A 71442-nucleotide genomic window follows, 5' to 3' on the forward strand; every position below is an offset into this window, starting at 1 on the left:
AGGTTAGGGTGAAGGTCCGGACCCCCGAGATCGGTCAAAAGAATCACTGGGAGCTGAATGAAATAAGGCAGCCTAGCACAGATTTGTCCAGCAACACAGGTTAAAAACTTTATGTTCCGTGGCAAAATTACACAATTCCTTTTGAAAATTACTCATTATTTATTTTTGAGACAGCACAGCCTTAATGACAAGAAAAGACCAATAAAATGTGATAAGGTGACATGATTGACAGCAGGTTAGTCCAATGATATTTCCTGGGAAACAGATTGTTTTACGTGCAAAATCATCCCATGCTTGCTAGTTCAAGAATAGTTCGAATACCAAATTACTTATGATTCACATTATGCAAACTCCATTGTTCTCTTTTATTTCTAAATCCAACCAACTCAGCAAAGCAACAATTCAAGTTCAATGTCAAATCATAACCTGAAGCCATTTTGTTATATTATTTTAAAATATTATTTAAAATTGAAATGCCATTTTGTGGTTAATAAAAACCTACATACACCTGTTGCTCCTAACAACAGCCTAAATTCAAATTTTAAATCCTGATCTCAATAAAGCAGCAGTTGTCTCATTACCCAAAAGGGTGAGACCACAAATAATATCAATACGGTTTTGATGGCTAATAACTCCTGAAAATCCTTCTACAAAAAAAAGTCACTGAGAGCTGCATATCCCAAAGTGTGATATTCCTGTTTTGTAGAGCTTTTGGATGCTTCCATTCTGTGCAAAACTCAGGGGAGACTATGTTCCTACAGTTACAGCACGAGGAGTACTTAATTTATTCAAAATAATAACCAAGTTTAGTGTAGGTAAGGGAGGGACCTTGCAAATAAGAGGCCTGCCTATCTTTGTGACTTCCTTGAGGCTGTTCAATAGATGGGTCTTTCAGTAAGAGATGCGGTTATTGTCCCAGAACAGTTCCACCCATCCCATAATTGGGAAGACATTGGTGCCATTAGGGGTCAAAAAGTCTTTTGCTGAAGTCAGCACATAACAGACCACTTCATCCCTGCCAAATATTCTATTGTGACTTTGAAAAAACAAATTGTAACCGAAAGATAACATTTCCCTATCTTCTCTTTTGCAGTGTGACCTATTTGGATAGGGCAAGGCTTACCAGGGTAGCACACAGCACAACTGGTATCAAACTGGCACACAACACCTTTACAGGGTAAAGACCGTTTAGACTTGTTCTGTAAATGAACTGTTCAAGCTCTGACCACTGCAATAGTCATTCTTGGTAATGTTCAATCCCCCAGCATTTGGATGGGTATATGAATAGGAATGGTTTGGAGGGATATGGGCCGAGTGCTGGCTGGTGGGACTAGATTGGGTTGGGTTATCTGGTCAGCATGGCCGGGTTGGACCGAAGGATCTGTTTCTATGTTGTACATCTCTATGACTCTATAAATGGGTGATCTAATTGTTCGTTCACAACAGTAAGTAAACATCCTTCAACATCCATCTTTTGAAGACCATTCAGGCTCATAGAAACTTCAATCAAATCACCCCTTGCTATTCCAAACTCTGGTTGAAAGTCAGACCTGCCTGACTAATGATTTCCCATAAAACAGTCTGTTCATTGTGGGTGTCAATCCAGTTTACCTTCTGTGAATTGCCTTTAAGGCATTTTCATTCTTCCTTAGGTAAGGATATCAAAACTGAGCACCGTGTTCAAGATGTAGTCCCACCAGTGCTCTGTAACTGAGGCATAATCTCCTTACATTTATGTCATTGGCCTTTCTAATCACTTGCTGCGCTTGCATTCTAACTTGTGACTTTGCAAGGCCCCTGGATCCCTCTGCATCTCAGAATTATGCGGTTGTTCTCCAAATAGGTAATAAATTGCATTTTACCATATTGTACACCACTTGCAAGAGTTTTGCTTATTTATTTAACCAATCTAACAATCTGCATCCTTGATATGTCATCCCCACAATGTACTTCTCAATCTATTTTTGTGTTTCCTGCAAATGTAACCACATACCTTTGATCCCCTCCTGTAAGTCATCTATATAATTGTAGAAAGTTGAGGAGCCAGCAGAGATGCCTGTTGGAACCCCACCATACTTTCAAATATACAACCAATTTGACAAAAGAACCATTCTTGCATATCCTGTTTTCTGCCAGTCAGTTGATGTTCTATAACTATACTTTACACCATGAGCTCCTCTGTGCAATTTGCTTTTCGTGAAAACATGTCAAACACCTTTAGGATATTCAAGTTCAGTATATCCACAGGCTTCAATTTCCATACTCTTTCAAAGAATTCCTTTAGGACGGCATGGTAGCACAGTGGCTCCCTCTCACGGCCAGAGACACCTGTTTGATTTCAGCCTTGAGTCGACTATCTGTTTGGAGTTTGTATGTTGTGTCTATGTCTTTGTGAGTTTCCACTGGGGGCTCCACAGTCCAAAGATGTGTAGGTTGGGTGGATTAGCCATGCTGGATTGTGTAATGTCCTTGGATGTACAAGCTAGGTGAGTTAGCCATGCTAAATGCAGGGTTACTGGAGTAGGGTGGCAGTCTGGATCTGGGTGGGATGCACTTGAGGGTTGGTGCAGGACTTGATCGGCCAAATGGTCTCTTTCCGCACTCTCGGAATTCTATGAATAAATTGGTGAAACAGCATTTTGTTTTCATATTAGCATGCTGATTCTTTTCAATTACCACGAGTTTTTTGACATGGTGGTTATAATCTCCTTAATTGATTCAAAAACAAACGTTTAATTGCCATTGACTCAAGGGATTCATTTTCCATGATGTATCTTTCCCTTCTAGAACAGAAGTATTAAATATGTTACTCTCCAGTCTGAGGAAAATTTGCCTGATCTAATAAATCTTGGAAGATTAACATTAATGCAAATATGAACTCATTAGCCACCTTTTAAAATTCTATGATGAAGTCCACCTGTACCCAGAGATTTGCCAGCCCATAGCACTATCAGTTCGCTCAATAGCATTTATCTAATGATTCTCATTTCACCAAACTCCTTTGTTTGTTCAACCTATGGGGTTAAAGGCAGGATTCTTGACAGTGTGGTGGAACAGAGGGATCTTGGAGTCCAAGTCCATAGATCGCTCAAAGTTGCCACCCAGGTTGATAAGGTTGTTACAGAGGTGTACAGTATGTTGGCTTTCATTAGCAGGGAGATTGAGCTTAAGAGCTGCAAGGTTATGTTGCAGCTGTATGGAGTACTGGTTAGATCACACTTGGAATATTGTGTTCACTTTTAGTCACCTAATTTTAGGGAAGATGTGTAGGGAAAATTTCCAGAGGAAACATCACAGAAGCGCTTCACAGGAGGCTCCCAAGCACTGAGGATGTCACCGAGACAGGGGACGAAACGTCTGCAACACCCATTCCCAGCTCGGTGAACAGAACCACAACAGGAAGATGTGTAAGCTGAGAGAGGGTACAGAGGAGATTTACCTCGATGCTGCCTGGAATGGAGGGTATGTCTTAGGTTGAGGGAGCTAGGGCCTTTCTCATTGGAACAAAGAAGGATGAGAGGTGACTTTATAGAGGTATACAAGATGTTGAGAGGCATAGATAGAATGAATAGCTAGAGACTTTTTCCCCAGGTCAGAAATGTCTGTCATGACGGGGCATAATTTTAAGGTAATTGGAAGAAGGTTTAGGGGAGATGTCAGAGGTAGGTTTTTTACTCAGAATGATGAGTGCATGGAATGCACTTCCAGGGTTGGAATGAGAGTCAGATACATTTAAGGACATTTAAGCGACTGCTGAACAAGCACATGGACGGCAGTAAATTGAGGGGTGTGCAGGCTCTTCTCATCTTCAAGTTGGATAAAAGGCTGGTACAACAGCGAGGGCTGAAGGGTCTGTGCTGTATTGTTCTATGTTCTCGCTCCAGAACGATGCAGCAGCAGTATTGGAAGAACAAAATTGCATCAAACCCTTGACACTTCCAGAGATGGGCACTGTCGATGGAAACTCAGTTAAATTCTGCAGGCAATCAGGTGATAGCCAGGGTGGCGGCGGTGCGGGGGAGGCAACAATCGGGGAAAAGGGTTTGAAACATTTTTTTATAAAACGCTTGGACAATGAAAGGACGGATCTCCTTTTTGTTAACCCTGATTTGGTTTGAGTTTTAGCGAGCAGTCTGTCTGAAGCTACTGGGGGAAGAAAGGTTCCCTGATTCAACAAATGTTTCTGGCTGACTGTTTCTCACTTACAATTCCTGAAGAAGGGCTTATGCCCGAAACGTCAAATCTCCTGTTCCTTGGATGCTGCCTGACCTGCTGCGCTTTTCCAGCAACACATTTTCAGCTCTCTCACTAATGTCTCTCCTGTAAGAACCTGTGTTTGAACTGACCGTTCTTTTTTGCTGTAGGGGTGTGTTTATGAGAATGCTTCAGGAAATCTGAACAGCTCCTTTTTAAGTTGCGGGCAGGTTGTGACGGTCGGGTTTATAAATGGATGCTATTCTAAATTCTGTTTTCTTTTGCTTGTGTTTTCATGCAGAGGGTGGTGTATGGATGTAGTGAGCTGCCAAAAGAAGTAGTGGATGCTGGGACAGTGGCAATATGCAAAACCCTTGGGCGGCATGGTGGCTCAGTGGTTAGCACTGCTGCCTCACAGCACTAGGGTTCCCACGTTCGATTCCAGCCTCTGGCAACTGTGTGTGGAGTTTGCACATTCTCCCCATGTCTGCACGGGTTTCCTCCGACAGTCCAAAGATGTGCAGGTTTGGAGAAATTGGCCATGTTAAGTTGCCTGTAGTGTTAGGGTGGGTTACTCTTCGGAGGGTCGGTGAGAACTTGTTGGGCCGAAGGGCCTGTTTCCACGCTGTAGGGAATCTCATCAATAGGCACCTGGATGGGTGTATGAACAGGAAGGGTTTAGAGGGGTACAAGCCAAGTGCTGGCAAACGGGACGCGATTAATTTCGGATATCTGGTCAGCATGAATGAGTTGGACCAAAGGGTCAGTTTCCAGCACTTGGCCTATATCCCTCTCAACCATTCCTATTCATGTCCCCATCCAGATGCCAATTAAAAGCTGCCATTGTACCAGCCTCCACCACTTCTGGCAGCTCATTCCATACATGCATCACCCTCTGTATGAAAAGGTTGCCCTTTAGATCCCATTTAATTCTTTCCCCTCTCACCATAAACCCTCTGGTTCTGGACTGTGCAACCTCCAGGGAGATTATTTACCCTATCCATACCCCTCATGATTTTATAAGCCCATATAAGGTCACCCCTCAACCTCTGACACTCCAGGGAAAACAGCCCCAGTCTATTCAACCTCTCGGCAACATCCTCGTAAATCATTTCTGGTAGAGAAGTCAATGATTTGGGTTAATACCTGAAACACTGACTTCACTGCTGCTGCTGCCTGGCTTGCTGTGTTCTCCCAGCCTCCTGCTTGCCTACTCTGGATTCCAGCATCTGCAGTTTGCTTTTGTCTCTAACGAACGGCAGAGCAGACTCGATGGGCTGAATGGCCTAACTTCTGCTCCAATGGCCTTGCAGGCTTAGGTTTGTGCAGATTGTTTCAGTGGGAACGCGCAGTCCCGGGCTCAACGAGCAGCAGCGCCCAATGGATCAAAGTTCATGGAATCACAGAATCCCTACAGTGTGGACACAGGCCCTTCAGCCCAACAAGTTCAAACTGACCCTCTGAAGAGTAACCCACCCAAACCCATTTCCCTACCCTATTACTTGACATTTCCCCTGACTAATACACCACACCTACACATCCCTGAACACTGGGAAAATTTAGCATCGCCAATCCACCCTACCTGCACACCTTTGGACTGTGGGAGGAAACCGGAACACCCAGAGGAAACCCACACAGGCACAGGAGGAGAATGTGCAAACTCCACACAGATAGTTGCCCCAATAGTGGAATCAAAGCTGGGTCCCTGGCACTGGGAGGCAATGCTACTCACCACTGAGGCAGTGGGTGCAGTCCAGCAGAAAACAAAACAAGCCCACCAACTCTCCCACTGTCAGACTGGGCAGGAGGTTCAGTCCTGGGGGTGACCCACAGCAGCCTCACCGGCAGAATCCGATTGTTGGGAGCGCTGGTGCCCCCGCTGGTGCCTCTGCAAGTTGCAGGACTGGGTGAAGGCCTTCCCACACACAGGGCAGCTGAAGGGCCGCTCGCCGGTGTGAACCCGCTGGTGCTTCAGTAAGTCAGAGGAATTGCTGAAGGCCTTTGCGCACTCAGGACAAGTGAATGGCCTCTCCCCGGAGTGGACCCGCCGGTGGATCACCACGTGGGAGAAATTGCTGAAGGCCTTACCACACTCGGGGCAACTGAAGGGCCTCTCCCTGGTGTGGACCCACCGGTGGGTCAGCAGGTTGGAGGCATGGGTGAAGGCCTTCCCACACTCAGGGCAGCTGAAAGGCCTCTCCCCAGTGTGGACCCGCCGGTGGGTCAGCAGGGCAGAGGAATCGCTGAACCCCTTCCCGCACTCTGGGCAAGTGAATGGCCTCTCCCCTGTGTGGACACTCTGGTGCCTCAGCAGGGAAAAGGCCTGGGTGAAGGCCTTCCCACACTTGGGGCAGCTGAAGGGCTTCTCCCCTGTGTGGACCCGCCGGTGGGTCAGCAAGGCGGAGGAACTGCTGAACCCCTTCCCGCACTCTGGGCAGGCGAATGGTCTCTCCCCGGTGTGGACACGCTGGTGCTTCAGTAGGTCAGAGGAATTGCTGAAGGCCTTCCCGCACTCGGAGCAGCTGAAGGGCCTCTCCCCTGTGTGGACCCGTCGGTGCCTCAGCAGGGTGTAGGAACTGCTGAATCCCTTCCCACACTCAGGGCAGGAGAATGGCCTGACCCCAGTGTGACTGCGCCGATGAGCATCCAGGACAGACGGGACATGGAAGCCTTTCCCACAGTCGCCACACTTCCAAGATTTCTCCACGGGGCGGGATTCCTCGGGTTTCTCCATGGCTGAAGCTTCAGCGGTACACAAACACGTGTACAGTCCCTCCCCACCGTGAATTCCTCTTTCCAGGCTGGATAACTGTTTTAGGTTCCACACTCAGTGCACTGTAACAGTAGGATCTCTCATTCCATTCCACTGATGCTGAAAACGTACTGAAACAGGGACCAAAAAACTTTGCTCCTTCTCACAGAATCTTAGTCAAAACTCGTTACAGGCCCAATGGACTGAACGACTGTCAGACATTGACGTGAAATTGAGGACAGCAGACGCTTGGGAGTCCGAGTCGAAAAGTGTGGAAAAGCACATCAGGTCAGGCAGCATCTGAGGAGCAGGAGAGTCGGTGTTTTGGGCATAAGCCCTTCATCTGTTGATTTTTAAACTTCAGTTTTCAGATCAAATACTCTGTAAAAAGAGATTACAAAAGTCATCATTGTCACTGAGACGGTCTATAGCCTTAAAACTTGTCTTTAAACATTTAGACTAAATGTAATGCTGAATTATAGAACACATTTATTGCACTAGAAAATAGACAGACAGCAAGGCTCAGAAAAGGGGGAATCTTAAAGAATGCAAAAGACAGGGACACCTGGGCTTACCAAGTGATAACAGGATGCTGTAAGACAATTAAGAATGTTTGCCTTAGCATTGGTGAATCTGTATGAACAGGACACCAAGTGATAACATTCACAGCCATCCCCTTGTGAAATTAATGAGAGTGTTTGATTCTGACCCTGAAACGAAACTTGGTACTATCAAAAGCTTTGTAATTAACGGTCAGTTGCTGTCAGTTATAATGGATTCTTATACCCCTTGCAAGCAGGGCAGTCACAGAGAAAATAAATCTTTGCTGTTACAAAACCCTGACCTGAGAGTTCAAAAGGACACCAGTTTTGTGCTGAGGCTGTTGAATCCAGTAGAAAATTAACTCTTAGTGCTTAGCTGCTATGGATTGAATTTAATTGCATTTTGAGAATTTTTGATGCTTTTGAGTAGCCAATTCTGGTTATGAAATGCAAACTCTCTAAAAGGAAATATTGATAAAGCTTTAACTTACTTGCTGTTTTTACAGACCTTACAGACTGCCCCACTGTCAATTCTAACTAATCAGATCTTATGTCTTACTTGAATTTCAATCACAAACTTGAAAAGAAGGCATGTTTCATTCGAAGACGAATGAATCAGTTGAAATGAAACCTCACGGTAACATCTCAGCCTCAGGTACAGAATGATTTAGGGCTTAAAAAGCAGGAGTCTGCTCCGAGCTTAGAAATTTATTCTAGGTCGAATATTGAAGAGATTCTTGCACAATGTGTCGGGAAACCATTTTATGACTGAACATTTGCCCTCCTTACTAAGAAGCCGTTTTATAAAACAACTGTATCTGACATGTGAGCTGTGCGAGGTTATCTTGTGAACTCTCCAATTAGCTGAGACTGGGACCTCTTTATGAGAGGAGTTTATCTCGCTCGCAGGCGCCTAACTCAGCTGTTTTTCCCACCTAGCGAATGGCTTCGGGCCTGTAGGAGTGATTAGTCAAGCTTCACAGATCTGTCAATGAGCTTTTCTTCCTTATGAATTATTGTCTTTCACTGTTATCTGTCTAATTAAGAACATGCAATTCCTTTTTCAAACTTTTGTAGAAAGGAAGCCACTTTGTATCAATACATTGGAGTCGCCTGCTGGGCATCTGGACAGCTGGTAACCTACTCTCCTAGATTATTAGAACCTAGTTAGTTTAGCTTATAGGTATCAATGTTATGTTGTCACAGTGATGCTATTAGTGAATAAAGGGGATAACTAAAATTATACTAAACTGTCCATAACAGGTTTTTATTCCAGACTTCCAAACAGTACGATTTCCGGGACGAACCAAGAGAGAGGCTTTACAGGTCTGAGTCCACAAGGGATTCCCTGGGCCGTCTCAAATCTTCACTTTGACATCAGTCCAGGTAGAAATTCACAACAAGCAATTCTTTTTCTGCAGAACAAATCTTTTCTTTTGTTATTCTACAAAATTGAAAGCACCATCCCACCCTCTTCTTCTTTCCCCCCCCCCCATTCTCACTCCACTCTAATTCTCCTGAAGGGTGCTAATTCAGGATCTTACAGGGCCAAAAAAGTAAAAACATCTCTTTAGAATAACTCTACCTGAAAGTTAACATCTTTCACAACATTGGGATACTGCTCAGTGTGAGCAGATCTGATTTTGGGAAGCAAAGAAAAACTGTCTAAATTCAGGATAAACCTGCAATACAGCGTCTTTAGAAACGACCAGACCCGGGGTCAAGGCATTGACACCAACACCAGAGAGAAACTCAACATACAGACGTGGCAAACCATCAGTCTTTAATCTTTCAGAATGGGTTGTAGGGATCATTAATATGTAAATCTCAGAACTTCTTACAAATCACCTTCTCGAGATAACTTAAGGTTTGTAACGAAAGGTGACATCTCAGCTCAGACAATGCATTAAAGGTATGAGGTCACAGTCAGTCTGTATCCCAATTTTGAATCTGACAGGTTCTGTTTCCAAAGTGAAATTTACAAAATATTATATGCATTCACTGCCTGCATTGACTGCCAGCAGATTGCGCATTTTTTGAACAAATCAAAGTTTTGCATTAGAAATTGGCTAGCTGAAAGAAGACAGAGGGTGGTGGTTAATGGGAAATATTCATCCTGGAGTTCAGTTACTAGTGAGGTACCACAAGGATCTGTTTTGGGTCCACTGCTCTTCATCACTTTATAAATGACCTGGATGAGGGCATAGAAGGTGGGTTCGTAAATTCGCAGATGACACTAAAAGCGGTAGAGTTGTGCATACTGACTAAGGATGTTGGCAGTTACAGAGGGACATAGATAAGCTGCAGAGCTGGACTGAGAGGTGGAAAATGGAGTTTAATGTGGAAAAGTGTGAGGTGATTCACTTTGGAAAGAGCAACAGGAATGCAGAGTACTGGGCTAATGGTCAGATTCTTGGTAGTGTAGATGAGCAGAGAGATCTCTGTTTCCAAGTACGTAGATCCTTGAAAGTTACCCAGGTTGATAGGGCTGTTAAGAAGGCATACGGTGTGTTAGCTTTTGTTGGTAGAGGGATTGAGTTTCAGAACCATGAGATCATGCTGCAGCTGTACAAAACTCTGGTGCGGCCAGATTTGGAGTATTGCGTACAGTTCTGGTCACCGCATTATAGAAAGGATGTGGAAGCTTTGGGAAAGGTTCAGAGGAGATTTACTCGGATGTTACCTGGTATGGAGGGAAGGTCTTAGGAGGAAAGGCTGAGGGGCGTGCGGCTGTTTTCTTTAGGGAGCAGGTTGAAAGATGACTTAAGTGAGACAGAAGATAATCAGAGAGTTAGATAGGCTGGACAGTGAATGCCTTTTTCCTTGGGTGGCAATGGCTAGCACGAGGGGATATAACTTTAAATTGAGGGGTGATAGATATAGGACAGATGATCAGAGGTAGTTTCTTTACTCAGTAGTAGAGGTGTGGAACATACTGCCTCCAATAGTAGTAGACTCGCCAACTTTAAGGGCATTTAAATGGTCATTGGATAGGCATATGAACGAGAATGGAATAGTGTTGGTTAGATGAGCTTCAGATTGGTTCCACAGGTCGATGCAATATTGAGGGCTGAAGGGTCTGCACTGTGCTGTAATGTTCTATATGTGTAAAAATATAATTCTGCAAATACAAATTCACCCTTTGCACGCACACATGCATATAAGTGTATGAGAGAAAGCAAATGTTGATGTCTATGCTGTTTGTCTCTATGTCTATTTTGATAACAAATGCTTTATTTCTGTAAATGTTGTTATAAATCAGAGTTGGGTACTAATAGTTAGATGTAAGGGAGAGAGAATTCCTCAAGTTAGGTACCATAAGAATCCAATCCATCTGAAACTGCTGATGTTTGGACTGTGGGAGGAAACCGGAGCACCCAGAGGTAACCTGCGCAGACAGAAGGGAGAGAACATACCAAAGTTCACACAGACAGTCACGAGAAGATGGAATCAAATCGCTTCTAACAATTCTCCCACACCCGCAAAACCCTGAACACTGTGGGTAATTTAGCAGGGCCAATCCACCCTAACCTGGGCAAAGATAAAAATCACATGACACCAGTCCAACAGGTTTATTTGGAAGCACTAGCTTTTGGAGCGCTGCTCCTTCTTCAGGTGGTTGTGGAGTATAAGATCATAATACACGGAGTTTACAGCAAAACATTACAGAGTCATGCCACTGAAATGATACATTGAAGAACCCTGGATTGTAAAGTCTTTCATCTTTTAGAATGAGTTGCTGGTGTCATTAATATGTAAATCCCAGAACTTCTAATAAGACACCTACTCGAGATAACTTAAGGTTTTATTAGAAAAGATGACAACTCAACTCAGACAATGCATTAAAGGTGTGAGGCCAGAGTCTGTCTGTATCCCAGTTTTTGAGTCAGACTGGTTCTATTTCCAAAGTGGAATTTATAAAATATTTCATGTATTGTCTGCCTGCAGATTGTGCATTTTTTGAGCAAAATGCACAATGTATCTGCAAATACAAATTCACCCCATAGACGTGTGTGGGTGTGTGTGTGTCGCGTACATGAGAGAGAGAAAAAGTCTAGTTCCATACTGTATTGCATAACAGATGCTTTATTTCTGTTGATGTAAATATTGTTATAAATCATAGCTGGGTACAAATACTTAGATGTAAGGGAGAGAGAATTCTTCAATTAGGGCACTATAAGAATCCTGGCAGACCCCTATTTCTAGTTTACTTGCCAATGAACAAACACAAACACCTATTTAATTCTAATTTTTCGCTTTTCTGTTATATTTTCTGGTATTATGATTCTGTGTCTGGATGGTTTACAGGCTGGGAGATTGTAGGTTGGACTTTGATTGAGTGAATGTTTTATTGTTCCAGAAGGTGTCAAAGGAGGTTAAAGCTTCAGCAGAAATGAAGCACAGCTGAGAACAGACAACAACTGTGTGGGAACAGGAAGATCAACCAAGGACAAAGAAACCAGGACTGAAATCCGAGCTGACACCAGACTGCCCTGTGGTCAGTGCTTTGATTAGCAGTGTCAACCCTCTACCTTTACCTAGCTTCCCATTCGACTTGAATGCCACATCTCCCCTCAATATTTAGGATCCAATCCTTGTCACCCTGAAGCTATGTCTCTGTAAGGAGTCTCAGATCATAATTATTCTCTTCAATGTGAGCAGTCAATTCATTCACTTTTGTTACGTTGCAGCGCTATTACGACACGGGTAACCCCCTCTGCTAAATTAAACCAGCAGTATAGAGATGATTCACCCCATGCAGTAATATGTAAAAGTTCGAGAGGCAAAGAACTATCCCAAAGGTAAATATTTAAAAGTAAAATTTAACAACTTTACTCTTTACGTCCAACAGAGAATTTTAAAACTCACAAAAATGCCCGGTTTTATAGTCCAAACATCGGATCATTTTATTGGTGTTAATATTATCAAAATACTTAATTCAAACTTGATTGGACTTTGGTATTTTGGGGCAAAATTTAAACTGATTGGCCAAATTTAAATTTGTTTGTGCCTCATGGCAACCCAGTTGCTCTATTTGTGTTGACCAAATATTACATTCTCATCTTGTTTAGAACACTTTGTTCTGCTCGATTTTTTAACTCTCTTCAAGGTACAGTACCTCTACCCCTTCATAACAAGCACACAGTCAGATACTGACCTTTTAGTTTTATTGTTTGTAATCTTTTGAATCCAGTTTTAATTGCTGGTACGTTTATTCTCCTTGTTCCTTTCTATTGTTCTCTGATGTCCATTTTCCACATCACTACATTGCTTATCTACCTTGATTTGGATTGGCCTTACTAAATTGCCCATAGTGCCCAGGGATGTACAGGTTAGGTGGCTTAGCCAATGGGAAATGCAGGGTTATAGTTTCGTCTTAATAGAAGCAGGAGTAGGCCATTGGGCCTGTTGAGCTGCTTCACCATTTATTAAGATCGTGACTGATCTATCCATCATCTCAGCTCTTCTTACTTGCATTATCCCGACTACCCTTGATTCCCTGAGGGGTGGGGGCGGGAGCAGGATGCTCTCTGGAGGGGTCAGAATGGACTTGATGGGCTGATTGGCCTGCTTCCACACTGTAGGACTTCTATGATTTACCGCAGTTGTGTTTGCCTCAGATCACAGCTCCCAGAATCTCCCACCTTCTGCAAATCAAAAGACAAGTCCCCCCCTCCAGCCCTCTTGTATGTATGTTATCTAAATGCTTAATCATTTCTAGTGAATACAGCCCACGCCTCCCGCTGCTGCCTGTAACCTTTACAAAGCTGATGAAACAATGCTATTCCTGCAGTACTGAAAACCGTAAGGCTTCTAACAATACCAGTTACTCATTCACCGCTCCTGATGGACAGCATTGGAAACAAAACATCGAAGGCTGACAGAAATGAGCAGTTTAACTCAAAATTCCACCTAGCCCTTCACTGGGCACCCCAATCAGCACACTGTCCTTACTGCTCACCCCCACAGTGCAATGAATTCCCACATTCCACCAAAATCCTAGACGTATTCATGTACTCAGTTGCTGTCTCACCAATTAAATATTTCATTGTAACTTCTTCTGCTTCCAGTAAAGGCAAAACATCTTTGAAAGCTGCTCTGAAAGTCCACTCTTCACAACAACACTTCTGCTTTCACGCAAGATGATTAAAGTCATACAGCACAGAAACACAGCCTTCAGTCCAACTCATCCTTGCTGACCAGATATCCGAAACTCATCTAATCCCATTTGCCAGCATTTGGCCTGTATCCCTCTAAATCCTTCTTATTCACATACAACGTTTAAAAGGCATCTGGATGGGTAATTGTAGCAGCCTCCCCACTTCCTCTGGCAGCTCATTCCAAACATGCACTATTCCCTGTGTGAAAATGTTGTCCCTCAGGTCCGTTTTAGATCTTTCCCCTTTCACGTGAAACCTATGCCCTCTAGGTTTGGAGTCACCTACCATGGGGAAAAGAGTTTGGTTGTCCAACCTATCCATACCCCTTATAAACTTCTTTAAGGCCACCCATCAGCCTCCAATGCTCCAGGGAAATTATCCCTGGCGTATTCAGCATCTTCCTATCGCTCAAACCCTCCAACTCTGCCTACATCTTTGTAAAGCTTTTCTGAACTCTTTTAAGTTTCACAACATTCTTCCAGAGGGCGGCAACTGGAATTGCACACAGTTTTCTAAAAGTGGCCTAACATGACCTCCCAACCCCTGTACTCAATGCTCTGACCAATAAAGGAAAGTGTACCAAATGCCTTCTTCATTATCCTGTCTCCCTGCAATTCCACTTTCAAGGAATTATGAACCTGCAAGGACACTTTGTTTAGCAACACTCCCCTTTAACTATGTAGGTCGTGCCCTGATTTGCCTTACAAAATGAAACACCTCACATTTATCTAAATTAAACTCATTCTGCCACTCCTTGGCCCATCAGCCCATCCGATCAATTCTAATTTATATTGAACTTCGTTTCCTCTCTCATCCCCTAAAAGCTGAGAATCTCCATCCCACAATCACTTCCTCCATTCTGACTTTGCTGAACCTAATTCCTGCTGTAACTCATCCTGAAGGGTGTGGTTCATCCTGATTAACAGACTCTCACTCGGGGAAGGTGGAGATCAAATTGAAACAGACAGAATTCTGACTGGCCTGGACAGAGTTCAGGGGAAGATGTTCCTATTGGTAGGAGAGTCTAGGACCTGAGGGCACAGCATCAGAGTAAAAGGAATATCTTTTAGAACAAAGATAAGGTGAAACATTTTCAGCCGGTGAGTGGTGAATATGTGGAATTCATTGCTACAGAAGGCTGTGGAGGCCAGGTCACGGAGTAGATTTAAGATGGAGATAGATGGTTCTTGAGTATCAAGGGGATCGAGGGTTACAGAGAGAAAGTGGGAGAATGGGATTGAGAAACTGATCAGCCAGAACTTAATAGTGGAGCAGCCCTGATGGGCTGAGAGGCCTAATTTCTGCTCCTGTGTTTTATGGTCTCTTGCTGTCCTGGACTAGGAGTGTGCAAATTGGGAGCAGGAATAGGCCATTTAGCCTGTCGGGTTTGCACCAGCATTGAACAGATCATAAGTAGATATGATCTAAAGGGTAAAAACAAGGACTGCAGATGCTGGAAACCAGAGTCTAGATTAGAGTGGTGCTGGAAAAGCACAGCAGGTCAGGCAGCTCCTCGGATGCTGCCTGACCTGCCATGAATATACCTACATTCAGGTTAATAGGCTGGAATTTTTTCCACTGGAGCAGAGGAGGATTATAAAATCGTGAGGGGTATAGATGAGGTGAATGGCCAAAATCCTTTCTCTAGGCTGGGGGTTCAAGACTACGGAGCAAATTTTGAAAGAAAGAGAGGAGAAAGATTATAAAAGGACATGACGGTCTCCATTTATTCCGCCCCCAAGAGAGTGGTTTGTGTGTGGAATGAATTTCCAGACAAAGGGGTGGATGCAGATACAGTTAGAACATTTAAAAGACATTTGGATTAGTACATGAATGATGAAGTTGATTTTAAATAAATGTGAAGCACTGGATTTTGGAAAAGCAAATCAGAGCAGGACATATACACTTTATGGTAAGGTCCTGGGGCGTGTTGCTGAACAAAGAGACCTTGGAGTGCAGGTTCATAGTTCCTTGAAGGTATGCTTTCCTTTATCGATTACAGCACTGAGTAAAGGAGTTGGGAGGTAGGTGAACCTCTAAGGGGAGCCTTTTCACACAGTAGTGTATATATGAAATGACCAGCCAGAGGAAGTGGTGGAGACTGGTATAATTACAGAATTTAAAAAGGCATTTGGATTGGTCTATAATAGAAGGGATATGGGCCCGGGGCTGGCAAATAGACTACATTAGAATAACTGGTAGGCATGGACAAATTGAACCGAAGGGTCTGTTTCTGTGCTGTACATCTCTATGACTCCAATATAAAAGATTCAGAGGGATATAGGTTAAACACAGGCAGGTGGGTCCAGTTTAGTTTGAGAACATAGTCAGCGTGGATTAGTTGGACTGAAGGGTCTGTTTCTGTAACTGATTTGTACTGGTCTTGCCTCCCCCATAACCATCACTTCTTTGTTGTTCGAAAATCAGATGAACTCAGCCTTGGATATATTCAGTTACTCCCAAACTGCAGGAAGGCGTCCCCACTTCTCAACTCAATTCTTCTTGCTAATATCCCACTTGCCTTGCTCACTACTTCCTGCACTTGTCTGACAACTTGCACTGACTGGATTAGAAGGACGCAGAGACTCCTTTGTACATCCACACATCATTTCTGATGCAAGGCTCGAGCCTGAAATGTCAATTCTCCTGTATTTTCCATTGAAAAAAGACCTGGACTAACTTTCCCAGAGTCTCTCCCCTCCCTGGATTCACTCCGTTTCCCTTCAGTTCCTGAATGGAAAAGGGGTTGAGAAAAGAGCGTGCTGTACTCACAGATGTTGGAGAGAGGAAGGAAGTTGCAGTCTGGGGTGAAGCTCAATCTTCATTCAGAGAGAGAGGAGCAGCAGCAGCAGCAACTTCAGAAGTTCATGGTCCTACTTCCGCATCCAGACAATGGGTTTGCCGTGATTGGCAGGAGGACCAGTCTCCATCCGGTCCTCCAGAGCTTCTCATTGGTCCATCAAAACAAGATCACGGAGTGTTTCCGCCTTTTGCGTGAGTATGCGTAATGTTTTGCTGACACCGTGGAACATGCGCACTGGGTTGCTGACACCGAGTAGCATGCGCAGTACGGAGATATTGGCATTACTGACAGATTTTCAAAGTTAAAATTCACACAATGCCAGGTTTTAGTCCAACAGGTTTATTTGGAATCACTAGTTTTCTAAGCGCTGCTTCTTCATCGGTTGGTTGTGGAGCAGAATCATAACACACAGACTTTATAGCAACAGGATTGCAGTGTCATGGGATGTAATATTAAACAACTTCAGCTGACCTCTACCATCTTTTAGAATGACCATGTTAGTTTTGATTCCTACATCTGTAAATCCCAGAACTTTTCAAAAGTTACGTTCTCAAGATAGCTTTTAACAATAGGTGTCATCTCAATCAGATAATGCATTGAAGGTGTTAAGTTAAAGTCTGTCTGTGTCCCAATGTTAGGTCAGGCGGATTCTATTTCTATCGTGGTATTACAGAATCTTACGTGTATGCGTTTTTGTGCAAAATAAAATGCGATTCTGCAAGTACAAATTCAACCCACAAACTTGTGTGTGTGTGTGTGTGTGTGTGCGCGCGCACGCGCGCGCAGGAGAAACCGAGTGATCATGTGTGTGAGAGAGAGTATAATGGGGTATAAGTCTGTGAGAGGGTGTGTGTGTGTGAGTGAGTGAGTGAGTGAGAGAGAGAGAGAGAGTAGTGGCGTCACCTGTAGTGTGACATGAACCCACAGTCCTGGTTGAGGCCACCTCCATGGGTATTGAACTTGGCTATCAGTCTCTGCTCAGCCACTTTCCTTTTTTGCCTATCCTGAAGTCTACCTTGAAGGATGGTCACCCGAAGGTCCAAGGTTCAACTGGGAGGGAACACTCCTGGCTGGTGATTGTTGTGCAGTGTCCATTCATTTGTTGCTGTAGCCTCTGCTCGGTCTCACCAATATACCAAGACTCAGGGCATCGTTGCCTGCAACGTATGAGGTAAACAATGCTGGCTGAGTCACATGAGTACCTGCTGCACTCATGGTGGGTGGTGTCCCCATGTGTAATGGTGGTAAGCGTGTCAACACTCTGATACGTCTTTCATCATCTGCCGTGACAGAGTTGTATCGTGTTGTCCTGAAGGCTAGGTGGTTTTCTGCGAACAATTATCTGTTTAAAGTTTGGTGGTTGTTTGAAGGCGAGAAGTGGAGGCATGGGGAAGGTCTTGGCGAGGTGCTCATCCTCATCAATAATGTGTTGCAGGCTGCGAAGAACGTGGCGTAGTGTTTCGGCTCCTGAGAAGTACTGGACAACAAAGGGTACCATTTTGGTTGCAGCTCATGTCTGTCTCCTAAAGGAAGTCATTACAGTTTCTTGCTGTGACACAATGGAACTGGCAGTTGATGAGTTGAGCATTGTACCCCGTTCTAATGAGAGCACGCTTGTGTAAAGTGTCTGTCATGTTCCTCCTCACCTGAACAGATCCTGTGTATGTGAAGGGCTTGTCCAGAGGGAATGGCTGTTTTAATATGTTTCACTAGAGAAGTGTAGCACTGTCAGGTTATCCGTGGGTTTGCGGTATAGAGAAGTGCTGAGATATCCATCCTTGATAGAGCTGCATGTGTTCAAAAATGAGACAGATACTAAATAGTGTGACGAGTGTGATGGTGGGATGAAACTTGTTAATACCACAGTATTGTTGTTTCAGTGACTCCTCACCATGGGTCCAGAGGAAGAAATGTCATTCATATATCTAGTGTATAGTGTTGGTTGGAGGTCCTGTGCAGAAAAAAAGCCTTGTTCGAACCTGTGCATGAAAGCGTTGGCATACTGGAGTGCAAATTTGGTCCCCATGGCTGTTCCATGTGTCTGGATGAAGAACTGGTTGTTAAAGGTGAAAATGTTGTGGTTGAGAATGAAGCAGATGAGTTGTTGGTATTGAGTACTGAGGCTGTTACCGTGATGCCATGATCGTGAGGAATGCTGGTGTAGAATACTGACATGTTCACGGATTCAACTCGTCTGTGGATGCTGAGCTTCTGGAAGGATTGCATCAGAAGTCTTGATGAATGCTGTCAGTTCACGGTTGTGCTCTTTGGTCAGATCTTCTGGTAGTTGCCTGTCGTGTTCCTGTTCAGTTGTTTGTACACTTCCTTGCAGAACTGAAAATGTGTTGCTGGAAAAGCGCAGCAGGTCAGGCAGCATCCAAAGAGCAGGGGAATCGACATTTCTGGCATGAGCCCTTCTTCAGGAATGAGGAAAGTGTGTCCAGCAGGTTAAGATAAAAGGTAGGGAGGAGGGACTTGGGGAGGGGCATTGGAAATGCGATAGGTGGAAGGAGGTCAAGGTGAGGGTGATAGGCCGGAGAGGGGGTGGGGACGGAGATGTCAGGAAGAAGATTGCAGGTTAGGAAGGCGGTGCCGAGTTTGAGGGATTTGACTGAGACAAGGTGGGGGGAGGGGAAATGAGGAAACTGGAGAAATCTAGGTTCATCCCTTGTGGTTGGAGGGTTCCTAGGCGAAAGATGAGGTGCTCTTCCTCCAGCCGTCGTGTTGCTATGGTCTGACGATGGAGTCCCAGGACCTGCATGTCCTTGGTGGAGTGGGAGGAGGAGTTGAAGTGTTGAGCCACGGGTGGTTGGGTTGGTTAGTCCGGGTGTAGGTTGGTGGGGTGGTAGGTGAGGACCAGTGGGGTTCTGTCCTGGTGGCGATTGGAGGGGCGGGGCTCAAGGGCGGAGGAGCAGGAAGTGGAGGAGATGCAGTGGAGGGCATCATCGATCACGTCTGGGGGGAAATTGCGGTCTTTGAAGAAGGAGGCCATTTGGGTTTTACTGTATTGGAACTGGTCCTCCTGGGAGCAGATGCGGCGGAGACGAAGAAATTAGGAGTATGGGATGGCGTTTTAAAAAGACATGAGGGGCACCTTTTTTATTTTAAGACAGAGAATAGTTCTCATGTGGTATCAATGTCCAGAGGAGGTGGTGGATGCAGATGTTTAAAAGGCATTGGGATAATTACATAGAGTCATAGAGATGTACAGCATGGAAACAGACCCTTCGGTCCAACCCGTGCCTGCTGACCAGATATCCCAACCCAATCTAGTCCCACCTGCCAGCACCCGGCCGATATCCCTCCAAACCCTTCCTATTCATATACCCATCCAAATGCCTCTTAAATGTTGCAATTGTAATAGGAAAGGTTCAGAGAGTCTGGACCAAACACTGGCAGGTGGGACTAGTTTAGTTTCAGAACACAGTCAGCATGGACTAGTTGGACTTAATGGTCTGTTTCTGTGCTGTATGACTCTGTAACTGTTCTATACTGGTCTTAAAACCAGTTTCTTACCTTCCCCAATACCCATCCACTTCTTTGTTCTTCAAAGTCAAATGAACTCAGCGTTGAATACATTCAATGACTGACCTAACTGCAGGAAGACATCGCCACTTGTGAACCCAACTTCTCTTGCTAATATATCACTTGCCTTGCTGATTGCTTGCTGCTCCTGTCTGACAACAGACAGTGACTGGTGTAGAAGGACGCTGAGGCCCCTCTGTCCATCCACACATCATTCCTGATGAAGGGCTCGTGCCCAAAACATTGACTCTCCTCCTCCTCAGTTGCTGACTGACCTGTGCTTTTCCAGCGCCACACTTTTCAACTCTGATCTCCATCATCTCACTTTCGCCACATCTCAACAAATCACCATTTAAACAATGCGCCTCTTCTCTGCGTTTTTTAATATCAAAAGCTTTAGATTGTGTCAATTCATTTGCCATGTGTTTGCAAATTGAGACACAGACCTGGATCAACTTTTCCAGAGTCTGTCCCCTCCCCCACGCCTCAATTCACTCTTTCCTTTCAGTTGCTGCATGTTAACAATTGAACCCCAGAATGAAACAAAAAATGGAAAAAGTGGTCATAAACAGACTGTTGTACTTACAAAAGTTAGACAGAGGAAGGAAGTTACAGTCTGGGGTAAAGTTCACAGAGGAAGGAGCAGCAGCAGCTTCAGAGCTCACGGTCCAATCGCCACATTTCGACAATGGCCGGCTCTGATTGGCAGGAGGACCAGTCTCTTTCCGGTCCTCCAAGGTTCTTCATTGGTGAATGGAAAGGAGCTGACGCACAGTTTCTGCGGGCACCAAGGAATGTGCGCAGTGTTTTGCTGACACCGGCGGTCATGCGCAGTGCTTGCTGACACCGCGGAGCATGCTCAGTATGCAGGAAGTTGTTACAAATTTTAAAGTTAAAAATCACAAAACACCTGGTTATAGTCCAACAGACTGATTTGGAAGCACTAGCTTTCAGAGCGCTGCTCCTTCACCGGGTGATTGTGGAGTGTAAGATCGTAAGACACAGAATTTATGATCTTATACTCCACCACCGCCTGATGAAGGAGCGGCGCTCCGAAAGCTAGTGCTTCCAAACAAGCCGATTGGACTGTAACCTGGTGTTGTGTGATTTTTAACTTGGTACACCCCAGTCCATCACGGGCACCTCCACATCATGACAAATTTTAAGTGTCCAACTGCGAATACGAGAGAAAAATACCAAAGCAATTTTTTGTCGAAATGTTTTTTTCCCTGTGCCTTGACATGTTATTCCTTTTGCATTTTGTCTGGCTGCTCAATGTTTCTGTCCTTTCCTCAGGGTAGAGGTATTCCAAAACTACAGGGTATAGGTTTAGGGTGAGGGGAAAAGATTTTAAAAGATTTAAAAGACTAAGAATATAACATACATCCCTTACAGTGCGAAGGTGAGGACTGCAGATGCTGGAGATTAGGGTCGAGACTGTGTGCTGGAAAAGCACAGCAGGTCAGGCAGCATCTGAGGAGCAGGATATTCGATGTTTTGGGCAAAACCCTTCATCAGAAAATAGCCATGGGGAACTGGCTTAATCGAGTGGGTCTGGGTGGGATGCTGTTGGGAAGGTCGATGTGATGGCCTGCAGGGATGATATGCCTTAGCCATGCTTATATTGAAAAAGGATTGCCTTAAATCTGCTATGGGACGAGTGGGTTCCAGTTCGTGGGACACTGACACCAGTCCTGGGGAAGGTGGGATTTGTGCTGTCTCTCGCTTCACATTCTGCCCCTTGTCCATTTTCTCCCCACCCACTGCCCCCTGCCCTTTCTCCCCTTTTCACACTGCACCCCGATTCTCTCCCCAACCCTCTGAACCCCGGTCATTCTCTACTCCCCAACCTCTGCCCCTCTCCATTTCTCTCCCTTCTCCACCACCACCAGTGCCCCCGCCCATCCTTTCTCGTGCCTCAGCCCTCTTTGATCTAGTGGCCGAGCAGAGGCTGATAGCCAAGTTTAGAACACATGAGGATGGCCTCAGCCGAGACGCTGGGTTCATGTCACACTACAGGAGACCCACCTACACAATACACTCTCACACACACAAGCACACTCTCTTACATACTCACACGCTCGTGCAGACCCTCTCTGATAGACCTGCTCTCTCTCAGACACACAGTAATACATCCCCACACTCAAACCCACGCACACACCATCTCAGATGCTTATATTCCATCTCTCTCTCTCTCTCTCTCACACACACACACACACACACACACACACACACACACACACATCATATCCAGCATGCACACGCAAACTCACCCACTCTCTCTCATGCATGCACTCACATATAGAAGTCTTTGGGGTGAATCTGCGTTTGCAGGATTATATATTTGGAAATAGAACCAGTCTCACTCAAGATAAGGATGCAGACAGACCCTACCCTCACAGCTTTCATGCATTGTCTGACCTGAGGTGTCACCACCTTTTATTGAACCTTAGGTTACCTGGAGAATGTGACTTTTAAAAAGTTCTGGGGTTTACAGATGAATGAATCGAAATCTACAACCCGTTTTAAAAGATGAAAGACTCAACAGCAATCTAGGTTTCTTCAATATATCATTTATGTTGCATGACACTATAATCTTTTATTCTATATTCTGTGTCTTATGATCCTCCTCCACAGAACCACAGGTCCAAGGAGATCTGTCCCAACTTTCCAATCTACCTTCATTGTTGACACTCCTCAGGCACGGCACCATTCACGTCAACCTGTTCATATCCTGAGACCAACGAGCTACATGCCATGGGCGCAGCCAGCTCCAGAAGCAGCTGAGACTTGCTCAGCATGAAATACATTGTACATTGCTCCCAGAATTTCAAGCAGCAACGAGTTTCAAGAACATCTGCTTTTCAATCTGTCTCCCTGTTCCCAGGACACTGCTGTTTGTCCCGTCCCCAGGGACCGGGCTCTCTCCACTAGCGGATAATTGATCCATTTTGTTTCTACTTACAAGCTGTGCTGGTGGAAGGCAGAGCCCATTCGCTCTTCTGCTCCCTCTCACTATCACAGGGGGTAGGAGACGTCATTGACACGAATGCATCAAATGACAACTTTGAACTTGTTCCAAAGGTCTGTTATGGGAGAAATGGAAAGGTGATGTGCTATCGGGACAGACAGAAATGGACACCGGAGAGTCTTCCCTCAGGTAAATTGATACGAGTGCCTTCTTGTGCAGCCTGTTTGGTGTTCAGAATTTGCCTTGACACAGCAATCCTGCAGAAAGTATTTTGTTACACGGGCGTCTGTTTCTTTACCGCAGGAAATGGACAAAAACAGCAAGTCATGTGTTTCAACTTCACCAGTTCATTACCACCTGGGAGAAGAGGTTTCACATGAGGTCAGAACACACCGACAGAAGAGCACGAAACAACTCAGAGCTCCACAAGGGAGCCAGCGCAACTGTGTAAATCTGACCCGAACCACTCTCTGCACGAAAACGTCCTTTATAATGTCATTTTATCTTCCTTTTTCTCGGTCCCACATGACTTGGAAAACTTCGGTTCTCTGAGGAAAGCTGACCCAATTTTGCAAACTACCTTCATTGCTGACATTCCTCAAACACCGCACAGCTCACGTCAACCTGTTCAACACTATCTCCAACCATTTCACTTCCGTGTTTTCAGCCTCGTTCGTACTCCAGACAGCCCAACCTCTCTTTTTGAGAGCCCCAAGTGTCCCAGATGAAGAGAATCCGAGTGAAACCTTCACTCACTGAGAGTCATCCCCACGACCCTGAGCTGAGGGCCTGCAGGCAATCCAACACGGAAGGGAAGGTTAAAACTCGTCTCTGACACCCGAGCGGCCAGTGACAAGCATTACCCTCCTCACCATGGGATACAGAGAACAGGAGAAGACCACACAGATCTCCACAAGTGTATCAACTCGACTGTGCACATTGGATCAGTATATCACTGTGAAATATTTATGCCCCAAGCTTTTTTCGGAAGCAGATGAGAAGGCGAGGTGCAGAACAGAGCGCAGTTATAAGGGAAAGTTGCTAAAGACGACATTGAGTGAATAGGAGAGAATGGGTTATGGACCCAACACACACCCGTTGTGCCAGGGGTTACACTTCGGGTCCACTCTTCCTTCACTCGCAACACCCCACACCCACCTCCCATTGTGCCAAGTCGCTTTCGCCTGCAACCGCCGAATGTGTAACACCTGCCCATTTACCTGCCCCCTCCAGAATATCCAAGGGCTCAAACATACCTGCCAGGTGAAGCAGCACTTTTGCCACAACCTAGTCCACTGCATTCGCTGCTCACAGTGTCGTTTCCCCAATGTAGCATGAAGCATAAACTAGGTGACTGCTTCGCAGAACATCCCGGTTCTGCCCGGAGGAAAAAGGCCCTGACCTGGCGGTTGTCTGCCACTTTAACACATCACCCTGTTCCCTGGCCGACATCTCTGTCTCAGGCTTGCAGCAGTGTTCTAGCTCCAGATGAAAGAACAACACCTCATTTTCCACTTGGAGACCTTCCAGCCCTCCGGTCTTCAATATCGAGTTCCAGAAATTTAGGGCCTGAACTCCCCCATGTCCTTGACCCCTACCACACAAACGACTCCTTGTTATCACCTCGTCTGCTATGACACACTACGTATTGTTAGCCACTAACAGTCTCCATGAGCAGCTATTCGCCCTCTCACGCGGATCGTTATTCACTCCTACGTCCTTCCTATTGTTCTCTCTCTCTGAGCTGGCGGCAAACACAGCAATGTACATTGGAGACTCTGAGCCAGCTGAAACTTGCTCAGTGTGAAGTACATTCCACATTGCTCCAAGAATTGCAAGCAGCAAAGCGTTTCCAGAAAATCTGCTTGCCATTCTGTCCCCGGGGCGCTGATGTTTGTCTCATCCCCAGGAACTGGACTACCTCCACTGGGAGATAATTAAACCAGTTTATTTCTACTTGCACGTTGTTCTGGGAGGAGGGGGGGGGGCGGATTTAGGGTTGGTGGAGGGTAGAGTCCATTCGCTCTTCTGCTCTCTCTCTCTCTCTTTCTCCCTCTCTCTCTGAAACCCTTGGGGTGAGAGGTGTCAGTTATACTAACGCGGGGAACATGAACAACTTTGATTGTGAACTTTCTCCAAAGGTCTGTTATCGGAGAGATAGAAAGATGCTGTGCTGGCAGGACAGAAAGAAATGGACACCGAGGACTCTTCGCCCAGGTAAATTCACATTGTTGTGCATCCTTGTTGGTGTTCAGAAATCGTCTTCACGCAGCAATCTTACGGAAAGTCTATTGCAAAGTGGGCATCGCTTTCTTTGTTGCTACCGCGCAGCAGTTAACATCTGAGCCCCAAGTGTCCCAGATGAAGAGAATCCGAGTGAAACCTTCACTCACTGAGAGTCCTCCCCACGGCCCTGAGCTGAGGGACTGCAGGCAGTCCAACACGGAAGGGACAGTTAAAAATGAACCACTTTGCTCCCTCAGCCTCTCTGTCCCAGAGACAGGCAGTGGGACGGCATAAACACGTAGCACCATTCTCGAGTAGACACAAGCCGTTCAGCCCATCGAGTCCACGGCGACTGCCTGTCTCTCTCTCTCTGAGGTTACTCACAATCGGTGGGATCCGTCCGAATCGTTGGGGAACTGTGTCTGAGTCGTGATGAGGTATTTGACATGCTTGTCATTCACGTCTGAACCAGGGTGGCGAATTACTGCAGGGAATGGACGAAAACGCAAGGCATTTGTTTCAACTTGACCAGCTGATTGGCATCGCAGAGAACTGGTTTTGCGATTCAGTTCAGAGAAAACCGCTGAAGAACAGAATGCCACTGAGACCTCTAAAACCATGCCCCTTGAATGGAGTGGAGTTGGCGAGTGCACGGATATGCTACATGCCATTCAGAAGACAGCGCCGATCCAAGGTAAAGCAGCTCGAGGTAGCATTGAACAATAGTAGAGGATGGTTTCGATCCAACGACCACGCTCCCGCTGCGCCACTCTGCTTGTGTGACCGCTGCCCACAGAGCACTTCAGGTTTTCATCTGGCAAGCGGCATGCACGTTCGAGACTGATGTCAAAGACCTCCGCTGCTGTCGTGTAAAATGCTGTATCGCAGACGTATGGAGGCTGTGTAAATAGAAACGTTTTTACTAAATTCCCACATTCTGTTGGTCGAACTGTGATTTCACACTGAATCACAACATGTGTCGCAGCGCAGACGGAGGCCATGCGGCCCACCTTCGCTCTGCTGGTTCTACACTTAAGTCAACGTGTGTCTCTATTCGTTTCATTCTCTCGCCTTCCCAGCGTAAATCTGCACATCTGACAAGAAACAGAGCCATCACTAACAGTTTGCTTTTGAACTGGAGAAGGTTTCTCGTGAAATTAGCTTGAGGCTCGAGGTATGCAAGGTCAACATAACTTAGGTAAAACACGCAAACACTTGCCTCTTTAGCAGACAGTGAAAGGATTACAAGACGCAAATTAAACATTTTCGACAAGTGATACAGGGGACTGGGAAGATAAGTATTATAAACTGTGAACACCAATGTTCTGGAGCACAATACTTACATTCAAAGACCGAAAACATCCAGGTCCTGATCAATCAGATTGCATTGTGGTACTTTTCTGCAAAACTTCCACTTGTAATGTCCTACAAAAGAGTGACAAAACCCATCCCTGTCAGCCCAGGATAGAAAATCCGAAGGGATGAACGTTTGCTTATTTTCTGAAGACTCACAAAGCCAAGACTGGGTTTTGGTGATTGTTTCCTTTCCACTCCCAGGAGCCGCAGTGGTTGGGGCGGTGGGTTGGGAAAAGTAAAACGTGCCCGTCAGCAGCGTGTGGGGTTATTTCAGCTTCCTCTCATCTGACAACGCTGTGACTTGACTCCGATGTTCTCAGAGATATTTATTGACGCGAGACAATGAGAAGATTCTCATTCCCGCAGATCGGGAATTCAAACCGTTTGCCGGCTTCAGGACAATGAGAAAGATTAATTGGGGTGTGTGAAGAAGCTGTGAGCTGCATTTCAAACAGTTAGGTGGACTCAGATGCGTCATCCATTGCGCCCCGGCCCTTTGCGTATCTTACGCCACCATGCTGCAGAGTTCTGACGTTAACACGGACATGCGCAGCAATGGGAACAGTCACAAGGTCAACAACCAAAGATAATCAGCGTCACTGATTCCCTTCCACAGTCCCAACTTTGTGAAGCAGTATCTTTCACTGGCAAAGGAAACACCCTTGTCCTCAGGTGCCTGCTTCATTTTGATCACGATTTCCAGCCCCTCACTGTTCTAGTCTCATTTCCAAACACTTGGCTCATAGCCTCAAAAGAAGCTCTGCGTGTATCTGCTTGTTCCACCCGAACAGGCAGTGGGTTACAGTTTCCCACCACTCCCAATGTGAGTGAAATATTTTTCCCCCTCCAGTGATTTGAATCTTAAAGAAGAAGCCGGGAAGCAAGCTCCCTTTCTTTTCGACGACATTTCACATTTTGTAGTCGGCAGGGTTCACACCTGCGTGGGGAAAGCGCAATGGATTTCAAGTCCATCGCATTAACCACTCGGCCCACGAATACAGAACCACACTGACAGCTTCACTTCCCAGGTCTGTCTGCCTGTGGAGCAGAGAAAGAGTGAATTATCGCAGAGTTTGTTTGAATCCAATCATTTCACAGTGATTCGAAAGGGTTAAATATCTGCACACGGCGAGTCTAGGTGTTTCATCGCAAAAGATGAAATGAACTTTCAGTCAAAAACAAAACACGAGACTGCAGGAGGAACTGAGAAGGTCAGGCAACATCGGTGGAATGAGAATCAGAGACAGCGTTTCAGAATTCCGTTTTCTCCGACAGGGACTGTCGAGTTTCTCTTTTTGTCTCGGCTTCTCAGCATCCGCATTCCCTCACGTCAGACATTAATTCAATCCAGAAACCCCTTTGGGGAAAGGATTTCTGTTTGGGGAACATTTTCCTGACCCCATTAAAAGCGGACAGCCTCAAAGCCAAGAACGTGCAGCAAACACACGGCCCCTGGTTGGGCTCGAACCACCAACCTTTCGGTTAACAGCCGAACGCGCTAACCAATTGCGCCACAGAGGCAGGTGCGAGTGTGGGCTGCACCATCGCTTAGGGGAGGCTGGTAGTGAGTTCATAATTCAGCCGGCCGCGCCGAGAATTACAATTGTCGTCTATCAGTTTTACTTTTACATAATAAAGCCTGGGACATTCATTGTGGAGACACCGGGGACAGTCTGCAGACACATCCATGTCACGAGGAACTAGCTTTGTGCTCCGGGGCCGTCGCCCTTCCAGCCTTTCAGTGTTTTGCCTGTTCCCGAGTTCTCTCATTGGCTCGGAGGAGAGAAGGGGTTTGAATTCCTGATGTGCAGGAACGACAATTCTTTCAATGTCTCAGATCAGTTCATACCCCGAGAACATCAGAGTCAATCTCCCGGCCTCTACAACAAGAGGACGTTGTCTGGACTGTCTCTGGACAATCGTTAGGATGAATGTAGATTGGTAAATGTATTTGGTGACACTTCTGTTCTAGCCCTGTGAGCGAAACGTGGATCTGAAGGAATAAAAGGGTCATTAACAACATCGATCTGAAATTGGATACGTGACAAGAAACAGAGCCATCACTAACAGTTTGCTTTTGAACTGGAGAAGGTTTCTCGTGAAATTAGCTTGAGGCTCGAGGTATGCCTTTCTTTTCGGCGACATTTCTCATTTTCTGGTCGGCGGGGTTCACACCTGCGTGGGGAAATCGCAATGGATTTCAAGTCCATCGCATTAACCACTCCGCCCACGAATACAGAACCACACTGACAGCTTCACTTCCCAGGTCTGTCTGCCTGTGGAGCAGAGAAAGAGTGAATTATCGCAGAGTTTGTTTGAATCCAATCATTTCACAGTGATTCGAAAGGGTTAAATATCTGCACACGGCGAGTCTAGGTGTTTCATCGCAAAAGATGAAATGAACTTTCAGTCAAAAACAAAACACGAGACTGCAGGAGGAACTGAGAAGGTCAGGCAACATCGGTGGAATGAGAATCAGAGACAACGTTTCAGAATTCCGTTTTCTCCGACAGGGACTGTCGAGTTTCTCTTTTTGTCTCGGCTTCTCAGCATCCGCATTCCCTCACGTCAGACATTAATTCAATCCAGAAACCCCTTTGGGGAAAGGATTTCTGTTTGGGGAACATTTTCCTGACCCCATTAAAAGCGGACGGCCTCAAAGCCAAGAACGTGCAGCAAACACACCGCCCCTGGGTGGGCTCGAACCACCATCCTTTGGGTTAACAGCCGAACGCGCTAACCAATTGTGCCACAGAGGCAGGTGCGAGTGTGGGCTGCACCATCGCTTAGGGGAGGCTGTTAGTGAGTTCATAATTCAGCCGGCCCCGCCGAGAATTACAATTGTCGTCTATCAGTTTTACTTTTACATAATAAAGCCTGGGACATTCATTGTGGAGACACCGGGGACAGTCTGCAGACACATCCATGTCACGAGGAACTAGCTTTGTGCTCCGGGGCCGTCGCCCTTCCAGCCTTTCAGTGTTTTGCCTGTTCCCGAGTTCTCTCATTGGCTCGGAGGAGAGAAGGGGTTTGAATTCCTGATGTGCAGGAACGACAATTCTTTCAATGTCTCAGATCAGTTCATACCCCGAGAACATCAGAGTCAATCTCCCGGCCTCTACAACAAGAGGACGTTGTCTGGACTGTCTCTGGACAATCGTTAGGATGAATGTAGATTGGTAAATGTATTTGGTGACACTTCTGTTCTAGCCCTGTGAGCGAAACGTGGATCTGAAGGAATAAAAGGGTCATTAACAACATCGATCTGAAATTGGATACGTGACAAGAAACAGAGCCATCACTAACAGTTTGCTTTTGAACTGGAGAAGGTTTCTCGTGAAATTAGCTTGAGGCTCGAGGTATGCAAGGTCAACATAACTTAGGTAAAACACGCAAACACTTGCCTCTTTAGCAGACAGTGAAAGGATTACAAGACGCAAATTAAACATTTTCGACAAGTGATACAGGGGACTGGGAAGATAAGTATTATAAACTGTGAACACCAATGTTCTGGAGCACAATACTTACATTCAAAGACCGAAAACATCCAGGTCCTGATCAATCAGATTGCATTGTGGTACTTTTCTGCAAAACTTCCACTTGTAATGTCCTACAAAAGAGTGACAAAACCCATCCCTGTCAGCCCAGGATAGAAAATCCGAAGGGATGAACGTTTGCTTATTTTCTGAAGACTCACAAAGCCAAGACTGGGTTTTGGTGATTGTTTCCTTTCCACTCCCAGGAGCCGCAGTGGTTGGGGCAGTGGGTTGGGAAAAGTAAAACGTGCCCGTCAGCAGCGTGTGGGGTTATTTCAGCTTCCTCTCATCTGACAACGCTGTGACTTGACTCCGATGTTCTCAGAGATATTTATTGACGCGAGACAATGAGAAGATTCTCATTCCCGCAGATCGGGAATTCAAACCGTTTGCCGGCTTCAGGACAATGAGAAAGATTAATTGGGGTGTGTGAAGAAGCTGTGAGCTGCATTTCAAACAGTTAGGTGGACTCAGATGCGTCATCCATTGCGCCCCGGCCCTTTGCGTATCTTACGCCACCATGCTGCAGAGTTCTGACGTTAACACGGACATGCGCAGCAATGGGAACAGTCACAAGGTCAACAACCAAAGATAATCAGCGTCACTGATTCCCTTCCACAGTCCCAACTTTGTGAAGCAGTATCTTTCACTGGCAAAGGAAACACCCTTGTCCTCAGGTGCCTGCTTCATTTTGATCACGATTTCCAGCCCCTCACTGTTCTAGTCTCATTTCCAAACACTTGGCTCATAGCCTCAAAAGAAGCTCTGCGTGTATCTGCTTGTTCCACCCGAACAGGCAGTGGGTTGCAGTTTCCCACCACTCCCAATGTGAGTGAAATATTTTTCCCCCTCCACTGATTTGAATCTTAAAGAAGAAGCCGGGAAGCAAGCTCCCTTTCTTTTCGACGACATTTCACATTTTGTAGTCGGCAGGGTTCACACCTGCGTGGGGAAAGCGCAATGGATTTCAAGTCCATCGCATTAACCACTCGGCCCACGAATACAGAACCACACTGACAGCTTCACTTCCCAGGTCTGTCTGCCTGTGGAGCAGAGAAAGAGTGAATTATCGCAGAGTTTGTTTGAATCCAATCATTTCACAGTGATTCGAAAGGGTTAAATATCTGCACACGGCGAGTCTAGGTGTTTCATCGCAAAAGATGAAATGAACTTTCAGTCAAAAACAAAACACGAGACTGCAGGAGGAACTGAGAAGGTCAGGCAACATCGGTGGAATGAGAATCAGAGACAGCGTTTCAGAATTCCGTTTTCTCCGACAGGGACTGTCGAGTTTCTCTTTTTGTCTCGGCTTCTCAGCATCCGCATTCCCTCACGTCAGACATTAATTCAATCCAGAAACCCCTTTGGGGAAAGGATTTCTGTTTGGGGAACATTTTCCTGACCCCATTAAAAGCGGACGACCTCAAAGCCAAGAACGTGCAGCAAACACACCGCCCCTGGGTGGGTTCGAACCACCAACCTTTGGGTTAACAGCCGAACGCGCTAACCAATTGCGCCACAGAGGCAGGTGCGAGTGTGGGCTGCACCATCGCTTAGGGGAGGCTGGTAGTGAGTTCATAATTCAGCCGGCCGCGCCGAGAATTACAATTGTCGTCTATCAGTTTTACTTTTACATAATAAAGCCTGGGACATTCATTGTGGAGACACCGGGGACAGTCTGCAGACACATCCATGTCACGAGGAACTAGCTTTGTGCTCCGGGGCCGTCGCCCTTCCAGCCTTTCAGTGTTTTGCCTGTTCCCGAGTTCTCTCATTGGCTCGGAGGAGAGAAGGGGTTTGAATTCCTGATGTGCAGGAACGACAATTCTTTCAATGTCTCAGATCAGTTCATACCCCGAGAACATCAGAGTCAATCTCCCGGCCTCTACAACAAGAGGACGTTGTCTGGACTGTCTCTGGACAATCGTTAGGATGAATGTAGATTGGTAAATGTATTTGGTGACACTTCTGTTCTAGCCCTGTGAGCGAAACGTGGATCTGAAGGAATAAAAGGGTCATTAACAACATCGATCTGAAATTGGATACGTGACAAGAAACAGAGCCATCACTAACAGTTTGCTTTTGAACTGGAGAAGGTTTCTCGTGAAATTAGCTTGAGGCTCGAGGTATGCCTTTCTTTTCGGCGACATTTCTCATTTTGTAGTCGGCGGGGTTCACACCTGCGTGGGGAAAGCGCAATGGATTTCAAGTCCATCGCATTAACCACTCCGCCCACGAATACAGAACCACACTGACAGCTTCACTTCCCAGGTCTGTCTGCCTGTGGAGCAGAGAAAGAGTGAATTATCGCAGAGTTTGTTTGAATCCAATCATTTCACAGTGATTCGAAAGGGTTAAATATCTGCACACGGCGAGTCTAGGTGTTTCATCGCAAAAGATGAAATGAACTTTCAGTCAAAAACAAAACACGAGACTGCAGGAGGAACTGAGAAGGTCAGGCAACATCGGTGGAATGAGAATCAGAGACAGCGTTTCAGAATTCCGTTTTCTCCGACAGGGACTGTCGAGTTTCTCTTTTTGTCTCGGCTTCTCAGCATCCGCATTCCCTCACGTCAGACATTAATTCAATCCAGAAACCCCTTTGGGGAAAGGATTTCTGTTTGGGGAACATTTTCCTGACCCCATTAAAAGCGGACGGTTTCAAAGCCAAGAACGGGCAGCAAACACACCGCCCCTGGGTGGGCTCGAACCACCAACCTTTCGGTTAACAGCCGAACGCGCTAACCAATTGCGCCACAGAGGCAGGTGCGAGTGTGGGCTGCACCATCGCTTAGGGGAGGCTGTTAGTGAGTTCATAATTCAGCCGGCCCCGCCGAGAATTACAATTGTCGTCTATCAGTTTTACTTTTACATAATAAAGCCTGGGACATTCATTGTGGAGACACCGGGGACAGTCTGCAGACACATCCATGTCACGAGGAACTAGCTTTGTGCTCCGGGGCCGTCGCCCTTCCAGCCTTTCAGTGTTTTGCCTGTTCCCGAGTTCTCTCATTGGCTCGGAGGAGAGAAGGGGTTTGAATTCCTGATGTGCAGGAACGACAATTCTTTCAATGTCTCAGATCAGTTCATACCCCGAGAACATCAGAGTCAATCTCCCGGCCTCTACAACAAGAGGACGTTGTCTGGACTGTCTCTGGACAATCGTTAGGATGAATGTAGATTGGTAAATGTATTTGGTGACAGTTCTGTTCTAGCCCTGTGAGCGAAACGTGGATCTGAAGGAATAAAAGGGTCATTAACAACATCGATCTGAAATTGGATACGTGACAAGAAACAGAGCCATCACTAACAGTTTGCTTTTGAACTGGAGAAGGTTTCTCGTGAAATTAGCTTGAGGCTCGAGGTATGCAAGGTCAACATAACTTAGGTAAAACACGCAAACACTTGCCTCTTTAGCAGACAGTGAAAGGATTACAAGACGCAAATTAAACATTTTCGACAAGTGATACAGGGGACTGGGAAGATAAGTATTATAAACTGTGAACACCAATGTTCTGGAGCACAATACTTACATTCAAAGACCGAAAACATCCAGGTCCTGATTAATCAGATTGCATTGTGGTACTTTTCTGCAAAACTTCCACTTGTAATGTCCTACAAAAGAGTGACAAAACCCATCCCTGTCAGCCCAGGATAGAAAATCCGAAGGGATGAACGTTTGCTTATTTTCTGAAGACTCACAAAGCCAAGACTGGGTTTTGGTGATTGTTTCCTTTCCACTCCCAGGAGCCGCAGTGGTTGGGGCGGTGGGTTGGGAAAAGTAAAACGTGCCCGTCAGCAGCGTGTGGGGTTATTTCAGCTTCCTCTCATCTGACAACGCTGTGACTTGACTCCGATGTTCTCAGAGATATTTATTGACGCGAGACAATGAGAAGATTCTCATTCCCGCAGATCGGGAATTCAAACCGTTTGCCGGCTTCAGGACAATGAGAAAGATTAATTGGGGTGTGTGAAGAAGCTGTGAGCTGCATTTCAAACAGTTAGGTGGACTCAGATGCGTCATCCATTGCGCCCCGGCCCTTTGCGTATCTTACGCCACCATGCTGCAGAGTTCTGACGTTAACACGGACATGCGCAGCAATGGGAACAGTCACAAGGTCAACAACCAAAGATAATCAGTGTCACTGCTTCCCTTCCACAGTCACAACTTTGTGAAGCAGTATCTTTCACTGGCAAAGGAAACACCCTTGTCCTCAGGTGCCTGCTTCATTTCGATCACGATTTCCAGCCCCTCACTGTTCTAGTCTCATTTCCAAACACTTGGCTCATAGCCTCAAAAGAAGCTCTGCGTGTATCTGCTTGTTCCACTCGAACAGGCAGTGGGTTACAGTTTCCCACCACTCCCAATGTGAGTGAAATATTTTTCCCCCTCCACTGATTTGAATCTTAAAGAAGAAGCCGGGGAGCAAGCTCCCTTTCTTTTCGGCGACATTTCTCATTTTGTAGTCGGCGGGGTCCACACCTGCGTGGGGAAAGCGCAATGGATTTCAAGTCCATCGCATTAACCACTCCGCCCACGAATACAGAACCACACTGACAGCTTCACTTCCCAGGTCTGTCTGCCTGTGGAGCAGAGAAAGAGTGAATTATCGCAGAGTTTGTTTGAATCCAATCATTTCACAGTGATTCGAAAGGGTTAAATATCTGCACACGGCGAGTCTAGGTGTTTCATCGCAAAAGATGAAATGAACTTTCAGTCAAAAACAAAACACGAGACTGCAGGAGGAACTGAGAAGGTCAGGCAACATCGGTGGAATGAGAATCAGAGACAGCGTTTCAGAATTCCGTTTTCTCCGACAGGGACTGTCGAGTTTCTCTTTTTGTCTCGGCTTCTCAGCATCCGCATTCCCTCACGTCAGACATTAATTCAATCCAGAAACCCCTTTGGGGAAAGGATTTCTGTTTGGGGAACATTTTCCTGACCCCATTAAAAGCGGACGGTTTCAAAGCCAAGAACGGGCAGCAAACACACCGCCCCTGGGTGGGCTCGAACCACCAACCTTTCGGTTAACAGCCGAACGCGCTAACCAATTGCGCCACAGAGGCACGTGCGAGTGTGGGCCGCACCATCGCTTAGGGGAGGCTGTTAGTGAGTTCATAATTCAGCCGGCCCCACCGAGAATTACAATTGTCGTCTATCAGTTTTACTTTTACATAATAAAGCCTGGGACATTCATTGTGGAGACACCGGGGACAGTCTGCAGACACATCCATGTCACGAGGAACTAGCTTTGTGCTCCGGGGCCGTCGCCCTTCCAGCCTTTCAGTGTTTTGCCTGTTCCCGAGTTCTCTCATTGGCTCGGAGGAGAGAAGGGGTTTGAATTCCTGATGTGCAGGAACGACAATTCTTTCAATGTCTCAGATCAGTTCATACCCCGAGAACATCAGAGTCAATCTCCCGGCCTCTACAACAAGAGGACGTTGTCTGGACTGTCTCTGGACAATCGTTAGGATGAATGTAAATTGGTAAATGTATTTGGTGACAGTTCTGTTCTAGCCCTGTGGATCTAGCGAAACGTGGATCTGAAGGAATAAAAGGGTCATTAACAACATCGATCTGAAATTGGATACGTGACAAGAAACAGAGCCATCACTAACAGTTTGCTTTTGAACTGGAGAAGGTTTCTCGTGAAATTAGCTTGAGGCTCGAGGTATGCAAGGTCAACATAACTTAGGTAAAACACGCAAACACTTGCCTCTTTAGCAGACAGTGAAAGGATTACAAGACGCAAATTAAACATTTTCGACAAGTGATACAGGGGACTGGGAAGATAAGTATTATAAACTGTGAACACCAATGTTCTGGAGCACAATACTTACATTCAAAGACCGAAAACATCCAGGTCCTGATTAATCAGATTGCATTGTGGTACTTTTCTGCAAAACTTCCACTTGTAATGTCCTACAAAAGAGTGACAAAACCCATCCCTGTCAGCCCAGGATAGAAAATCCGAAGGGATGAACGTTTGCTTATTTTCTGAAGACTCACAAAGCCAAGACTGGGTTTTGGTGATTGTTTCCTTTCCACTCCCAGGAGCCGCAGTGGTTGGGGCGGTGGGTTGGGAAAAGTAAAACGTGCCCGTCAGCAGCGTGTGGGGTTATTTCAGCTTCCTCTCATCTGACAACGCTGTGACTTGACTCCGATGTTCTCAGAGATATTTATTGACGCGAGACAATGAGAAGATTCTCATTCCCGCAGATCGGGAATTCAAACCGTTTGCCGGCTTCAGGACAATGAGAAAGATTAATTGGGGTGTGTGAAGAAGCTGTGAGCTGCATTTCAAACAGTTAGGTGGACTCAGATGCGTCATCCATTGCGCCCCGGCCCTTTGCGTATCTTACGCCACCATGCTGCAGAGTTCTGACGTTAACACGGACATGCGCAGCAATGGGAACAGTCACAAGGTCAACAACCAAAGATAATCAGTGTCACTGCTTCCCTTCCACAGTCACAACTTTGTGAAGCAGTATCTTTCACTGGCAAAGGAAACACCCTTGTCCTCAGGTGCCTGCTTCATTTCGATCACGATTTCCAGCCCCTCACTGTTCTAGTCTCATTTCCAAACACTTGGCTCATAGCCTCAAAAGAAGCTCTGCGTGTATCTGCTTGTTCCACTCGAACAGGCAGTGGGTTACAGTTTCCCACCACTCCCAATGTGAGTGAAATATTTTTCCCCCTCCACTGATTTGAATCTTAAAGAAGAAGCCGGGGAGCAAGCTCCCTTTCTTTTCGGCGACATTTCTCATTTTGTAGTCGGCGGGGTTCACACCTGCGTGGGGAAAGCGCAATGGATTTCAAGTCCATCGCATTAACCACTCGGCCCACGAATACAGAACCACACTGACAGCTTCACTTCCCAGGTCTGTCTGCCTGTGGAGCAGAGAAAGAGTGAATTATCGCAGAGTTTGTTTGAATCCAATCATTTCACAGTGATTCGAAAGGGTTAAATATCTGCACACGGCGAGTCTAGGTGTTTCATCGCAAAAGATGAAATGAACTTTCAGTCAAAAACAAAACACGAGACTGCAGGAGGAACTGAGAAGGTCAGGCAACATCGGTGGAATGAGAATCAGAGACAGCGTTTCAGAATTCCGTTTTCTCCGACAGGGACTGTCGAGTTTCTCTTTTTGTCTCGGCTTCTCAGCATCCGCATTCCCTCACGTCAGACATTAATTCAATCCAGAAACCCCTTTGGGGAAAGGATTTCTGTTTGGGGAACATTTTCCTGACCCCATTAAAAGCGGACGGTTTCAAAGCCAAGAACGGGCAGCAAACACACCGCCCCTGGGTGGGCTCGAACCACCAACCTTTCGGTTAACAGCCGAACGCGCTAACCAATTGCGCCACAGAGGCACGTGCGAGTGTGGGCTGCACCATCGCTTAGGGGAGGCTGTTAGTGAGTTCATAATTCAGCCGGCCCCACCGAGAATTACAATTGTCGTCCATCAGTTTTACTTTTACATAATAAAGCCTGGGACATTCATTGTGGAGACACCGGGGACAGTCTGCAGACACATCCATGTCACGAGGAACTAGCTTTGTGCTCCGGGGCCGTCGCCCTTCCAGCCTTTCAGTGTTTTGCCTGTTCCCGAGTTCTCTCATTGGCTCGGAGGAGAGAAGGGGTTTGAATTCCTGATGTGCAGGAACGACAATTCTTTCAATGTCTCAGATCAGTTCATACCCCGAGAACATCAGAGTCAATCTCCCGGCCTCTACAACAAGAGGACGTTGTCTGGACTGTCTCTGGACAATCGTTAGGATGAATGTAGATTGGTAAATGTATTTGGTGACAGTTCTGTTCTAGCCCTGTGAGCGAAACGTGGATCTGAAGGAATAAAAGGGTCATTAACAACATCGATCTGAAATTGGATACGTGACAAGAAACAGAGCCATCACTAACAGTTTGCTTTTGAACTGGAGAAGGTTTCTCGTGAAATTAGCTTGAGGCTCGAGGTATGCAAGGTCAACATAACTTAGGTAAAACACGCAAACACTTGCCTCTTTAGCAGACAGTGAAAGGATTACAAGACGCAAATTAAACATTTTCGACAAGTGATACAGGGGACTGGGAAGATAAGTATTATAAACTGTGAACACCAATGTTCTGGAGCACAATACTTACATTCAAAGACCGAAAACATCCAGGTCCTGATTAATCAGATTGCATTGTGGTACTTTTCTGCAAAACTTCCACTTGTAATGTCCTACAAAAGAGTGACAAAACCCATCCCTGTCAGCCCAGGATAGAAAATCCGAAGGGATGAACGTTTGCTTATTTTCTGAAGACTCACAAAGCCAAGACTGGGTTTTGGTGATTGTTTCCTTTCCACTCCCAGGAGCCGCAGTGGTTGGGGCGGTGGGTTGGGAAAAGTAAAACGTGCCCGTCAGCAGCGTGTGGGGTTATTTCAGCTTCCTCTCATCTGACAACGCTGTGACTTGACTCCGATGTTCTCAGAGATATTTATTGACGCGAGACAATGAGAAGATTCTCATTCCCGCAGATCGGGAATTCAAACCGTTTGCCGGCTTCAGGACAATGAGAAAGATTAATTGGGGTGTGTGAAGAAGCTGTGAGCTGCATTTCAAACAGTTAGGTGGACTCAGATGCGTCATCCATTGCGCCCCGGCCCTTTGCGTATCTTACGCCACCATGCTGCAGAGTTCTGACGTTAACACGGACATGCGCAGCAATGGGAACAGTCACAAGGTCAACAACCAAAGATAATCAGTGTCACTGCTTCCCTTCCACAGTCACAACTTTGTGAAGCAGTATCTTTCACTGGCAAAGGAAACACCCTTGTCCTCAGGTGCCTGCTTCATTTCGATCACGATTTCCAGCCCCTCACTGTTCTAGTCTCATTTCCAAACACTTGGCTCATAGCCTCAAAAGAAGCTCTGCGTGTATCTGCTTGTTCCACTCGAACAGGCAGTGGGTTACAGTTTCCCACCACTCCCAATGTGAGTGAAATATTTTTCCCCCTCCACTGATTTGAATCTTAAAGAAGAAGCCGGGGAGCAAGCTCCCTTTCTTTTCGGCGACATTTCTCATTTTGTAGTCGGCGGGGTTCACACCTGCGTGGGGAAAGCGCAATGGATTTCAAGTCCATCGCATTAACCACTCCGCCCACGAATACAGAACCACACTGACAGCTTCACTTCCCAGGTCTGTCTGCCTGTGGAGCAGAGAAAGAGTGAATTATCGCAGAGTTTGTTTGAATCCAATCATTTCACAGTGATTCGAAAGGGTTAAATATCTGCACACGGCGAGTCTAGGTGTTTCATCGCAAAAGATGAAATGAACTTTCAGTCAAAAACAAAACACGAGACTGCAGGAGGAACTGAGAAGGTCAGGCAACATCGGTGGAATGAGAATCAGAGACAGCGTTTCAGAATTCAGTTTTCTCCGACAGGGACTGTCGAGTTTCTCTTTTTGTCTCGGCTTCTCAGCATCCGCATTCCCTCACGTCAGACATTAATTCAATCCAGAAACCCCTTTGGGGAAAGGATTTCTGTTTGGGGAACATTTTCCTGACCCCATTAAAAGCGGACGGTTTCAAAGCCAAGAACGGGCAGCAAACACACCGCCCCTGGGTGGGCTCGAACCACCAACCTTTCGGTTAACAGCCGAACGCGCTAACCAATTGCGCCACAGAGGCACGTGCGAGTGTGGGCTGCACCATCGCTTAGGGGAGGCTGTTAGTGAGTTCATAATTCAGCCGGCCCCACCGAGAATTACAATTGTCGTCCATCAGTTTTACTTTTACATAATAAAGCCTGGGACATTCATTGTGGAGACACCGGGGACAGTCTGCAGACACATCCATGTCACGAGGAACTAGCTTTGTGCTCCGGGGCCGTCGCCCTTCCAGCCTTTCAGTGTTTTGCCTGTTCCCGAGTTCTCTCATTGGCTCGGAGGAGAGAAGGGGTTTGAATTCCTGATGTGCAGGAACGACAATTCTTTCAATGTCTCAGATCAGTTCATACCCCGAGAACATCAGAGTCAATCTCCCGGCCTCTACAACAAGAGGACGTTGTCTGGACTGTCTCTGGACAATCGTTAGGATGAATGTAGATTGGTAAATGTATTTGGTGACAGTTCTGTTCTAGCCCTGTGAGCGAAACGTGGATCTGAAGGAATAAAAGGGTCATTAACAACATCGATCTGAAATTGGATACGTGACAAGAAACAGAGCCATCACTAACAGTTTGCTTTTGAACTGGAGAAGGTTTCTCGTGAAATTAGCTTGAGGCTCGAGGTATGCAAGGTCAACATAACTTAGGTAAAACACGCAAACACTTGCCTCTTTAGCAGACAGTGAAAGGATTACAAGACGCAAATTAAACATTTTCGACAAGTGATACAGGGGACTGGGAAGATAAGTATTATAAACTGTGAACACCAATGTTCTGGAGCACAATACTTACATTCAAAGACCGAAAACATCCAGGTCCTGATTAATCAGATTGCATTGTGGTACTTTTCTGCAAAACTTCCACTTGTAATGTCCTACAAAAGAGTGACAAAACCCATCCCTGTCAGCCCAGGATAGAAAATCCGAAGGGATGAACGTTTGCTTATTTTCTGAAGACTCACAAAGCCAAGACTGGGTTTTGGTGATTGTTTCCTTTCCACTCCCAGGAGCCGCAGTGGTTGGGGCGGTGGGTTGGGAAAAGTAAAACGTGCCCGTCAGCAGCGTGTGGGGTTATTTCAGCTTCCTCTCATCTGACAACGCTGTGACTTGACTCCGATGTTCTCAGAGATATTTATTGACGCGAGACAATGAGAAGATTCTCATTCCCGCAGATCGGGAATTCAAACCGTTTGCCGGCTTCAGGACAATGAGAAAGATTAATTGGGGTGTGTGAAGAAGCTGTGAGCTGCATTTCAAACAGTTAGGTGGACTCAGATGCGTCATCCATTGCGCCCCGGCCCTTTGCGTATCTTACGCCACCATGCTGCAGAGTTCTGACGTTAACACGGACATGCGCAGCAATGGGAACAGTCACAAGGTCAACAACCAAAGATAATCAGTGTCACTGCTTCCCTTCCACAGTCACAACTTTGTGAAGCAGTATCTTTCACTGGCAAAGGAAACACCCTTGTCCTCAGGTGCCTGCTTCATTTCGATCACGATTTCCAGCCCCTCACTGTTCTAGTCTCATTTCCAAACACTTGGCTCATAGCCTCAAAAGAAGCTCTGCGTGTATCTGCTTGTTCCACTCGAACAGGCAGTGGGTTACAGTTTCCCACCACTCCCAATGTGAGTGAAATATTTTTCCCCCTCCACTGATTTGAATCTTAAAGAAGAAGCCGGGGAGCAAGCTCCCTTTCTTTTCGGCGACATTTCTCATTTTGTAGTCGGCGGGGTCCACACCTGCGTGGGGAAAGCGCAATGGATTTCAAGTCCATCGCATTAACCACTCCGCCCACGAATACAGAACCACACTGACAGCTTCACTTCCCAGGTCTGTCTGCCTGTGGAGCAGAGAAAGAGTGAATTATCGCAGAGTTTGTTTGAATCCAATCATTTCACAGTGATTCGAAAGGGTTAAATATCTGCACACGGCGAGTCTAGGTGTTTCATCGCAAAAGATGAAATGAACTTTCAGTCAAAAACAAAACACGAGACTGCAGGAGGAACTGAGAAGGTCAGGCAACATCGGTGGAATGAGAATCAGAGACAGCGTTTCAGAATTCCGTTTTCTCCGACAGGGACTGTCGAGTTTCTCTTTTTGTCTCGGCTTCTCAGCATCCGCATTCCCTCACGTCAGACATTAATTCAATCCAGAAACCCCTTTGGGGAAAGGATTTCTGTTTGGGGAACATTTTCCTGACCCCATTAAAAGCGGACGGTTTCAAAGCCAAGAACGGGCAGCAAACACACCGCCCCTGGGTGGGCTCGAACCACCAACCTTTCGGTTAACAGCCGAACGCGCTAACCAATTGCGCCACAGAGGCACGTGCGAGTGTGGGCCGCACCATCGCTTAGGGGAGGCTGTTAGTGAGTTCATAATTCAGCCGGCCCCACCGAGAATTACAATTGTCGTCTATCAGTTTTACTTTTACATAATAAAGCCTGGGACATTCATTGTGGAGACACCGGGGACAGTCTGCAGACACATCCATGTCACGAGGAACTAGCTTTGTGCTCCGGGGCCGTCGCCCTTCCAGCCTTTCAGTGTTTTGCCTGTTCCCGAGTTCTCTCATTGGCTCGGAGGAGAGAAGGGGTTTGAATTCCTGATGTGCAGGAACGACAATTCTTTCAATGTCTCAGATCAGTTCATACCCCGAGAACATCAGAGTCAATCTCCCGGCCTCTACAACAAGAGGACGTTGTCTGGACTGTCTCTGGACAATCGTTAGGATGAATGTAAATTGGTAAATGTATTTGGTGACAGTTCTGTTCTAGCCCTGTGGATCTAGCGAAACGTGGATCTGAAGGAATAAAAGGGTCATTAACAACATCGATCTGAAATTGGATACGTGACAAGAAACAGAGCCATCACTAACAGTTTGCTTTTGAACTGGAGAAGGTTTCTCGTGAAATTAGCTTGAGGCTCGAGGTATGCAAGGTCAACATAACTTAGGTAAAACACGCAAACACTTGCCTCTTTAGCAGACAGTGAAAGGATTACAAGACGCAAATTAAACATTTTCGACAAGTGATACAGGGGACTGGGAAGATAAGTATTATAAACTGTGAACACCAATGTTCTGGAGCACAATACTTACATTCAAAGACCGAAAACATCCAGGTCCTGATTAATCAGATTGCATTGTGGTACTTTTCTGCAAAACTTCCACTTGTAATGTCCTACAAAAGAGTGACAAAACCCATCCCTGTCAGCCCAGGATAGAAAATCCGAAGGGATGAACGTTTGCTTATTTTCTGAAGACTCACAAAGCCAAGACTGGGTTTTGGTGATTGTTTCCTTTCCACTCCCAGGAGCCGCAGTGGTTGGGGCGGTGGGTTGGGAAAAGTAAAACGTGCCCGTCAGCAGCGTGTGGGGTTATTTCAGCTTCCTCTCATCTGACAACGCTGTGACTTGACTCCGATGTTCTCAGAGATATTTATTGACGCGAGACAATGAGAAGATTCTCATTCCCGCAGATCGGGAATTCAAACCGTTTGCCGGCTTCAGGACAATGAGAAAGATTAATTGGGGTGTGTGAAGAAGCTGTGAGCTGCATTTCAAACAGTTAGGTGGACTCAGATGCGTCATCCATTGCGCCCCGGCCCTTTGCGTATCTTACGCCACCATGCTGCAGAGTTCTGACGTTAACACGGACATGCGCAGCAATGGGAACAGTCACAAGGTCAACAACCAAAGATAATCAGTGTCACTGCTTCCCTTCCACAGTCACAACTTTGTGAAGCAGTATCTTTCACTGGCAAAGGAAACACCCTTGTCCTCAGGTGCCTGCTTCATTTCGATCACGATTTCCAGCCCCTCACTGTTCTAGTCTCATTTCCAAACACTTGGCTCATAGCCTCAAAAGAAGCTCTGCGTGTATCTGCTTGTTCCACTCGAACAGGCAGTGGGTTACAGTTTCCCACCACTCCCAATGTGAGTGAAATATTTTTCCCCCTCCACTGATTTGAATCTTAAAGAAGAAGCCGGGGAGCAAGCTCCCTTTCTTTTCGGCGACATTTCTCATTTTGTAGTCGGCGGGGTCCACACCTGCGTGGGGAAAGCGCAATGGATTTCAAGTCCATCGCATTAACCACTCCGCCCACGAATACAGAACCACACTGACAGCTTCACTTCCCAGGTCTGTCTGCCTGTGGAGCAGAGAAAGAGTGAATTATCGCAGAGTTTGTTTGAATCCAATCATTTCACAGTGATTCGAAAGGGTTAAATATCTGCACACGGCGAGTCTAGGTGTTTCATCGCAAAAGATGAAATGAACTTTCAGTCAAAAACAAAACACGAGACTGCAGGAGGAACTGAGAAGGTCAGGCAACATCGGTGGAATGAGAATCAGAGACAGCGTTTCAGAATTCCGTTTTCTCCGACAGGGACTGTCGAGTTTCTTTTTTGTCTCGGCTTCTCAGCATCCGCATTCCCTCACGTCAGACATTAATTCAATCCAGAAACCCCTTTGGGGAAAGGATTTCTGTTTGGGGAACATTTTCCTGACCCCATTAAAAGCGGACGGTTTCAAAGCCAAGAACGGGCAGCAAACACACCGCCCCTGGGTGGGCTCGAACCACCAACCTTTCGGTTAACAGCCGAACGCGCTAACCAATTGCGCCACAGAGGCACGTGCGAGTGTGGGCTGCACCATCGCTTAGGGGAGGCTGTTAGTGAGTTCATAATTCAGCCGGCCCCACCGAGAATTACAATTGTCGTCTATCAGTTTTACTTTTACATAATAAAGCCTGGGACATTCATTGTGGAGACACCGGGGACAGTCTGCAGACACATCCATGTCACGAGGAACTAGCTTTGTGCTCCGGGGCCGTCGCCCTTCCAGCCTTTCAGTGTTTTGCCTGTTCCCGAGTTCTCTCATTGGCTCGGAGGAGAGAAGGGGTTTGAATTCCTGATGTGCAGGAACGACAATTCTTTCAATGTCTCAGATCAGTTCATACCCCGAGAACATCAGAGTCAATCTCCCGGCCTCTACAACAAGAGGACGTTGTCTGGACTGTCTCTGGACAATCGTTAGGATGAATGTAGATTGGTAAATGTATTTGGTGACAGTTCTGTTCTAGCCCTGTGGATCTAGCGGAACGTGGATCTGAAGGAATAAAAGGGTCATTAACAACATCGATCTGAAATTGGATACGTGACAAGAAACAGAGCCATCACTAACAGTTTGCTTTTGAACTGGAGAAGGTTTCTCGTGAAATTAGCTTGAGGCTCGAGGTATGCAAGGTCAACATAACTTAGGTAAAACACGCAAACACTTGCCTCTTTAGCAGACAGTGAAAGGATTACAAGACGCAAATTAAACATTTTCGACAAGTGATACAGGGGACTGGGAAGATAAGTATTATAAACTGTGAACACCAATGTTCTGGAGCACAATACTTACATTCAAAGACCGAAAACATCCAGGTCCTGATTAATCAGATTGCATTGTGGTACTTTTCTGCAAAACTTCCACTTGTAATGTCCTACAAAAGAGTAACAAAACCCATCCCTGTCAGCCCAGGATAGAAAATCCGAAGGGATGAACGTTTGCTTATTTTCTGAAGACTCACAAAGCCAAGACTGGGTTTTGGTGATTGTTTCCTTTCCACTCCCAGGAGCCGCAGTGGTTGGGGCGGTGGGTTGGGAAAAGTAAAACGTGCCCGTCAGCAGCGTGTGGGGTTATTTCAGCTTCCTCTCATCTGACAACGCTGTGACTTGACTCCGATGTTCTCAGAGATATTTATTGACGCGAGACAATGAGAAGATTCTCATTCCCGCAGATCGGGAATTCAAACCGTTTGCCGGCTTCAGGACAATGAGAAAGATTAATTGGGGTGTGTGAAGAAGCTGTGAGCTGCATTTCAAACAGTTAGGTGGACTCAGATGCGTCATCCATTGCGCCCCGGCCCTTTGCGTATCTTACGCCACCATGCTGCAGAGTTCTGACGTTAACACGGACATGCGCAGCAATGGGAACAGTCACAAGGTCAACAACCAAAGATAATCAGCGTCACTGCTTCCCTTCCACAGTCACAACTTTGTGAAGCAGTATCTTTCACTGGCAAAGGAAACACCCTTGTCCTCAGGTGCCTGCTTCATTTCGATCACGATTTCCAGCCCCTCACTGTTCTAGTCTCATTTCCAAACACTTGGCTCATAGCCTCAAAAGAAGCTCTGCGTGTATCTGCTTGTTCCACTCGAACAGGCAGTGGGTTACAGTTTCCCACCACTCCCAATGTGAGTGAAATATTTTTCCCCCTCCACTGATTTGAATCTTAAAGAAGAAGCCGGGGAGCAAGCTCCCTTTCTTTTCGGCGACATTTCTCATTTTGTAGTCGGCGGGGTTCACACCTGCGTGGGGAAAGCGCAATGGATTTCAAGTCCATCGCATTAACCACTCCGCCCACGAATACAGAACCACACTGACAGCTTCACTTCCCAGGTCTGTCTGCCTGTGGAGCAGAGAAAGAGTGAATTATCGCAGAGTTTGTTTGAATCCAATCATTTCACAGTGATTCGAAAGGGTTAAATATCTGCACACGGCGAGTCTAGGTGTTTCATCGCAAAAGATGAAATGAACTTTCAGTCAAAAACAAAACACGAGACTGCAGGAGGAACTGAGAAGGTCAGGCAACATCGGTGGAATGAGAATCAGAGACAGCGTTTCAGAATTCAGTTTTCTCCGACAGGGACTGTCGAGTTTCTTTTTTGTCTCGGCTTCTCAGCATCCGCATTCCCTCACGTCAGACATTAATTCAATCCAGAAACCCCTTTGGGGAAAAGATTTCTGTTTGGGGAACATTTTCCTGACCCCATTAAAAGCGGACGGTTTCAAAGCCAAGAACGGGCAGCAAACACACCGCCCCTGGGTGGGCTCGAACCACCAACCTTTCGGTTAACAGCCGAACGCGCTAACCAATTGCGCCACAGAGGCAGGTGCGAGTGTGGGCTGCACCATCGCTTAGGGGAGGCTGTTAGTGAGTTCATAATTCAGCCGGCCCCACCGAGAATTACAATTGTCGTCTATCAGTTTTACTTTTACATAATAAAGCCTGGGACATTCATTGTGGAGACACCGGGGACAGTCTGCAGACACATCCATGTCACGAGGAACTAGCTTTGTGCTCCGGGGCCGTCGCCCTTCCAGCCTTTCAGTGTTTTGCCTGTTCCCGAGTTCTCTCATTGGCTCGGAGGAGAGAAGGGGTTTGAATTCCTGATGTGCAGGAACGACGATTCTTTCAATGTCTCAGATCAGTTCATACCCCGAGGACATCAGAGTCAACCTCCCGGCCTCTACAACAAGGGGTCGATGTCTGGACTGTCTCTGGACAATCGGTAGGATGAATGTAGATTGGTAAATGTATTTGGTGACAGTTCTGTTCTAGCCCTGTGAGCGAAACGTGGATCTGAAGGAATAAAAGGGTCATTAACAACATCGATCTGAAATTGGATACGTGACAAGAAACAGAGCCATCACTAACAGTTTGCTTTTGAACTGGAGAAGGTTTCTCGTGAAATTAGCTGGAGGCTCGAGGTATGCAAGGTCAACATAACTTAGGGAAAACACGCAAACACTTGCCTCTTTAGCAGACAGTGAAAGGATTACAAGACGCAAATTAAACATTTTCGACAAGTGATACAGGGGACTGGGAAGATAAGTAATATAAACTGTGAACACCAAAGTTCTGGAGTACAACACACACATTCAAAGACTGAAAACATCCAGGTCCTGATAAATCAGATTGCATTGTGGTGCTCTTCTGCAAAACTTCCACTTGTAATGTCCTACAAAAGAGTGACAAAGCTCAGGATAGAAAATCTGAAGGGATGAACGTTGGCTTATTTTCTGAAGATTCACAAAGCTAAGACTGGGTTTTAGTGATTGTTTCCTTTCCACTCCCAGGAGCCGCAGTGGGGGAGAAAAACACCATCTGATTCACTCCTGTCCCTTTTTAGTGAAGGAAACTGCCGTTGCAGGAAAGGGTCCACTCAGTCATCCCAGCTGCATGCTTTACCTGGCTGTACCAGGGATTCAGTAACAAACGGACATTTCAGCTGACCAACAAAGAAAGTGGGGTCGGGGGGCTGGGTGCACTTTGAGCTGGAGGTGTTTTCTTTTAAAAGCACTTATTGTATACCTTTTTTCCTGGGGAATTCTGAAGCTGTAATAAAATAAGGTCGTAGTAAAGGTTACCTGAACATACCGCCAGGTTCAGACTCTGCGAGGTCCAACAGGTTTTTGTTTTAAAGCTGCTCATTTCTTTCAGCCTCCAGCACTAGTGTCATGTCTCAGAAGGATCAGTGAATGAGTAGCTAATCTTGTTAGAAATTGTATATTTTTCAGGACTACAGGTTCATTGTTTCATTTGCATTGCAAAGTTTACTGGCAACAGTTTGAGGTGTGGGCTGTATTCACTGGAAATAAAGTTTTAAAATCTCACAAACACCAGGGTATAGTCCAACAGGTTTATTTGGAGGCACTGGGTTTCGAAGTGCTGCTCCTTCATCAGGTAGCTGTGGAGTAGGATCACAAGGCACAGAATATAGTGCAAAAAGATTATAGTGTCATGCAACATAAGTGATGAATTGAAGAAACCTAGATTTCTGTTAAATCATTCATCTTTCAAAATGGATTGCAGATTTCGGCTAATTAATCTGTACATTCCAGAACTTCTTTTAAGTCACGTTTTCCAGGAAACTTAATGTTTTATAAAAGGAGGTAGCACCTCACGTCAAACAATGCATGAAAGCTGTGAGGTTAGAGTCTGTCTGTAACCCAATCTTGAGTCAGACTGGTTCTACTTCCAAATATATAATCCTGCAAATGCAAATTCACTCCAAATGCGTGAGTGCGTGCATGAGAGAGAGAGTGTGTGTGTAAGTGCGTGTGCATGCTGGGTAAAGTGTGTGTGTGAGATGGAATATAATCATGTGCGAAGATGTATGCATTGGTGTGAGTGGAGGGACATATTATTGTGTGTCTGAGAGAGAGCATGTCTTCCGGAAAGGCTCTGCACGAGCGTGTGAGTGTGTAAGTGTGTGTGTGTGTGAGTGAGAGAGAGAGAGAGAGAGCATAACAGTGAAGTGGGGTTACCTGTCATGTGACATGAACCCAAGGTCGCGGTTGAGGCCATCCTCCTGGTTTGCCAAATTGGCTATTAGCCTTTGCTGGGCCACTAAAAGTGATTAAGCAGTTACACAACACACATGGGAGAGGGCAGGGTGGGACTTGTCTTTCGATTTGCAGAAGGTGGGACGTTCTGGGTGCTGGAAACTAGGGAAAACACACACTGGAGGACCTTCGGCACAGAGAGATGGAGCTGGAAGCCAGGCTGGAGACACGTTGGGGGAATCACTGTGGATACAGGCCGTTTGGCCCACCAAGTCCATACTGACACTCGGAAGAACATACCCCACCCCCGACCCACCCGATAACCCCCACAGCTTATCCCTGAATTTCGAACGCCCAATCCATTCTAGCCTGCACATTTTTGGAACATGTGAGGAAAACCAAGCGCCCAGAGGAAACCCACGTAGACAGGGAGTGGGGGAGGGGTAGGAAAGGGCAAAATCCACACTGTCACCATGAGGGTGGGTTCAAACCCAGGTCCCTGGCGCTGCAAGGAATCCCCTCTCCAGCACTCGGCAACCGATTGGCTTCTGCCCAATCCTGGTGACACTCCAGTCAGTTTGAGGAAATCAATTTGCTTCCATAGAGTTTCCACGGGGCAGGGGTCGTTGTTACCCGCCAGATTCAACAATCCAATGAAAGGCTCGTCTACAGCGAGAACACTAGTCCACATTTCGCCAAAGAATTAAAGTTCTCTCTGCAATTAGAGCCCTTGAGCACTCCCACGCAGGCTGCGTGTATTCATGGGGATTCTCAATGCATGTTGATATTCGAAATTCCCCAATCCTGGGAAATAAGATTGAGTGCATTCACCCTCTCCATGCCTCTCAGGATCTCTTCACATCTATAAGCCCGCCCCAACACCCCCCCACCCCGCCCACGAGGCTCTTATGCTCGAAATAAAAACGTCTTAGCTTGTCCAACCTCTCCTTATTACTCAGACCTTGAGTCCTGGTTTCTTGTAAATGTCTTCTGCACTCTTTTCAAGTTTAATAACATCTTTGTTTCGCAAGGTGATCAAAACGAATCACAATACTCCAAGTGTGGCCTCACCAATATCCTGATTAACTGCAACATAACTTGTCAACTTCTATACTCAATGCCCTGACTGATGAAGGCCAGTGAGGCTTAAGCCTTCTTCACTGCCCTGTCTACCTATTTTGTTGGACATATCGGACCTGCTCCAAACTGGATAATCTAACTGATGTGACAGGAAACCGCTTCTTTTCTTGAGAGAAGTCTCCCAGAGAGATGTTGCTGGCTGACTGTCTGAACTACTGAACCTCAGTGCCCTACTGCCCTCAGGAGGGGGGTCCACATATTTGCGTAAAGTGGTGCTCGAAACCTTTATCATCTTTGGGATGGATCTCCATTCATCCAGTGCTATGGAGTCATGTAGGCCAGAAACATACCCTTCAGACCAACCAGTCCATGATCCCCAACTAAACTAATGCCACCTGGCCGCTCCTGGCCTATAACCAGTTTGTTAATAGTTGTGTTTATTTTTTAACTGTAACGATTGGATAAAAAAAATTGCTGATAATTGATTTTAAAGTGTTGGGGATTTATTTTTATCACTAGAACAGGTTACACCACTTTTCAGGCTAATTTTACCTAATGTAGGGCAACATGTTCCTCTGGGTGTTTCTGTTTGAGATCTTGAATGCTGCTGTGATGTCCTGCTGAATGCAATGGAGTCAATATTAATCCTAGCCTCACTGTGGCTGTGGGTGAATTGCCTTAATTTGGCTCCTGACTCAGAAACTGCGCAGAGAATCAACTGCTGAAACAATGATTTACACTTTATTGTATGTAGCAACTAAAAATAACCCCCCCCCCCCCCCCACCAAGTCACCAAGTTCAACCTCAGTCCCAACTTGGGTATCACCCAATTGATGGCAGAATTTAACTGACTTTCCACCGACAATATCTGTCTCTGGAAGTGTTCAGGGATTCACTGCAGTGTTGTTCTTCCAAGTACTGCTGCTGCATCTTTCTGGGTTTAAATTCTGGTGGAGATTCCTCACTTTGAAATCTGTGGTGTGATGTTTCTTTAGATCCTAACACCATCTCCCCACATTGCTAGAGACCTCCAGTGTGTAGCATACCTTCTTAGCCTTGAGGTTTAGCTGTCTGTTTGAAACAGCCTGTCCTGCAATTAACCTCTTGGTGTCAAGGCCATCCTTCCACAGACAGACTAACTTGTCCTTTTGTCACGAGTTTATTAAAAACTTATCTCATCTGTCCCAGGAAACAGCTTGTTGTTATACATCCTTCTTCCCAGGGATAGTTAACTGGCAGAATTTAGGCCATTCAGCCCATTGAATCTGCTCCACCATTCAATCCTGGCTGATAACTTTCTCATCCCCATTCTCCCCGTAACCCTTGATACTTAAGAATGATTATATGGTGGAGCAGACTCAATGGGCTGAATTGCCTAATTTCTGCTTCTGAGGGCTTATGATTTTGCAGTTTCTCAGTGGCCCTTTTGTTTCTTGGTCCAGAAAGAGTTATTGCTGACCCAGGTAGTTTGGAAAGTTCTGGAGTTTACAGGACCACACCATATTCCTCTCTGCATTGTCCAGGAATAACTATTCCTTCTGAGATATTGGAAATTCCAGAGACACCTTGGTATCCCTGAATAAAATCGGTTTGTCAGAAAATCTCTGCTGCTACTCTGGAACAGAAGGATTATGGGGAGAAAATTCAGAAATCAGATGTGCAAAGAGACGATGGAGTTCTATTCCAGGATTCTCTCAAGGTAAACTTGAAGGTTGAATCACTAGTTGGGGAGGCAAATGCAATGATGGCATTTATTTTGATCAGACTTGAATATAAAGGCAGGGATATACTTCTGAGGCTCTGTAAGGCTCCGGTCAAGCCGCATTTGGAGTATTGAACGCAATTTTGGGTCCCATATATCAGGAAGGATGTACTGGCCCCTTTATTATTAACTATTCAATTCAGCTCATTGAATCAATTCTGCCATTTATTCAGATCACGTTAGCTCTGGTAAAGATCAACTCCACTTTCTTGCTATTTCCACATAATCCTCGATTCCCTCACTAGTTAAACAAAAACTGACAGCCTTGGATGTACTTAACGACCCAAGCTCAACAACCCCCTGTAGTAACATGGTCCACAGATTTACAGTCCCCAGTAAAAATTCCTATCTGTCTTCAACATGCAATCTCTCATTTGCAGGTTATTCCCTCTGGTGCTAGACTCACCCACAAAGGTAAACTTTTCCACATCAAGCCTGTCAAGTCTCCTCAGAAGCGCTTATGTGAAAATAAGGTTACCTCTAAATCTTCTCACTTCTAATAAGTATAGGCCCAACCAATTCACTTCTCTTCATATGATATTCTTTTCATCCTGGTCAAACTTCTCTGGACTGCCACCAAAGTCAGTATATCTTTCCTTGGGTAAAGGACCCACCCAGTGTTCAGTTTTGGCCTGACTGTTGCCTGATAGAGGTTCACTATAACCTCCCGACATTTATACTCTATTTAAAGGTCAACCTCCCATTTGCCTTCCCTATTACTCACTGAATTTGGATGAAGAGATGCATGGGTATGGGCTTCCAAACCCCTCAACAGCTTTCTCCATTTAACATTCAGCACTGTTCGTCCTGGCAAAGTGCACAACCTCATTTCCCCAAATTCTATTCCATTTGCCATTTGCTTAACCTGTCTATATACCTCTGCAGATATTTCATGTCTTCTCACCACCTGCCTTCCTATCAACCATCTTTTCTGCAATCTTGGCAACAGTGCATTCACTTCACTTATCCAAGTAAATAATTGTAAATAATACATATTGTAAATAATTTTGGCCCCAGCACTGATCCCTGTGGCAAACTACTGATTACAATTTGCTATCCTGAACATGCCCCTTATCCCAATTGTATCATTGGTTAGCCAATCCTCTATCCATGCCTCTTTGCTTATTATTTCATGAGATGTGAATATCATTGGCTCTGCCAATAACCCTTCCCAAACTGTCCTTGAAAATGTGGCGCTGAGCTGCCACTTAAATTGCTTCACATAATTTGGTCTGCAATAATGTTCAGGAGCGAGTTCCAGGTTGTTGATCAATAACAAAGAAGCAATGCGATATATTTCACAGTTGGAATGCTGTGTTCACACTTACCTGCTCTTGGTGGTTGAGGTGATGGCTTGGAAGTGCTTTTGAAGAGCCACCAATTAATCAAGCCAGACTGATAGATTGTGGCCAGAGATTCTGCTTTTTGACTTTCATCATCAATCTACATTCTTTCCAGCCAAGAGTTTAGTCTGAAACTGCCACACAATTCCTCCTGTTATAGCATCAATCAACTATAATAATATGACGATTCTTGGGATGAGTTTTCACACCTGAGTGCAAAATAAATATAGATCATTGTTTCCAGCTCTGCTGGAACAAAAAAAACCAGCAAATTGGTGGATAATTACAGTTGGTGCAAACAAAGCTAGCGATCGATAAAGACTAACCCTGTTTACTTCAACGGCCAAATTACATTTTGAAAACCAAGTACACTCAGACAACTTGTAAAAGTGGTTCATAGGAGGAGAAATGGGGCATTGAAGAGGAGTGAAATGATTGCTTTTGGTCACCGCCACCATTGTCTGAAAAACAGGTTGAAAGGATTCTTAAAAGGTGGGCAACAAAGTGGAGTGGTATAACACTTCAGACACCGCAAAGTGTAAGATCACTTTCTAGTGGAAGAAAAATACATTTCTTAATTCTCGAAGAACGGGGGAACAAATGGGGAATAAATCTGAATTGGGAACTCTTTCTTATTAAGGATGTTCCTTCACCACAGTCTTGGTTCAGAGCATAAGTTCTTCATCAGGAATGAAGGTTGGTCCAACGGGGCTGAGAGATAATTGGGAAGGGGATGGGGATGGAGGGGAGGTAGCTGTGAATGAAATAGGTCGATGGAGGTGCTGATTTATCGTGAGAGGTAAGACAGGAGGGTGGAGCGAATAGGTGGGAAGCAAGATGAAAATATAGGACAGCTCAAGAGACCAATGCCGAGTTGGAAGGTTGGATCTGGGACAAGGCGCGTGGTGTGGGAGTGAGAGTGAGGAGAAATATGGAAACTGGTGAGATCGATATTGATCCCATGTAGTTGCTGGGTCCCAAGGCGAAAGATGAAGTGTTCTTCCTACAAGCGTCAGGTAGCTAGAGCTTGCAGGGGGATGCGGCACAGGACTTGCATGCCCTTGACGGATTGGGAGGGGAAGTTAAAGTATTCAGCCACAGGGCGGTGGGGTCGTTTAGGTTTGGAGTCCGAGAGCTGTTTCCTGAAATGTTCTGCAAGTTGGCATCCAGTCTCCCCAATGTGGCAGAGCAATGGACATATAAATAAATTTTATAAACAAATTGTATAAATTTTAGCATGCTGGAGTTATTATCTTTAATGAAGATAACGAAAATATTAATAAAATTGGGTGACTGTTTGAAACGGTTTGTTGGTCAGGCTCAACTCATCCCCTTGAAATGAGAAAATGCCATTGATAGCGGTGAACTGCTCTTTTTGCTGTAAAACCACAAGTTTTTGATTTATTTTCACAACTTACTGGTATTCACACCTGCACATTCAATGTCAAACTCTGACATCAGAAATGAAATTACAACATTAATTTTGACTGACAATATTCGAACAAACAAATTAGTAGCACACAGTGAATACCAAGCCTGATAAATATGAAATCAAATTTGACCAAAAAAATATACAATCAAGATGGGAGATAATAAATGGGGAAGTGCAGAAAGCAAGAAATGCAGCATCACAGAAGGTGCTCCTCCAGGGAGTGTATTTTACGAACTACCACTGCTAAATATAAACAAACACTCTGACATGACCCTCCGGTTTTAATGTGAACCAAAGCCCCATACAGTAGGTACCATTTAAATAAGTTAATAGATACAAGCCTTGAGCAAATCCAGCCCCCCTTTTGGAACTCGGAGTTTTCTCCAGCTCCGGGGGGTTGTTGAGCTCCTGGGCTCTAGCAGCCACTGCTCTACTGAAGAAGCTTTGGGAAGCAGATGCAAAGGCAAGATACAGAACAGAGCACCTTTGCCAAGGAAAGCAGCTTATGGAGACATTGAGCAATAGCATCACATGGTCTTGACCCCTCGGTTATGCGCCCAGCACACTCATACTGCACTACTCTGCTTCAGTGCTCCCAGTCGCAGGATTGTGGATCAGTTTAAAGTCGATCCTATATCTCTGATAACATCGCTGCACAAGGCAGTGAAGAAAGGTTTAGGCACACTAATCTTCATCAGTTAGGGAATTGAGTATAGATGTTGGCAAGATATAGTGTAGTTATACAGAACGTTGATGAGGCTGCACCTGGAATATTGTGATCAGTTTTGGTCCCCTCGGTATCGTGTGATTTCTGACATCTTCAACTCTGGGTTTGTGTTGAACTTGATAGGATATTTTGTCCAACTCAGCATGTTTAAACAGTATCGCTCGGAGGGAGTCATTTGAAATATTTGAGGAGGTGAGTTCAACAAGATTGAAGTATTCAAAGTTACTTGGACTCTCTTTTAAACTTACATCGGGACCAGTAGTCAGAGACACATACAACATGGAAACAGACCCTTCAGTCCAACTTTTCCATGCTGACCTGATAACCTAAATTAATCTAGTCCCATTTGACAGCACCTGACCCATATACTCTGGCAGCTCATTTCATGTATGTACCACCCTCTGCATGAAGAAGTTGACCCTTTAACATATTTCGCCTCTCACCCTAACCTATGCCCTCTAGTTCTGGACTCCTCCATCCCAGGGAAAATACCTTGTCTTTTACCCTGTCCATCCCTCTCATGAATTTGTAACCTCTATTAGGTCACTCCTCTACTTCCAATGCTCCACTGAAAACAGCCCCAGCCTATTCAGACTCTCCCTGTAGCTCAAACCCTCCAACCCCCAGCAACATTTCGTAAATCGTTTCTCATAGAGAAGTCAACGTTTAAGCCCTGAAGAAGCGTTAATACCCAAAATGCTGACTACTCCACATCCTGGTGCTGCCTGGCTTGCTGTATTCTCCCGACCTCCTGCTTGCCTACTTCGGGTTGCAATAGGTAGTGGCTCAGTGGTTACCACCGCAGCCTCACTGTGCCGCAGATCCAGGTTTGATTCCAGCCTTGAGTGACTGTCTGTGAGGAGTTTGCACATTCTCCCAGTGTCTGCGTGGGTTTTCTCTGGGTGGTCCTGTCCAAAGACATGCAGGTCTGAGGTTTGATGAAGGCCTTCCTGCACTTAGAGCAACTGAACAACCTCTCCCCCATGTGGACCCACGAGTGGGCCAGCAGGTCAGAAGAAAGAGCAAAGCCCTTCATGCACTCGGGGCAGAAGAACGGCCTCTCCTCGGTGTGGACCCACTGGCGTCTCAGCAGGTGGGAAGAACTGCTAAAGGCCATCTCGCACTCAGGGCTTGAGAACAGTTGTCCCAGGTGTGGATCAACCAGTGCGTCCGCATGGCAGAGGAATCACTAAAGGCCTTCCCGCACTCGGGGCAGCAGAAGGGCCTCTCCTCACTGTGGACTCATTGGTGCTTCAGAACCGTTTCAAATTTCACAATATCCTTCTGATAGGAGTGAGACCAGAATTGCACACAATATTCCAAATGTATTCCACAATATTCCAGTGTCCTGTCCAGCCACAACGAAACTTCCCAACTCCTATACTCAAGTTAGAGGATTGTGAAAGTTTTTAAAACTCGCAAAATAAAATAGGAAAAAAAGGGAAGGACAAACCGAATTTTTGAAGTCAACTTGGAAGCATAATTGAGAAATCAGCGGACTGGGTTTATTAGGTACCTGTTCTCCTTAAATACACTATATACATCTTTCTCTTCTGCTCTTCGTAGTTCACAAAACCATGCTGAGTATCCTTGATCACATTATTCTTATCCAGATGTTCATAAATCCTATCCCTTACAATTTTCTCTAAGACTTTGCCCACAAAAGAAGTGAGACTCACCGGCTTATACTTACTAGGGTTATCCCTACTCTGCTCCTTGAACAAGGAAACCACATTTGCTATCCTCCAGTCTTCTGGCACTATTCCTGTAGACAACGAGGTCATAAAAATCAAGGCCAATGGCTCTGCAATCTCCTCCCTTGCTTCCCAGAGAATCCTAGTATTAATGCCATCAGGCCCAGGGGACTTATCTATTTTCACCCTTTCCAGAAATTCCAATACCTCTTCCCTACATACTTCAAAGCCATCAATTTTCAATATTCATATCGGCAACAATGTCCTGTTCCTGAGTGAATTCTGATGAAAAGTATTCATTCAGTGTCTCCCCAATCTCTTCGGCCTCCATGCGCAACTTCCCACTACTATCCTTGACTGGACCTATTCCTACCCGAGTCATTCTTTTATTCCTGACATACCTATAGAAAGCCTTTGGGTTTTCCCTAATCCTACCAACCAATTACTTTTCGTGTCCCCTCCTTGCTGCTCTTAACTCTCTCTTTAGATCCTCCCTGGCTAACTTATAACTCTCAATCGCCCCAATTGAATTTCATGCCTCATCTTTACATAGGCCGCCCTCTTCACTTTAACAAGGGATTCCAATTCATTATTAAACCATGGCTCACTCACATGACCCTTTCCTCCCTGCCTGACAGGTACATACTTATCAAGGACACTCAATAGTTGCTCCTTGAACAAGCTCCACATATCGATTGCACCCTTCCATTGAAGCCTACTTTTCCAAGCCACGCATCCTAAGTCATGCCTCACCGCATCATAATTTCCCAGTCCCCAGCTATAAATCTTGCCCTACAGTGCACACTTATCCCTCTTCATCACCAGAGTAAAAGTCACAGAATTGTGGTCACTGTCCCCAAAGTGCTCACCTACCTCCAATTCTAACACCTGGCCTGGTTCGTTACCCAGAACCAAATCTAGTACGGCCTCACCTCTTGTTGGCCTGTCAACATATTGTGTCATCTAACGTACTAGAGCTATAGCTTTCCCAGTCAATATCTGGAAAGTTAAAGACCCCCATAACAACCACCCTATTACTTACACTCTTCTCCTGAATCACCTCGGCAATCCTTTCTTCTACGTCTCTAGGACTATTAGGCCTGTAGAAAACTCCTCACCTTTCCTATTTCCAACCTCAGCCCAAACTACCTCAAATGGCGAGTCTTCATTCATCGTCCTTTCCACCGCTGTAATACTATCCTTTACAAGCAATGCCACACACACCCTCTTTTACCCCCACCTCTGACCCTACTAAAACATTTAAAAACTGGAACCTGCAACAGCCAATCCTGTCCCTGTTCTACCCATGTCTCCGTGATAGCCACAACATCGAAATCCCAGGTACCAACCCACATTGCAAGTTCACCTTCCTTATTTCGTATACTTCTCACATTGACGTATATACACTTCAAGCCACCTTCCTGTTTAGAGGCAACCTCCTTCGAGATTGATGCCATGTTCCTAACCTCCCTACACTCAAGGTCCTGCACCCTAAAGCTGCAGTCTACATGTCCCTGCAGAGTTAGTTTAAACCCTCCCAAAGAGCACTAGCAAACCTCCCCCAAAGGATGGTGGTGCACCTCAGGCTCAGGTGGAGACCATCCTGTTTATACAGATACCACCTTCCCCAGAAAGAACCCCAGTTATCCAGATACTGGAATCCCTCCCTCCTGCACCAACCCTGTAGCCACGCATTTAACTGTTCTCTCTCACTATTCCTCAACTCTCTATCACGTGGCACGGGTAACAAACCGGAGACAACAACTCTGTTTGTTCGAACACTGCGCTTCCAACCTAGCTCCCTGAAAGCCTGCCTAACATCCTCATGCTTCTTCCTACCTATGTCGTTGCTGCCAATGTGGACCACGACTTCGGGCTGCTCCCCCACCCCCTTAAGGAACCGGAAAACACGATCAGAAACGTCACTTACCCTTGCACCTGGGAGGCAACATACCAAAAGTGAGTCTCTCTCGCCCCCACGAAACCGGCTATCTGTGCCCCAAACTATCGAGTCCCCAATAACTCTTGCTCTGCTCTTCTCCAACCTTCCCTTCTGAGCAACAGGAACAGGCTCCGTGCCAGAGCCCTGAACCCCACTGCTTACCCCGGTAAGTCGTCGTACCAACAAGTATCCAAAATGGTATACTTGTTCTTGAGGGGAACGACCGCAGGAGGTCTCTGCATTGGCTGCTTTCTCCAAGACCCTCACTGTCACCCATCTGTCTGCAATCTTTGGAGTTGCTACTTTCCTAAAGCACCGATCTATGACCCCCTCTGCCTCCCGAATGATTCTAAATTCATCCAACTCCAGCTCCAGTTCGCGAACATGCTCTTGGAGGAGCTGGAGATGGGTGCACTTACGGCAAGTGTAATCATCAGGGACGACCATGGCATCCCTCCCCTCAAACATGTTGCAAGAGGAACATTGCACTGTCTTCACTGCCATCCCTCTAAAAGTAACTTTTAAGAAAAACTAGGTCTGAAGAATAGAACAAGCAAAATGCAGCACTGACCTGCTTACCACAATGGGTCTTATTATAAGGTTAGAGGAGGAGGGCGGGTGGGAGGCACTATCACTGTAGTTCCTCGGGATCCTCTCCTGCGCGCCTTTATCGGAAAAAAAACCTACCCAGGTAAGCTTGCGCTCCACCAGCTTCTGGGTCCGGTCCGCACTTTTTTTCAATAAAGGCGCGCAGGTGAGTCCCGAAGATGTGACTTGACTCTCCAGTCTCCCCAATGTTCTCGAGATCGGATAAAGTCTTCTTCCTGCCGCAGCCCGGATTCGATTCCCAGGCAGCGAGGCAATTTTCAGCACAGCTACAAGAACGGATTTCCGTCTCCCTGGTGGTCTAGTGGTTAGGATTTGGCGCTTTCACCGCCGCGGCCCGGGTTCGATTCCCGGTCAGGGAAGCAGTTTTCAACGGGTCTTAATGCGCTGTACAGTTGTTTCTTGATCTTCGTTATTCCTGGGCACTGCAATGTGAAGTAGCTCGTTGAAATAGCATCCTGATGCAGATTTGTTTGCATGTGTTGGGATGATTGCTTCTGCAGCTACAAAAGAGTGAACAATCCTCACTCTCTCAGCGGAGCAGGTCAGTGCTTTTTGGCAATGTCTGTTTATAGACGCGGTTATGTTTGTTTAACAGTTTAAATTTAATATTTTTGTATCCATTGCTCCCGAAGCGATCTCTATCACATTGGGAAGACTGGAGAGTCAAGTCACATCTCTGGGACTCTCCTGCGCGCCTTTATCGGAAAAAAAACCTACCCAGGTAAGCTTGCGCTACACCAGCTTCCGGGTCCGGTCCGTGCTTTTTTCCAATAAAGGCGCGCAGGTGAGTCCCGGAGATGTGACTTGACTCTCCAGTCTCCCCAATGTTGCAGAGATCGCATCGCGAGCATTTGGTTTCAAAACATTACATTGATTTATGTACTGGTGAAAGTCTTCTTACTGCCGCTTGCACAATCTCTTAGAGGAGGCTGTTTTCATTCATAATTCAGCCTCCCGTGCCCAGAATTATCATTGCCCTCTACTTTTGTATAATAAATCCTACGCCCTTCATTGTGAAGACGGGGGGGGGGGAGGTGTGGGGGTGTGGGCGGGGGGTGGGTTGGGTGGACAATCTGATCCCACCATCGGCAGGCACATCCATGTCACGAGGAATTAGCCCTCCAACACCGGGGCCATCGCCCATCGTGCCTTTCAGTGTTTTGCCTGTTCCTGACTTTTCACATTGATCTGGAGCCAAGAAGGGGTTTGTTTTCCTGATGTGCATGAACGAGAATTTTTTCAATGTTTCTGTTCAGTTCATGTCCCGAGAATTATAGAGTCAATCTCCCGGTGTCTTAAACAAGGGGATGATGTCTGGACTGTCTCTGCTCAGTCGGACAGTTCATCTTTCATTCTCCTCTAATTCCACTTCGCAAAGAGTTTCTCAAGATTCACAAAGCTGGAGACTGGGATTTCTGTTTCATTTCCTGAACATTTTAACATCTGCTAACTGACAACTTTTTGCCAACATCTCTTCCCTCATGTAACACTTGCATCATGTTCATGGATGAGGCATTTCCACTTTGTGGAGACATTCCCAAGTTTGGGAATGTTCTCTTTGCAGCGAAGAAGTTTAACTGGAGATATCCAGGGGCTGTTGGCAATGATGGGAGAAGAAGTGGTGGGAATGGACAGAAGAACCTATTGCCACTGACCAGGGTCAGTTACCAGAGTACAGGGTTTGAGATTCTTTAATGGAATTCAGCATTTGTGTAGAACAAACACAGCGAATACTACAGAAAGCAAACGGGTCGAGCAGCATCTGTGGAAAGGTAAACGGAGCTGACGTTTTGGGTGTGCTATGTTTTTTGTTCAGAACTCGAGTTTCCTGCATGGCAATAAATTCCCTGATGTGAGAAAACATGGCTTTATTGAGAAGAGTTTTGTGAAGTTTGAGCGATGATGCAGCCAACAGGAAGTCATTGAAAATCGCCAGCGAAGTAAACAAATTCAGCAGGATTCCAACCTGGTCGGGGGAATCTCAAAGGATGTCTAAGGCAGCAACGTTTTTCAGCCACAACCAGAGACCCCAAGTTGTGGTCTAATATTTCTCATGGAATGGGTCCAACAGGAAAGGTGAGTATTGGGCTTGTCATGTCTGCACCATAACCCCAATGCTTCCTGTTCTCCTGGATTTGATCAGAACAGCGGAGGCTAATGGAAAACTGAACTGAACTGCACACATTGATGAGAGGTAGAGCGGGTGGGAAAGATCCATTTCCATGTAAAGAGAGATTAATAATTAAGGCCGAAAATAAGAAAACACATAAAGAAATTTGGGGTTCTTTCAGGAAAGCTAAAGTAGAAATGTTCACAGAAAATTGTGATGAAAGTCTCTGGAGTTATTTTGATGAGAAGTGTTGATGATGTGAATACAATCGATAGGATGAACGTAGATTGGTAAATGTATTTTATAACTGTTCTGTTCTAGCCCTGTGAGCGAAATCGGGACCTGAAGTAGTAAAAGCGATAATAACAACATCGATCTGAAATTTGTTACGTGACAGAAAACAGAGCTATCATTATCAGGTGGCTTTTGAACTGGAGGAGGTTTCCAGTGAAATTAGCTTGAGGCTTGACGTATGCAAGATCAAAGTAATTTAGGTAAAGCAAAGAAATGCTGTTCTCATTAGCAGACAGTGAAAGGATTACAAGACGCAGATTAAACATTTTCAGCAAGTGATACAGGGGACTGGGAAGAAAAGTAATATAAACTGTGAACAACAATGTTCTGGAGCACATCACATTCAAAGATCGAAAACATCCAGGTCCTGATTAACCAGGTGTCACTGTCAGATTGTATTGTGGTGCTTTTCTGCAAAGCATCCACTTGCAATGTTCTCCTAAAAGAGTGACAAACCTATTCCTGTCAGCCAAGGATAGAAAATCCGAAGGGATGAATAAGTTTCTTATTTTCTGAAGATTCACAAAACGGAGACTGCGTTTTGGTGTTTGTTCCCTTTCCTCTCCCAAGAGTTGCGGCGGTGAGTTGGGGATAGTGAAATGTGCCCATGAGCAGCGTGTGGTTCCATTTCAGCTTCCCCTCCTCTGACAGCGCTGCGACGTGTCTCTGATGTTCTCAGGGACTTTTACTGACGCGGGACAGTGAAAAGAGTCTCGTTCAGGCCCTAGAATTATTGAATTCGATATTGGGACCGGAGGGATGTATGGTCTCCAAGTGGAATATTCGGTGCTCTTCGTTCTGCTGGTGCTGAGCTTCGCTGGGACAACACAGCAAACCTGAGACAGAGATGTTGGCCAGGGAATAGGATGGGGTGTGGTATTGGCAGGCAACTGGAAGCTCAGGGTCTTTTTTGCAGGCAGAACGTAGATGTTCTGCGAAGCAGTCACCCAGTTTATGCTTCGTTTTCCCCAATGGAGATGAGCCTATATTGTGAGCAGTAAATGCAGTACACTGAGTTGTGGGTAGTGCAGGTAAAGTGCCACTTCACCTGGAAGGTAAGTTTGGCCCCTTAGATAGCGAGGAGGGAATAGGTAAATGGGCTGGTGTCACACATTCGGCAGTTGCAGGCGAAAGTGCATCTCAACCTGCAAGTTTACACTGAGAAAACACTGGACTTGAACTCCCAAGTCTCTTTGCACTTCGGATTTCTTCATTTTCTCCCCATAATTCCTCTGTTCCAACAGCGACTATCTGATGTCAGGGCAGCACCAGTGATTTCCTGACATATGGATTGTATTTGGGGATACCAAGGAATGTCAGGAAATGCGAGTGTCTCAGGAGCAATCGTTATTCCTGGCGGAGGCAGAGAGGAATGTGGTGTGGTCCTGTAAACTCCAGAACTTTGATAGCTTCATGAGTCAGCAATAACTCTTTCTGGACCAAGAAACGAAAGGGCCGATGAGAAACTGCTCCATGGAAGTTAACAAATAACATATATTAACTCGCTGTCACTCTGCTATGACAGGAGGAGCTGGAAACCCCTGATAGATTGAAACACAAAACTGGTAATCTCTTGATTATGTTGTAAAAATATCGGTATAATGTTATTCACACCACGCAGTCACCAGCAGAGGGAAGCGGCATTGTGTTTAAATCGAGTGATGAATAGCTGGTGTTTTCATTCTCACATTGGGGAGAGCTGAGCATTTACCCAAACACTGGGTACACCACCTCCCTGACACAGTGTTCACAAATCAAACTGACAGCAAAGCTTCACGTGTGATCGAAAGTTTCCACATGAAGTGAATGTAATCCTTCCTTGATTTGAAAGGTAAGAAGCTGATTGTTTGTGAGCCTGACACGATTTGAACATGCAACCTTCTAATCGGGAGTCAGACGTACTACCGTTACGCCACAAACTCACGTGTCACCAAGGCCCTCTATTCATGCTTGAGGGAAGTGATCGCACTACAATGATTTTACGTTATGAGTAACAACGGAGATCAACAGTTCATGTCTGTTCTGTTTCTCCCCCCTCTCTTTAGGTCTCTCGAAACAATTTCCAACTCTCTCTCAATAAAAATCTGAAAGAATTGCAGATGTCGTGTGAACCCGCCGGTGGGTCTGAAGATTAGAGGAATCGCTGAAGGCCTTCCCACACTCGGGACAACTGAAAGGCCATTACCCCGTGTGGACCAGCTGATGCCTCAGCAGGGCAGAGGAATCACTGAAAGCTTTCCAGCACTCGGGGCAGCTGAAGGGCCTCCCCCCCGGTGTGGAGCAGATGGTGCTCCCGCATGGTGCCCACTTGACTGAATCCCTTCCCACACTCGGGACAGTTGAAGGGCCTCTCTCCTGTGTGGACCCGCTGGTGGGTCAGCATGGAGGAGGCCTGGGTAAAGCCCTTCCCGCACTCGGGGCGGGAGAATGGCCTCTCCCTCGTGTGGACCTGCTGGTGCCTCAGCAGGGTGGCGGCCGTGCAGGAGAATGGCCTCTCCCTGGTGCGACTGCGCTGATGAATCTCCAGGGCAGACGGGACACGGAAGCCTATTCCACAGTCGCCACACTTCCACGGTTTCTCCACAGGGCGAGATTCCTCGGGATTCTCCATGGCCAAAGCTTCAGCTGCACACAAACACGTGTATAGCTCCTCCCCGCCGTGAATTCCTCGTTCCTGGCCGTATCACTCTTCCAGGCTCCACACTCAGTGCAGTTCAACAGTCGGGTCTCTCATCCAGTCCCACTGATGCTGAAAATGTATTGAAACAGGAACCAAAAAGCTTTGCTCCTTCTCACAGAATCTAAGTTGAAAATAGCTGAGGTCTGATGGATTGAGTGACTTTCAGATATTGATGTCAAAGCGAGGATTGCAGATGCTGTACAGTGAGTCGAGAAGTGTGCTGGAAAAGCACATCAGGTCAGGCAGCATCTGAGGAGCAGGAGAGTTGATGTTTTGGGCATAAGTCCTTCATCTGTTGATTTGAAACTTCTATCTTCAAATACTCTGTAAAAAGAGATTATAAATGTCATCACTGTCAGTCGGAGTAGAAACTCCGAACAAGCAATTCTACTCAGTGAGTCACCCCTCAGACTCTGCCGCACTAGGGAAAACAACCCCATCCTATACTTCCATCTTCACTCACCCGGATAATTAAGATTCATACCTGAGTTTGCTCCCTCCCTGAATTCACTCCAGTTGCTCAAGTGAACAAAGGTCCCTCCCTTCTCTCTCTCGCCCCCAGGATAAAGAGTTACCCAGACGGAAAGAATTTCACTCTGAAACTGACAGGGCCACTTCCACGTTGTGACATTAATAATGATTCACAAGATCAGACCTAGGCCAACACACAGCCCCCGCACTGCGCCGGCTCCGGACGCCGGCGTGCGACTGACCCGCATTACGCCTGGTCCAGATGGCCGGCATCCGACGGACCTGCTCCGGAGGGACGGCAGCATCCGGCTGACCCTCACTGTGCCTACTCCAGACGGCAGCATCCGGCTGACCCTCACTGCACCTACTCCAGACGGCCGGCGTCCGGCTGCCCTCACTGCGCCTGCTGCGGTCGGACGGCATCCGGCTGGCCCTCACTGCGCCTGCTGCGGTCGGTGTCAGACTGACCCGCATTACGCCCGCTCCAGACGGCCGCCGCAGGACCTGCGCTGCCCTGCACAGTTGGGAAAATCTCTTCCCTTCAACAAATCCCCATAGGGTGGAAGCAAGCATTTCGGCCCAACGAGTCCACGCCCATTCCTCTACATTCACCCTCTGACTAATCCACCCGAACCGGAGGGCAGAACTAGAAGGCATAGGTTTAGGGTGAGAGGGGAAAGATATAAAAGAGACCTAAGGGGCAACCTTTTCACAAAGAGGGTGGTACGTGTATGGAATGTTCTGCAAGAGGAAGAGGTGGAGGCTAGTACAATTGCAACCTTTGAAAGGGATCTGGATGGAATATATGAATAGCAAAGGTTTGGAGGGATATGGGCTGGGTGTGGGAAGGTTGGACGAGATAGGTTGGGATATCTAGTCAGCATGGACAAGTTGGATCGCAGGGTCTGTTTTTGTGCTGTACATCTCTACGACTCTGTTTCAGCTCAGACAATGCATGAAAGGTGTAAGATCAGAGCCTGTCTATCCTAACCTTGAGTCAGCCTGGTTCTATTTTCAAAGTTGAATTTACATAATACTACATGTATTGACTACCTGGAGATTGTTCATTTTAGGAGCAAAATAGAATGAATCAGCAAATATAATGCTGCAAACACAAATTCATTGCCATGGACTTGTGTGTACACACAAACGCATGACAGAAATAAAATGTCTATTTCTGTGCTGCATATCACACAGACATTGAGATAACAGATGCTTTATTTCTGTGGTTGTAAATGTTGTTGTAATTTATAGCTGGGTACTAATAGTAGATGTAAGGGACAGAATTCCTCAAAATAGGGCACTATAAGTAACGTGGGAGAACCCTATTCTGGTTTACTTACTAGTGAACAAACATTAAGCACAAGTATCTATTTATTTCTAATTTTGTTTCGTTTTTCTTGTTTGATTCCCTGCCATGACAACACTGTATCTGGATGGTTGACAGGCTGAGATGGTGTGTTGGGTCTCGATTGACTTCAATGTTTTATTGTTCCAAATGGTGTAAAATGGGTGTCAAAGCTTCAGCAGAAATCCAGCAGAGCTGACAGACTAACATCTTATTCTTAGCGAACAGGGAGATCAACAGAGGAGAGAGAAATCAGGACCTGAAATCTGAGCTGACACCAGACTACCCTGGGATCAATACTTTGATTAGCTGTGCCAACCCTCGACCTTTACCTCGCTTCCCATTTGACTATCCCCTCAATATTCAGGATACAATCCTTGTCATCCTGAAGCTGGGTTAGCCATTGGAAATGCAGGGTTATAGTTCCACAGTAATAAAAGCAGGAGTAGGCCACTTGTCCTGTCAGGCCTACTCTGCCATTCATTAAGATCATGGCTGATCAATCCACCATCGCAGTTCCTCTTCCCTGCATTGTCAAAGCTATCCTTAATTCACCAACCATGCAAAAACCCATCCAACTGTGTCTTCAATATACTGAAGTGGCCTCTACTGCTTCACTGGGCAGAAAATTCCACAGATTCACTACTCTCCAGGAAAAACAGTTCCTCCTAATCCTTGTTTGAAAGCTACTCCCCCTAATCTTGAGGTGTTATCTCGCCCAACAGCAACGAATTCCCACTTTCCACCAAAATCTGGGATAGACGGACTCACGCAGTTGTTTGCTCTTAAATGAAAGATTTCACTGTTACAACTTCTGCTCCCAGTCAGGGCAAAACATCTTTGACAGCTGTTCTGAAGGTCCAGTCTTCACAACCACACTTGTGAATCATTCTCCTCTCACCTCAAATATGCACTGTCTAGTTTTGGACTGCACCATCCTGGGGAAAAGATCTTGGGTACTCACCCTATCCATGCCCGTTACAACCTCAATAAGGTCATCCATCAGTCTCTGATGCTCCAGGGAAAATATCCCTGGCCTATTCTGCCTCTCCCAGTAGTTCAAACCCTCCAACTCTGGTAACAGCCTTGTAAATCTTTTCCAACCTCTTTCAAAGTTTCACAACATCTTTCCTATATCAAGGAGACCAGACTTGAATGCAGTGTTTCAAAAGTGGCCCAACCAATTTCGTGTGCAGCGGCCACATGACCTCCCAACTCCCATACTCAATGTTCTGACCAATAAAGGAAAGCATACCGAATGCCTTCTTTACTACCCTAGCTACCCAAGACTCCACTTTCAAAGAATTATGAACCTGCACTCCAAGGTCTTTGTTCAGCAACACTCCCCTCAACTGTGTCAGTTCTGCCTGGATTGCTTGACCAAAATGCAACTCCTCACATTTGGCTAAATTAAACTCCATCTCCCACTCCTTGGCCCAATGACCCATCTGCTCAATTCCCATTTATAGCAAACTCTCTTTCCTCTCTTATTCCCTAGAAGCTGAAAATCTCCTTCCCACACACATTCCCTCCATTCTCACTTTGCTGAACCTAATTCCTGCTGCATCTCATCCTGAAGGGTTTGGTTCATGTTGATCCACAGGCCCACACTCTAATTGAAACATACAGAATACTGAATGGCCTGGACAGACTGGACGTTGGGAAGATGTTTCCATTGGTAGGAGAGACAAGAACCTGAAGGCACAGCCTTACAGTAAAGGGAAGGCCCTTTTGGAACAGCGATAAGGAGAAACTTCTTCATCCGGAAAGTGGTGAATCTTTGGAATTCATTGCCACAGAAGGCTGTAAAGGACAGGTCATTGAGAATATTTAAGACGGAGGTAGACAGGTTCTTGAGGATCAAGAGTTACGGGGAGAAAGCAGGAGAATGGGGCTGAGAAACTTGTCAGCTGCGATTGTGTGCTATCAGCAGACCTGATGGGCTGAATGGCCTAATCTCAACTCCTATGTCTTATGGTCTCTTGCTGTCCTGGACACAGAGGGTGAGAATTGGGAGCAGGACTAGGACATTTGATTTTTCAAGCCTGGACCAGTATTGCACAGATCATAACTGGATATGAAAATACCTACAATTTGGTGGATAGGCTGGGACAGTTTTCATTGGAACATAGGATGTTGAGAGGTGACATTGCTGAGGTTGGTTAAATCATGACTGATATAGCTAACATGAATGGCAGGTGTCCTTTCCCTTGGGTGGGGGTTTCAAGATTAGGGAACAAATTTTGAAGGAGAGAGGAGAAAGATTTGAAAGACACGAGGGACACTATTTTTCGTTTTACACAGAGAGTGGTTCATGTGTGGAATGAATGTTCAGAGGAAGTGATGCAGGTGCAGTTATCGCACTTAAAGGACATTTGGCTAGGTATCTGAATAGGAAAGATTCAGAGGATATGGACCAAATACTGGCGGGTGGGACTAGTTTAGTTTGAGAACATAGTCAGCATGGACTGGTTGGACTGAAGGGTCTGTTTCTGTGCTGTCTGACACTGGAACAGTTCTATACTGGTCTTGAAACCATTTTCTTGACATCCCCCATAAACACCCATTTCATTCTTGTTCAAAATATCAGATGGACTCAGCAGTGAATACGTTCAATGACCCCCTAACTGCAGGAAGACATCCCCACTTCTGAACTCAATTCCTCTTGCTAATATACCACTTGCCTTGCTGATTGCTTGTTTCACCTGTCTGACAACTGGCAGTGACTGGTGCAGAAGGACACTGAAGTCCCATTGTACATCTACACATCATCCTTCATGAAGGGCTCGTGCCCAAAACATCAACTCTCATACTGCCTGACTAGCTGTATTTTTCCAATGCCACACTGCGACTCTGATCTTCAGCATCTGCAATCCTCACTTTCTCCACATCCCAATGTATCACATTTAAAAACGCACCTCCTTTCTGCACAACAAAGGCTATAGCTTCACATTGAGGTACTGCATTTGCCATGTGTTTGCCAACTGTGTCCAACATTTCCAGAGTCTGTCTGCACCCCAGAGAATCACTCCCTTTCCTTTCAGTTGCTGCAAGTCAACACTACATGAACAGGGATATCGGCTGGGTGCTGGCAAGCAGGACGAGATTAGGTTGCAATATCTGGCCGACATGGACGAGTTGGACCGAAGGGTCTGTTTCCGTATTGTCCATCTCTATGACTATAATTGAACACCAAAATGAAAACTAAATGGAAAAGGGGATGAGAAAAGAAAGTGCTGTACTCACAGATATTAGAGAGAAGGAAGTTACAATCTGGGGTGAAGCTCAATCTTCACAGCAGCGACAGAAGCTCATTCTCCTCCTTCTGCATTCAGACAATAGGGGTGCTCTAACTGGCAGAAGGACCAATCTCCATCCGGTCCTCCAGGCTTTACCATTGGTCCATCTAAAGGAAGTCGCGTGCCGTTCTTCGGACTTCGAGGAGCATGCGTACTACTTTGCTGACACCGATGAGCATGCGCCTTCCTCGCCGACACCTCGGAGCATGCGCAGTGTGCGCTTTGGTGACTACTGTTACTGACAGATGTAAAGAATGTAAAGGCCAAAAGGAGAAAAAACGGCTGGAGCCACAATTTTATTTTTCCGGGTGGCTCGACGTTGTATTCTTTTTTCATTTTGTCTGGCTGCTCAACTTTTGTAAGTCTTTTCACCAGGGCAGATGAAGTTGTAAACTGGAGGACATCGGTTTAAGGTGAGGGGAGAAATATTTAAAATGGCCCGAAGAGGCACCTTTTTCGCACAGAGTGTGGTGTGTGTACGGAATGAACTGCCAGGCGAAGTGGGGGAGGCTGGTGCATTTACAATGTTTAATAGGAATCTGGATAGGTATATGAATAGGAAGGGTTTGGAGGGATATGGTTAAGTTCGGATATGGTTAGATTAGTTAAATTCCCTACAGTGTGGAAACAGGCTCTTCAGCCCAACCAGTCCACACCAACCCTCCGAAGAGTAACACACCCAGACCCATTTCTCTCTGACTAATACACCTAACACAATGGGCAATTTAACATGGACAATTCACCTGACCTGCACATACTTGTACTGTGGGAGGAAACCGGAGCACTCTGAGGAAACCCACGCAGACACAGAGAACGTGCAAATTCCACACTGACAGTCACCCGAGGCTGGAATCGAACCGGGAACTTCGGTGCTGTGAAGCAGCAGTGGTAACTACTGAGCCACCGTGCTGCCATTCAAGTAAATGTCTCCCTGGGTGGAAGAGGGACAATCAAGAGTGAACCATTCTGCTGTGGGTCTGAAGTCACATGTAGTCCAGACTGGGTAAAGAATGCAGCTAGGACAACTGAGTGAATCCTTTCCCACAACGGCAATTTCCTTCCCTAAAAAGGATATGAGTGAATCAGATGTCATTTACCCCCCACCAATTCAAAGTTCACATTAGTTTTGTTTCCTTCATATGTAAATCCCACAACTTTTTAAAAGTTACATTCTCAAGATAGCTTTAACAATAGGTGCCATCTCAGCTCAGATAATGCATTAGGTTAAAGTCTGTGTTCCAATATTTCTATCCTACCCATGCCCCTTATTTTATAATCCCCTATAAGGTCACTTAGCCTCCGACACTCCAGGGAAAACAGCCCCAGACTTTTCAGCCTCTCAATATAGCTCAAATCCTCCAACCCTGGCAACATTCTTGTAAATCTTTTCTGAATCATTTCAAGTTTCATAACATTCTTTCAATAGGAAGGAGACCAGAATTGCACGCAATATTCCAAAAGTGGCCTTACCAACGTCCTGTACAGCTGCAACACGACCTCCCAACTCCTATACTGAATGCTCTGACCAAAAAATGAAGGCATAACAAACATGTTCTTCACTATCTTATCTACCTGTTTCAAAGGGAGACTCCCTCTGGGCAACATCTGGGAACAAAGCAATGTCTCTTTCCATTCCTTATCCGGGGGCGGGGGTGTGGGGGTGGGTGGGTTTGGAGTCGCCCACACTGGGGAAACAACATCAGTATTCACCCTATCCATACCACTCATGATTTTTTAACCTTAGTAAGGTCACCCCTCAACTTCTGATGCTTCAGAGAAAACCAATCCCAGCCTATTCATCCTCTCTCTTTA

At 46.0% G+C, this 71442-nt stretch overlaps 1 long non-coding RNA gene and 11 other non-coding genes across 13 annotated transcripts in view; 2 read left to right on the forward strand and 10 right to left on the reverse strand.

The window, feature by feature from the left end:
• The window catches only part of LOC132814598 (uncharacterized), a 12667-nt gene extending 699 nt beyond the window's left edge, over positions 1-11968 (forward strand). The window contains exons 2-3 of one of the 2 annotated variants that reach the window (XR_009644449.1): positions 1094-1177; positions 11849-11968. This is a non-coding gene — a long non-coding RNA (uncharacterized LOC132814598). Of the gene's footprint in view, positions 1-1093; positions 1178-1652; positions 2009-11848 lie in introns of those variants that run through there. The other variant, XR_009644450.1, reaches the window with a different exon arrangement.
• Positions 11969-27977: 16009 nt separating this feature from the next.
• Positions 27978-28051, reverse strand: trnan-guu (transfer RNA asparagine (anticodon GUU)). The gene has a single exon. It is a non-coding gene; the product is annotated as a tRNA-Asn (tRNA).
• A 1164-nt stretch (positions 28052-29215) lies between these two features.
• trnan-guu (transfer RNA asparagine (anticodon GUU)) lies at positions 29216-29289 on the reverse strand. Its single transcript has one exon. It is a non-coding gene; the product is annotated as a tRNA-Asn (tRNA).
• Positions 29290-31518: 2229 nt separating this feature from the next.
• Positions 31519-31592, reverse strand: trnan-guu (transfer RNA asparagine (anticodon GUU)). The gene has a single exon. It is a non-coding gene; the product is annotated as a tRNA-Asn (tRNA).
• A 1164-nt stretch (positions 31593-32756) lies between these two features.
• trnan-guu (transfer RNA asparagine (anticodon GUU)) lies at positions 32757-32830 on the reverse strand. Its single transcript has one exon. It is a non-coding gene; the product is annotated as a tRNA-Asn (tRNA).
• Positions 32831-35059: 2229 nt separating this feature from the next.
• Positions 35060-35133, reverse strand: trnan-guu (transfer RNA asparagine (anticodon GUU)). The gene has a single exon. It is a non-coding gene; the product is annotated as a tRNA-Asn (tRNA).
• Positions 35134-37367: 2234 nt separating this feature from the next.
• On the reverse strand, positions 37368-37441 carry trnan-guu (transfer RNA asparagine (anticodon GUU)). Its single transcript has one exon. It is a non-coding gene; the product is annotated as a tRNA-Asn (tRNA).
• A 2229-nt stretch (positions 37442-39670) lies between these two features.
• Positions 39671-39744, reverse strand: trnan-guu (transfer RNA asparagine (anticodon GUU)). Its single transcript has one exon. It is a non-coding gene; the product is annotated as a tRNA-Asn (tRNA).
• Positions 39745-41973: 2229 nt separating this feature from the next.
• On the reverse strand, positions 41974-42047 carry trnan-guu (transfer RNA asparagine (anticodon GUU)). Its single transcript has one exon. It is a non-coding gene; the product is annotated as a tRNA-Asn (tRNA).
• Positions 42048-44280: 2233 nt separating this feature from the next.
• On the reverse strand, positions 44281-44354 carry trnan-guu (transfer RNA asparagine (anticodon GUU)). Its single transcript has one exon. It is a non-coding gene; the product is annotated as a tRNA-Asn (tRNA).
• A 2233-nt stretch (positions 44355-46587) lies between these two features.
• On the reverse strand, positions 46588-46661 carry trnan-guu (transfer RNA asparagine (anticodon GUU)). Its single transcript has one exon. It is a non-coding gene; the product is annotated as a tRNA-Asn (tRNA).
• Positions 46662-59715: 13054 nt separating this feature from the next.
• Positions 59716-59787, forward strand: trnae-uuc (transfer RNA glutamic acid (anticodon UUC)). The gene has a single exon. It is a non-coding gene; the product is annotated as a tRNA-Glu (tRNA).
• Positions 59788-71442: the final 11655 nt, after the last annotated feature.

This window comes from Hemiscyllium ocellatum, unplaced genomic scaffold (genome assembly GCF_020745735.1).
Source record: "Hemiscyllium ocellatum isolate sHemOce1 unplaced genomic scaffold, sHemOce1.pat.X.cur. scaffold_875_pat_ctg1, whole genome shotgun sequence".
NCBI classification, from domain to species: domain Eukaryota; kingdom Metazoa; phylum Chordata; class Chondrichthyes; order Orectolobiformes; family Hemiscylliidae; genus Hemiscyllium; species Hemiscyllium ocellatum.